Here is a 72089-nt window from a genome sequence, read left to right as displayed (position 1 = left end):
TCTCTTTTTCTCTATCATAAACTCATTTGCTTCTTCCTCTCACAGTGTCTCTCTCACACTCACAAACACATATCTCTCCCCATAACTCTTTCTCCATTTCAACTTCCCACCTCTACTTCAACTACCTCTCTCAACCTCTTTCTTTATAGATTTGTTGACCTCACCAACTGTTCCTCATTTTCGTTATCAACTCTCTACCTCTACATAAGCCTCACCTGTCTTTCTGTTTTCGACATGGGTCACTTATCTTCTTCTTTTTACTTCACACATTTCTCCTTCTACCTTTTATCTCTGTCTCCAGTTACATCTGCATGAACTAAGTCTTTTCCTCAGCTCTATAAGGTTTGTTTTCACATCCACAGGTGGCAAGAGTTCAATGCACCAGCGCTGAATGTGAAAAACAGATTATTGTAGCCCAGCAGAACCCCACCCAAAACATAACTGAGGTGGTGTCAATGCTTTTGGGTTACTAACAGGAAGCAGTGGTAAGCCAAACAATCGTTCATTAATTATTTACACATTCAAGATTACTAGAAAGGGAATATGTATCTCAAAATATTTCTTTTAAAATAGTGAGTTTAAAATGTCGAGATCTAGTGCACATAATATTGTTAACATCACAAAAGATATTAAAAAGCAGCTAATATGTTCAATAACAGTGAAAACAAGATGCACGTGTAACATCACTATTTACAGTCATTACACCCCCACTGTGCTATCGCTAAGCTCTGTGCCTCCTCTAGCAGATGAATAAATAATAAGACTGAGTTCCGGAGGAGGTGCACATGCCTAGACAGCAGGTTCTGTTGTCTGTTTGGAACAGCTTGTCAGCTATTTCGAGCACAAGGCCAAGAGCTAGGAGATTTTGTCTGTGCAAGAACACAATCCTGGCACCAATTCTCAGGGAAGATTCAAATGCATCACAGAGCATCAGGGAGCTTGTTTGGATGCTTCTTCTTTCAGGATGGAATCTGGTGCTCATCTGGATCTGCATCTGTGACCTGGGTGAAGATTGTCTACTCTCTAAGTGGTCAAGTGGTAGTTCTTATACATTGTATTTGATCTATGATCTATTGTGCAATGCCATCTTTGAAATGTTTTAATATGATCATATATACATCGGTGGATGTACTAATAAGGTAAAAATAAGTAGATATAGATTACATTGTGAGGGTTATGGTTGTTATTTGACATTGAAAATGGTACCTGTCCCAGACTGATGTCGCACTGGGGCCCAGATTCTGAAATCTTTCACCCAATGCAGCACAGCAGCCAAAAATGCTGTGATTTGCTGCGTGACAAGGCGAGAGCAGGAGAACTCTATATTCACATAGAAATGGCACTCTCCTACCCTCTCCCTAGTGCCGGCACTGATTTAAGCTGCCGTGAGCCACACACACACCTTACTGCCACAGTGCTAGGGTGTGTCTGTGAGTGTAGCATAGGTTTTGTACAGGAAGAATATCCTATCTGTACAAAATACTCTGCCAAGATAAGTGGAAATACTTTTCCAATTTATATGTGTGCTGTACTCTGCAGCACACATGCATAGCAGGAAAAGGATGAGAAATAAAAAAAATTCTCCGTTAAATGCCTGCTTTTCAGCTGCATTAATTTTTGCCACTAAACCCTTCCTACTGATGTGTCAGAATAGGTTTTAGTGCCAAAAATCATGTGTGGTAACACAGCTACGCCAGTGTACCACCCATATAATGCCTCCATGATGCAAAGTAATGCAAACCAGTGTTTTAGGCTGCCTTGCGTTCCTTTGCCACACAAACCAATGCAAATACCAATTTCTGTTGATTTGTGAAAACCCAAAAAAGTTTAGTGTCGATTTAGCTTTACAAATGTAAGGCTAACCCGATGGTAAACCTTTGAGAATCTGGGTCCGGGTGTTTTGGTGATGTCTATATCTGAATGACTTGACACTTTCACAGTTCTTGGAAAGATAAGGTCAGGTAAAATCTGCATCAAATGGCAGACATGACAATGATTCTGCATACATTTGGAAAGGTGTCAACCTCTATTGTCTATTGTCTATAGATGATGACCTCCATTGTCTAAGAGGGCAACTCCCATTTCCTAAGATGGCAACCTACATTACATAATATGGCAACTTCCATTACCTGAAATGGATTCAGACCTTAGGACTTTACGTCATATTGACATGCAGTATTTGGGCCAATGGTAAACACAATGGATAGGCTAACTTAAATGAACACTATAGCTAAAAATGGAACCTGTCCTGTAAATGCTAAGAACCTAAAACTTAAAAAAGAGGTCTAAAATCAAGTGATTGAAATAGATAGTATATTAGAATTATGGAGTGTAACCGTCCTAAGATTTATGATATTCTTGGCACAATTTCTAAGCTAAATAGTCACTAAATTCCCACTGAATGTGTTTTTAATTTATTTTACTTATAGATATTCAGTATAGATTACAGAATAAAAGCACATGCCAGAAACATGCATTTTATGAAATAGCAATTCATCATTTGTTCCATGTTCAATAACATGTCTTCAAACTGAAATGAAACTGGGCCCTTTACGCTGGAAGACATGATCCTTACAAAACTTTCTTTCACCCCCCTTCTCACTTTACTTGACCTGCGTTTCTATACCTTTCCTTATATTGCTTCCTCTACCTTTCACCTGTTGCTCCCTTTACCTCACTCTAAGTCACCTTGTGATACATTATCTTCCTGTCTGCATCACCCCTTGGAGCACTGTACTACTCTGCCTTTCCATTTCCTTCTGCCACTCGAGAAAAGAGTCTCTATTTCTTTGCCTGTCTTTTTATATCTAGATTTTCCTCTTTCTACCTCTCGTAATACTTCCTTCTGTTTACCCCACCTTTCTTTATTTATTTTTCTTCTGTCCTTACCTCATGTATCTTTCTATATCATCTCTGTTGCTCTACCTTCTCCCTCTACTTCACGTCTTTCACTATATTGTTCTCTTTATATTCCTGTACATACAGAACCTAGGTATGAAGTGAAGTTTTTTGGAGTCCTCTGAGGTTCCAAAATCATTTGTAAAAGGTAATGCAACCCGATTGTTTCAGATGATGCAGGTATCATTGAAGCCGTCAAGTAAAACGTCTTGTGTGCAAATATAACCTGTGTTTTTTATTTCCCCTTCAGCACACATAAAATATTATCAGTATTATATAAAGACGACATGAACAGATGGATTAAAAATGAAAACTCAGTCATCTCTACAGTAAAAAGTTAAAAAATAAATATTCTCATAATATTTCTTAATTTTCTGTTTTTCAATCTGATTAACATTCCTAGGGTAAAGTAGTGTTTCTATAAAGTGGGGTGTTCTATCCACAATTCAAATTGTTCTGCTGGGGACTGGAAATCCCTGATATTAATAATTAACTTTTAACTTCAAAACTATGGCTCCCTTTTAGATTACAAAGTTGTAAGGTAGGACTAAAAGGCAGTGATGTACCTCTACACGCCTTGCTTACAGTGGATAAATAATCTGTTTTCTGCCAACACATATGTCAGATACCTTATTTCAAGCAAGAAGGTGCAGGCAACCTTAGACTACAATGTCGTGCCAAGGATGGCCATATGGATCTTGGATGGTTGAGAGCTGAAGCCCTGCTGCTTCAATAAAGAGTTGTTAGTAGGAGGTTCTTTGGGGGAATGTGTGATGAAGAGAGTTAAATATCTAGGCCAGCGGTCCCCAACTTTTTTACTTCTATGGACCCCCACTGAATCATTACTGGAATCCAGGGACCCCCACTGAGCCACTACTAAATACTGGGGACCTCATTTGTTAAGATTACTTAATTTTCTAAGAAGTCACGGACCCCCTGAGGAGGCTTCATGGACCTCCCGGGGTCCCCTGACCACAGGTTGGAAACTACTGATCTAGGCTTAACAGCCTAAATGAAGAACAGTGTAATCGTCTTGAATTTCAAACAGTAGAAAGATGAATTTCAACAAGCCAACTACAGGAGATTGCGATTTGGTCTTTTTTGACATCTTGGCAAGAGTAGCCATGCATTTTAGTTGTTTTCAGTTAAGAAGAAATACTCATAAAATGTATTTACAATAGCTCGCTGACCTCATCAACTGAGCCAAGGGTAGGATATGTCTTCCTACCCTAACCTATGCTGGAAGAAATATGGGCAAATATGTAAAATGGCACATAGCTGGTAGCAATGCACAATAATGCAAATTGCCTGAGAAACACCTGATCACAACAAATCTACTATATACAAATGCATTATACATATAAAAATTAACATTAGACTCTTTCTTCCAGGGTAACATTCCTGGTATGGAAAATGCTATCATACACACCTACATTTGACAAAGCCAGGTTTTTTATGATGTAAATTGTAGAAGTGACTGAGGCCCTCATTATAAGCTGTAGTATTTTACCCATAACTATGGGTTAAATACCCATAGTTGCCATTATGGGTCTCTAAACCCAGAATTGTCAGACTGGAGACCTTGGGCCTGGAAACATTATGGTGGTCATTACATCCATGGCGGACGGTGTTAAAGTGGCGGTAAAACCGCAAACAGGCCGACGGACAAAAAAAGGGAATTATGACCCTGGCGGAAACTGCCAACAAAGACAGCCACTTTAACACACCGCCCGCCACGGTGGTACAGACAAGCAGCGCGGCGGTCACCGCCAACAGACAGGTGGAAGACAATGTACCGCCCACACTATTACAACCCGCCAATTCGCCACCTTTTCCGGGGCGGATTCACCGTGGATAAAAACACGGCAGAAACAGCTTTTGCTATGGGAAAACGCTCACCTTAACATATCCCACGAGGAACGACGACTCCATGGACCCCGAACTCCAAATACTACCTGCCCTTGTCTTTCTGCTCCTTTACGACCAACAGCGACGTAGGCGCAGAAGATACCGGTGAGTACTGCATCTACGACACAGGGGAGGGGGGAGCCAAAAGTTAGGGGGACACCCACCAAACACCCCCACCCTCGCATATCACAACATACAAACCAATGCAGTCAAAAATATCACATTAACAACCCACAATCCCCCCGGAAGAATGAAAACACAAAGCAAATTTCGGTCAAACATTGTAATGTGCCAATGTACATGTCATACAAAAATATACAGATATATATCTCTAAATCACTCATGAATATATATACAATACAAGAAGTAGTGCAGATATGTACACAACAATGCCCGTGCACCAATAGTCCAAAAATGCATGGGCGAGGCCCACAATAGATACCTGACCAAAATCGGAGAGAACACTGCCGGGGCATCAGATAGAAACACTACAGGCACCTCAGGGGGAAGGGAAGGGGGGGCACCTCAGCCACATGAATGCGAAGCCAGATCCACGACGGGGCTACATGCCCATTGATGTATCCTGGGGAGTGCAAAGCCACAGTCTCTCAAGTCTCTACAGTGGGTGGGTTGCCCACTCTTCAATCCTGGGGAGTGCAAAGCCACAGTCTCTCAAGTCTCTCCAGTGGGTGGTTTGCCCACTGTGCCATCCTGGGGAGTGCAAAGCCACAGTCTCTCAAGTCTCTAAAGTGGGTGGGTTGCCCACTGCTGCATCCTGGGGAGTGCAAAGCCACAGTCTCTAAAGTCTCTACAGTGGGTGGGTTGCCCACTGTGCCATCCTGGGGAGTGCAAAGCCACAGTCTCTCAAGTAGATGCAGGACTCCACTGGTTCTGGAGGGGGACTGGTGCCCAGACTGGATGAGTCTCCCCGTGAAAGTTCCTGTCCTGTCACTGTCCCAGCTGCACATGGGATAAGGATGCCTGATGTGGCGGTCCATTCATTCCTACACGGTCTTTGCCCTGTTCAGCGGTGCTTTGCCATGGCAGTTCTGGACTGTTCAGCGGTGCTTTGACATGGCGGTCTTTGCCCTGTTCAGCGGTGCTTTGCCATGGCGGTCTTTGCCCTGTTCAGCGGTGCTTTGCCATGGCGGTTCAGGACTGTTCAGCGGTGCTTTGACATGGCGGCCTTTGCCCTGTTCAGCGGTGCTTTGCCATGGTGGTCTTTGCCCTGTTCAGCGGTGCTTTGCCATGGCGGTTCAGGACTGTTCAGCGGTGCTTTGCCATGGCGGTTCAGGACTGTTCAGCGGTGCTTTGACATGGCGGTCTTTGCCCTGTTCAGCGGTGCTTTACCATGGCGGTCTTTGCCCTGTTCAGCGGTGCTTTGCCATGGCGGTTCAGGACTGTTCAGCGGTGCTTTACCATGGCGATCTTTGCCCTGTTCAGCGGTGCTTTGACATGGCGGTTCTGACACTGACATTGGTGTGTGGCATGACGATCTCTACATTGGGCATTGGTGTGTGGCATGACGTTCCATCATTGGCCAGCGGAGCTGTGGCATCCTGTCCCCTCCTGGGCTGTGACTCTGGAGGTGGTCTCTGGACCAGTGACGATACTTGTGCCGTCCTGGGCTGTGACTCCGGCGGTGGTCTCCTGACCAGTGACGATACTTGTGCCCTCCTGGGCTGTGACTCCGGCGGTGGTCTCCTGACTAGTGACGATACTTGGGCCCTCCTGGGCTGTGACTCCGGTGGTGGTCTCCTGACCAGTGACGATACTTGGGCCCTCCTGGGCTGTGACTCCGGCGGTGGTCTCTGGACCAGTGACGATACTTGGGCCCTCCTGGGCTGTGACTCTGGCGGTGGTCTCCTGACCAGTGACGATACTTGGGCCCTCCTGGGCTGTGACTCTGGCGGTGGTCTCTGGACCAGTGACGACGGTGCTGGCGGTTGTGTCTGGACGGCCGGAAAAGATGGCGCACTTCTCCGCCGTGACACTCACAACAGGCTGGGCAGACTTCCTCTGGACCTTCCCCACCTTTTTTGGAGTTACAGCTGACTCACCAATCACCTTCGATCCCATTTCACTTGTTGTCCCACCAGGAGTCTTGACACGGTCCCATCGTTCACTCTCCAATTTCAGAGCCTTTACAGGGGGTGGGCTGCCAGTGCCTTGGCTCCGGGTCCTACTGCCTGCCCTGGTGGACGGTGCACTCCAAAAACCTGGAACACGCACCACTGGTACTGGAGGCTTTTTGGCTGAGGCGCTACGACGGGACTGATGAATTGGAGGAGGGGTGGCGGCAAAAAGGTCAATTTGACATAGGGACAGTTTCTGACGGACACTGGGATGGGTAGCTGGAGGGGGTCTGGGAGTGGAGGAAGAGGAGGTGGTTGTCGGAGGTGTCACTTTAGGTGTTTTGGGTGCAGGTGCAGGTACTGGAGGCTGTCGTGAGGTGGATGGATGTTGGGTGAGTGATTGCCTGCGTTTGGGTACTTTGGGAGGGGGCGTCACAGACACACATGGAGAGGACACAGGGTATGTGTAAATGGCAGTGGAGGTGGTGAGTGCAGGTGAGCGGCTTGTGGTGCTGGGTGTCCTGGTGCGAGTCCTAGTGCCTGTAGATGTGGTGCATGCAGGTGTGTGTGTAGACGAGACTGGGAGGGAGGAGGGAGAAGAGAAGGAGGGGAACACAGTGGAGACAGTGGATGTTGCTGTATCTGCATGTGTGTGATGCTTGTGTGAGTGGCTGTGGTGTGTGTGGTGCCTATGTTTGCTTGAGCTACTTGTGTGTGTTGACTTGTGTGCATGCTGGTCTGTAGGTGTGCTTGGGATGGGCTGGGGTACAGGGGATTGGGTCTGGGTGGAGGAAGTTGGAGGGGGGAGGCTAGACACAGGGACAATGGCTGCCATCAGTGCTGAGGCCAGAGATTGCAGGGTTCGCTGAAGGGCAGCCTGACCAGAATGAATGCCCTCCAGGAATGCATTACCGTGTTGCAACTCTCGTTCTACACCCTGGATGGCATTCACAACGGTAGACTGCCCAACAGTGAGTGACCTGAGAAGGTCAATGGCCTCCTCACTGAGGGCAGCAGGGGTGACTGGGGCAGGGCCTGAGGTGCCTGGGGCGAAGGTGATGCCCACCCTCCTGGGTGAGCGGGCACGGGGCGAACGCTGAGGGGCTGCTGGGAGGGCGGTGCTGGTAGGGGAGGTGGCGGCTGTACCTGTAGAAGTGGGGCGCACAGATGGTGCCGCCACCATAAGGGAGCTCCCATCGTCGGACGAGTCCGTTTCGCTGGTTGCTGATCCGGTGGCCGACGTGAAGCTCCCCTCACTCTCCGTCCCACTGGTGCATTCAGAGTCTGTGGTGTGGCCCTCTATGGCCATGTGGGATGCAGCTCCCTCGTGCCCCGGTGCCACTGTACCTCCGCCTGATGATGCTGATGTACAAAAGGACAGGGAGAGCAAAAAATGTGGGGGAGACAGAAGTAAGAGAGTTTTAGTGCATGGCATACCGCTACCGTTGGCGGACAAGACAGACGCAGCAGCCCCATGCATTACGCTGTGCTCCTGGCCTCTGCACATGGAATGTCTGGGATATGGCCTACATGGCAATGGGGGAAATCTGCGCACATGGATGCCACAGGGGCAACTATACCTCAACTTGCCAATCTTCTGAGGTGGGGTAGAGTGCCACATGGCCTACATTATGGAGGGGCCTTGCCTAACTAACTTGCCCTGGCCTAGGGACACCCACAGCCCACCTCCCCCACCCAGACCCCTCCACTGCACGCAAAGTCCGCAGAATGAGGTTGTACTCACCCCTTTGTGTCTGCTGTGATGTCCTCAAGCGCCCATCCAACTCCGGGTAGGCCACCGCCAGGATCCGGAACATCAGGGGGGTTATGGTGCGACGGACACCCCTCCAACGTTGGGAGGCCATCCCGAGCTGAGCCTCCGCTGTCTTCTTGCTGCAGCAGCGAATGTCCTCCCATCTCTTACGGCAGTGGGTGCCCCGTCTCTGGTGGGCCCCCAGGGTCCGGACCTCCTTGTCGATGGCACGCCAAATGTCCCTCTTCTGGTGGGCGCTGACCTACATGACATGCACAAGGGAAGAGGAACAGTCATTACCAACTGCACCATCAATGTGAGTGGCCCCCTTCCTACTCTGACCATGTGGCCCATTTATTCCCATGCTTTACTGTAGCATCAACTCTGCCCCCTTCCCTCTTCCACCCAGCCCTGTCCACCCAGGCCTAGCACATACAACGTGCTCCCTGTATACTAACCTGTTGGTCTGGAGGACCGTAGAGTAGCATGTACTGGGGGAGGACCCCATCCATAAGTTTCTCCAACTCCTGTGCAATGAAGGCAGGGGCCCTTTCCCCAGACGCAGCATCCATCGTCGCTTCCAGACCGAGGTCACAGCAGCACTAGCAGTGTAGGTCCTCTCCTGTCGAAGGTCAGGTATCTAGTCATTGAAGAGATAGAAAATGGCGGTGACGTCCGCGGCGGTGCGCATCATCACCGCCAGCGCACCTGTTCATTGGCTCCTGGGACCCATAGGGTCCAATGTTAACCAATGCAGCAGTGCGCTGCGGTCTACGACCGCCTACCGCGACGGTGTGCAACGCCAGCGCTGTTACCCCACAATCCCATTGTCCCAGTTTAGAGGTCAGGCAGCCGCCATTTCAGGGGCCCACATGGATTCTTTTTCAACTGCGTCACACATACCGAGGCCTACACTCAACACACATACAGGAAGGGTTCATTGTCTAGTCTTGTGTGTGACTGTGGGTACATACCTGGAGGAATAGTGACTGTTTCTTCGCTCTTGTCCTTCTTAGGCACCGTCAGCTGGGACATATGAGAAGATGGCGGAATCCTCTGGTGTACCGACCACTGGTGGACCAGTTGACAATGGAAGAGAGACATTTAATCATCACCTACAGGTTTGACCGTGCCACAATCCAGGAACTATGTAGCCAGTTGGAGCCAGACCTGATGTCACCAATCTGCCATCCGACTGGAATCCCCCCTGACGTGCAGGTGCTGTCAGTGCTCCATTTCCTTGCAAGTGGGTCTTTTCAGACAACAGTGGCCATGGCATCAGGAATGTCCCAGCCTATGTTTTCGAACGTATTGTCCAGAGTGTTGTCTGCCCTGCTGAAACACGTAAGGAGATACATCATTTTCCCTGAGGTGGAGGATTTGCCTACAGTGAAAGGTGACTTCTATGCCCTTGGACATATCCCCAACGTCATAGGTGCCATTGATGGGACCCATGTAGCTCTGGTCCCCCCCGCAGGAGTGAACAGGTGTACAGGAACCGGAAGAGTTATCATTCGATGAATGTCCAGATGGTCTGTTTGGCAGACCAGTACATCTCCCAGGTAAATGCTATGTTCCCTGGCTCTGTGCATGACGCCTACATCCTGCGCAATACCAGCATCCCTGATATGATGGGTCAACTCCAGAGGCACCGTGTATGGCTATTGGGGGACTCTGGTTACCACAACCTTTCCTGGCTATTGACCCCAGTGAGGAATCCCAGGACCAGGGCAGAGGAACGCTACAATGATGCCCATGGGTTGACAAGGAGGGTTATCGAAGGCACCTTCGGCCTTCTTAAGGCCAGGTTCAGGTGCCTACATATGACAGGTGGGTCCCTATTCTACTCACCGAAGAAGGTGTGCAACATCATCATCGCCTGCTCCATGCTCCATAATTTAGCATTGCGACACCAGGTGCCTTTTCTGCAGGAGGATGATCCAGATGACGGTGTTGTTGCAGCTGTGGAGTCTGTGGAGCCTGTGGACAGTGATGAGCATGAAGCTGAGGAAGAAGGAAACGACAACAGGGAGTCAGTCATACAGCAATATTTCCAGTGAAACTCAGGTGAGTACATTTTCAGGTTTTACATTACATTAACTTTCACATGTCTACCTCTATCCTGTACCGACATTTCACTCACTATTTGTTAACTGAGTTGTCCCCTTCCATTTCAGTTTCACAAATGTGGTAACCTACGTGTCAACTGCTTGCATCCTTGAAGGGCTTGTGATGTGTGACATTGGTATGTTAGCCTTCCAATGGGTAACCCATTATGACACTGTCATTGATAATACAAAATTACAAATCATAGACTGACTCCAGTTTTTTTTGTGTTTCAAGGGTGTTTATTTAAGTGCTAAAAATGAAGGGGGGTTGTAAAATGGTGATGGGTGATGGTGGAGGAATGTCCATGGCAGAGTCCAGTCTATTAGTCTCACAGGTACACTGCACATCTGCCCATTGGAAGTGGAGCTGGGGCAGTTCCGATTTGGACAGGGTAACAAAGTGGGACAGTGGGGGGACAATCAGGGTGGTCTTATTTCCTGGCGGGGGTCTTGCCATCTCGCTCTGTCCTGTTCCTGGATCTCAGGGCAAGCTTGCGTGGTGGTTGTTCGTCTGCAGGGGATGGGGTGTTGGTGTGGTGGTCCTGTGGCGGGGCGTCCTGTCCACTAGCGCCGGCGGAGGTGGTAGGCAGTTCATCATCGTGGCTAGTGTCAGGGGCCCCTTGGAGTGCCACGGTGTCCCTCAAGGTCTTTTGAATGTCCGTCAGCACCCCTACGATGGTGCCCAGGGCAGAGCCGATGGTCCTGAGCTCCTCCCTGAACCCCAAATACTGCTCCTCCTGCAGACGCAGGGTCTCCTGCAACTTGTCCAGGACTGTGGCCATCGTCTCCTGGGAGTGGTGGTATGCTCCCATGATGGAGGAGAGGGCCTCGTGAAGAGTTGGTTCCCATGGCCTGTCCTCCCTCTGTCGCACATCAGCCCTCCCAGTTCCCCTATGTTCCTGTGCCTCCGTCCCCTGGACCGTGTGCCCACTACCACTGCCCCCAGGTCCCGGTTGATGTTGGGGTGGTGGGTTAGCCTGGGTGCCCTGTAGTGGTGGACACACCGCTGATTGACCTGTCCTGGGTAGGGAGGTTTGGGCCCGCTGGGTGCGTGCTGTGCTGGTGTTACCAGAGGGTGGAAGTTCGTTGTTGGGCTGTGGCTGGGCAAGTGGAACCGACTGTCCTGAGGCCCTAGATGGTTCCGGGCTGGTCATCAAGATACAGTAGGGCAAAGCTGCTGTCGTCACTGTGGGCCTCTTCTGGGGGTGGAGTGATGTTGTCTGGACCCTCTGGTGTGGTGACGGTCCTTCGGGTTCCTGCGGGGATATAAGTACATGATTATTGCATGTGTGTGTGTAATGGTGTGCAATGGTTGGGTGTGCATGAACCCCAGTGCAGGCATTCCTGTGTGTGGGGTTGTGTGCTGATGGTTGAGGGGTATTCTGGGTATGTGCAGTGGGCATGCTTTAGTGATGGGTGTCCATGCTTAGTTGTGTCATGCAGGTCTTGGGGTTGGGATGTGTAGTTGGTGTTATTTGTACATTAGTGAGGAGTGTGGGTGATAGGGGAGGGTGTGAGGGTGGGGGTGTGTGATAGCATGCAGGTAGGGTGGGGGATGTGATAGTTAAGATTTGACTTACCAGTGTCCGCTCCTCCAACGACTCCTCCGAGGCCCTCAGGATGCAAGATGGTCAAGACTTGCTCCTCCCATGTTGTTAGTTGAGGGGGAGGAGGTGGGGGTCCGCCGCCAGTCCGCTGTACCGCGATGTGGTGCCTAGATACCGTTGAACGCACCTTCCCCCGTAGGTCGTTCCACCTCTTCCTGATGTCCTCCCTATTTCTTGGGTGCTGTCCCACTGCGTTGACCCTGTCCACTATTCTTTGCCATAGCTCCATCTTCCTGGCTATTGATGTGTGCTGTACCTGTGAGCCAAATAGCTGTGGCTCTACCCGTAGGATTTCCTCCACCATGACCCTGAGCTCCTCCTCGGAGAAGCGGGGGTGTCTTTGGCGTGACATGGGGTGGTGTGTGTGATGTGTGGGGTGGTGTATGTGGTGATGAGTGTGGTGAGTGTAGTGGTATGTGGTGTTTTGTGCTTGGATGTTGTGTGGGTGATGGTGTTGTGTGCCTCTGTGTGATGGGGTTGTCTATTTTGTGCTCTCTCTCTCGCCTTCTCTCAGAATTTCTGGTTGTAGGGGTTTGTGGGAGATGTGGGTGTGTGTTTTATATTGTATTGGATGTGTGGGTGTGGTGTGTGTATGTGTGTCAGGTGTGTGTATTTTGAATTGTCCAATGTGGCGGTGTTTTGTATACGTGTGTGTATTTTGAGCACGGCGGTGTGTACCGCCAATGGAATACCGCAGTTGAAAGACCGCCGCGTGGATTCGTGGGTCGTAATAGCATGGGCGTGTTTCTATTGGCGTGGAGGTGGAGGATTTGTTTCCGCATGTTTATCGCTGACCTTTGGTGTGGCGGTATTGTGTGGGTGTCTGAATTTCGGCGGATTCCGTGATGTGTGTCATAATAGCTGTGGCGGTCTACCGCCACGGTGGCAGTGTATTGGCGGTCTTCTGCACGGCGGTAAGCGCCTTATACCGCCAGGGTCGTAATGACCCCCTATGTCTGCTACATTATTTGGAGGAGGCAGGCTGTGGGCAACCGCAATGCAGCCCCCTGCCTACCCTTTCAAGGTCTCCGGGGTAGAAGGCACAAGCGTGACCTACATCATATGCCTTCTCCCTCCCACCCATCCTGGCATCCTCTCTAACACTTTCTGTCAGCTCAGAGTGAGCAAAAAATGTCAAGGGTATTGCCAAAATAAGGACATCTGGCTGTTAAATTACACAGGGCAGAGCAGTTATTCCCCATTTCAAGGGAAAAACATTTAGTGACCGGACTTTGGTGCAGAGAAACGGGCCGGTAACGTAGATTCTGGCCTTCTGAATATTCATCGAACAAACTTCCATGAAACTCATGGTGAAGTCTTAAAGGAATTCATTTGAATGAACTTATTTAGCACCTTTCTGTAGTGCAAACCAAACCTAATAAGGTCATTGAGTTATTTACATAAGTTAAAAGTTGAATGATCCAGAGCAAAAATGACAAATATTGCAGCAGTAAAAAGAAAAGGAGTGTAAAATAAATGCCAGAGAATATTTACATTAACAAGTCAGATCAAGGAAAAGGAAATTAAGGAGATCAATGTATTTCATATTTATATTAAGACAAATTAGATTCTGGGTAAATTCCAAGTTCTAATGTCATGTAATGTAATTATACAGGGACATGGCATTGGAGCAGAAGAATCTTAGGTTACTTATTTAAGATGTCTTGTTAGAACTGTATATATAGAGAAATGGTATTCCTTACTTATGTGGCTCAAATACATCTGCAAATTATGTTGCTCATCAGTGGAAGGAGGTTCAGGCAGTCCTAATGTCTCCTTTTTCAGTGTGAAGTCTGATATCCTTGCATGATAGGAATAACAATATAAAAGTAAGGACTGCACCAATTTGTATCTTTTGAATCTCTGTAATTTTTATTTACAGCATAGTCAACTAATTCCAATTACAAACTCTATACAACATTTGATGTCTTATGAGTAATTTGTGGCATCTGAATGTCTACCTAGCTCATTTCCATGATCTTTGCAAGGCATATAGATTGTTGTACACCTACACTTTAAGTTCTTTAACACTTGAATGCCCCCATTAACAGAATCTCTAAACTTATGCAATACTCAGTCTTATAATGTTTATATTCTTTCGACTCAAATTGTGTTCCACGATCTAAAGTCTGCAGAGCATATGGAAAACCAAACAATCATGACGGAATTCTTAATTGTGGGTTTCGCGGTTAGCCCAGATCTGAAGACAGTCCTTTTTGCAGTGTTCCTGCTTGTTTACATTTTAATGCTGTGTGGCAATCTTGTGATCATTGTGCCATTATTTATGGACCTTCGACTGAAAACTCCAATGTACCTCTTTCTCCAGGACCTGTCCTTTCTAGACATCGTTTGCACTTCTGTCACTTTCCCCAAACTGCTAGCAATTTTTTGGAACAAAAGCAGGACTATTTCCTTTAGTGGGTGCATTACCCAAATGTGTTTCTTCCTATCTTTCACAAGCACAGAATTCGACCTTCTTGCAGCCATGGCTTATGATCGCTATGTGGCATGTCACCCTTTATGATACACCGTCATCATGAACAAGAGATCCTGCATTCTGCTAGTAGCTCTTTCATGGGTGCCTGGTTTTCTAGACAATGTACCCCATGCTGTCTTGGGGTCCCAGTTGTCTTTGTGTGGCTCAGATGTCATCAGACACTTCTTCTGTGATCTCACTGCCCTAATGAAGCTGTCCTGCAGTGATACACATGCTGTTGAAACTCTGATTTTTGCTGAAGGTGTATTTGCTGGGATGATCCCCGTTGTGCTAACTATTACCTCTTATGTCTATATCATCCGTGTAATACTAAAAATCCATTCTGTGAGGGGAGACTCAAGGCATTCTCCACCTGCACTTCCCACCTGACCGTTGTGATTGTCTTCTGTGGTGCTGTTATCTGTATGTATGTGCGTCCTGCATCCTCCTATTCATTAGAACAAGACAAATTGTTTTCTGTCCTCTACACTGCTTTTATTCCAATGTTTAATCCTCTGGATAATATAGCCTTGAATGTTTTCAACCTCTGAATGGGTACTTTGAAGAAAGCAACACACTCAAACATTTAGTTGGAGGGAATCCACTGTTCTGCACCCCAATAGTATTGCTGTCTTTAAGAAAGAGGCCAGTGAGCAGTCAACGAAAATGTTAGGGTACGACAAATGAGGACTGCAAAAAAAAAGTGTGGCATAGTGGGCTCATAATTGATTATTTGGGAGGTATTCAAGTTTAATATGAGGAACAGCCTTACAAGTTATATGAAAAGACATTTCAGATGTCAACAAAGAGAAGTGTCTTGAGGACAAACTCATTGGTTGTGGTAGAATTCACCACTCATTGAATCACAGATTCTTAGAAGCACACAACACCACTGTGCTAAACTCTCTAATGGGGAGGGTAGTGGGGATAGCCTTGTTGGCATCACAAAGCAGAGTATATCAGTTGGGTAACAGGAGAGCAGACTGTTCCATTGATTATTCCAATACAATAACACCACCCAAACTATAAGCAACAAGACACACAACACATGACTGGGCATTATCAAATTTGTCAGACATTTGCAGAACACTGCCAGCAGCTCAGACCAAAACATGATTACAGAATTCATAGAAGAACCTCCCAATGGGACATCTCACAAATGAGGAAAGAGATCTCCTAGCAGAGGGCATTATTGCAGATGAACTACCCAAGGCTCATTGACAGTCCATACAATCCTCACTGCTCTACTAGTCTTACCTTTTTTCAGGATATCCTCTCTTGGTTTTCTGCAACAATTCTCAGATGCCCAAAACCAATATCATTATTGGAAGCCTCCACCTAGAAGAGCCCTGTTTTTACCCTAGCCACTCCCTTTGTGTATGAGGTGCTTTCCTTTTTCTGGGCTCCTACTGGTTCTGTCCTGTGGGGCTGGAGTCAGAATGTCTATTGTGCCCCATCAAACAAAGATGGTAGTTCCTGCCAACCACCTTTGGCAACACAAAGTCAAAAGAAGACTGTCCTTTGTTTTGCCAGTTGCTCCTGTACTCCTGACATATAGCCATTTCCTGTTAACCGACTGGCTGTTGACAACTCACTTCCCTTCTTGGGCCTAGAGATCAAGCCATTGTACTTTGGGAGCCTGGCCATTAACACCCATCAAGGAATGTGTATTGAGTTTCAGGATTAGGGCTGAAAGGCAAACTAGTTCTTATACAGTTTTTTCTCAGGCACTACAAAGTGCACTATTATGTTAAGGTTTTTTTTACTACTACAAGTGTCACAAATCTAATTTCACAATTGAATGAAATTTTGTCAACTAAGTAAAAAATATTTGTAATTCTCTTTGGCAGGTGGAAGCATACAAAACAATTGTACTTATAGCTAAGATGGTTTCTGAGAAATGCAGCTTTATTATTCAGAGTATTCAGAGTAAAAACATAGGGGCGATTTAATAAAAGTGGCGCTGCACTAACGCCCACGAAAGGAAAGGGCCCAAAACACAACGTGGACACATCACATTTTTTCACAGAAAACAGAGGTGTTTTTTGCAAAGTGCTACATGTGGATTTTGGCCTCTAGCTCAGCCAGCCCCAGGGGGGGCAGAAATGGCCGAAAATAAATTTGCCCCCCATACCCCCTGGGGAGCGACCCTTGCCTACGGGGTCGCTCCCCTTGCGTGACGGCGCAAAAAAAAGATCCCTGGTGCCTAGTGGTTTCTGCCCCCCTTGGGGGCAGATTGACACTAAATCTGCCAATCTGCCCCCAAAGCAGGCAGAAAAGGCCTAAATACAATTTGCCCCTCCAGGGGAGCGACCCTTGCCTAAGGGGTCGCTCCCCATCTCAAAAAAAAAAAAAAATTGCCCTGGCGCCTTGAGGTTTCTGCCCCCCCTGGGGGCAGATCGGCCTAATAACAATAGGCGAATCTGCCCCAGTGGGGGCAGAAATGGCCTAAAATAAATTTGACGCTCCCCTTCCGTGACGACGCAAAAAAAAGATCCCTGGTGCCTAGTGGTTTCTGCCACCTAAAATCGGCCGATCTGCTCCCAAAGTGGGCAGAAATGGCCTAAATACAATTTGCCCCTCCAGAGGAGCGACCCTTGCCTAAGGGGTCGCTCCCCATCTCTAAAAAAAAAAAAAACTTGCCCTGGCGCCTAGAGGTTTCTGCCCCCCCTGGGGGCAGATCAGCCTAATAACAATAAGAAGTGGCCTAAAATAAATTTCCCCCCCAGGGGAGCGCCCCTTGCCTAAGGGGTCGCTCCCCACACCTAAAACAAAAAACAAAACAATTTTTTTTTTTTTTATCCCTGGTGCCTACAGGTTTCTGCTCTGGGGGGGCAGAAAAGGCCTTAACAAAATGCCCCCCTTGGGAGCGACCCTTGCCCAAGGGGTCGCTCCTTTATGACAATTTCCCCCCCCCAAAAAATCCCTGGTGTCTAGTGGGCGTTTCAAAAGCAAGCAATCCGGCTTTTGAAACGCTTGGAGAGACTTCAAAGGAAAGGAAATGCGCGCTGACGGCACGGGAGGGGTGTGGGGGGGGTCGGGGGTGGAAGGGGAAGGGCTTCCCCTTCCATACCTGACTTGGGGGGGTTGGGAGGAACCCCACAGAGGGAGCGCTAGCGCTACCTCTGGGCTCTGTGACAGCAGCAGCAGCAGCAGCAGCAGCAGCACTGTGCCTCAGGACGTAACCATTACGTCCTGGGCACAGAACCGGTTAAAGCAAATAGGCAGATGCATCTGTTTTCTGTGACTACATCAATCATGTTGTCGCGTAGGTTCTCATTATTCTAATGAGACTACTGGATTTTGAGCAGCACAATCGCCCGCTGTGTGGGAGACTGAGTCTGACCCACTACAGGTGACACCTGTCGCTCCAAATCCGGGTTTTGTTCCGGCTAACTAGCAGTGCCTCATCTCCATCACGGGATAGAGATGATGGGGCAGCCGAGCGCATGACATATTATACTTCTCAGGGAAGTCGTGGTCACTCAGGTCACATCCGGTTCTCTCATACACAATTCGGTCTCATATATAAATGACAAGAATAACGCTATAATCTTGTGACTATTATTTGTGGACTACTTCCTATCTAGGTCATAATCTGAGCACAGCATAGTAAGCTCTAACTCTGCCTTTTAGGTTCCCCAGGGAGGACTTCGACCCTCATACCTGAGCAAAGGCCTGTAGTTTGCGTTAGCATCTGCAGCAAAGCATTCAGCGTTCAGTTTACAGTCGTGGTTCCCTGCCTGGAATCTCCCTTGTGACGTGAACTGGGACTATCAAGTGTTTTTAAAATAACCCAGCTAATGCCCTGAAAAAGTGTCCCTACGTAAGGATGTGTAATGCCTACGAATGTTGGAGACATAACTTCTACCACGTTCACCGGCAATGTACTAAACTGTAGCCTTGACTGAAGCAAAGAGTCAACAAGAATTTTGTGTTTGAGAACACAGTGTTAGGCTAAGCTAAACATTTAGATAAATGAAAATTAAAACAAGACCGTGAAACTGGTTATTGTAAGAATAATAATGCAAAGCCAAATAAAATATATCTAGGTGAAAGTGCACAGTGGCTCTAGGTGAAGGTGCACAGCGGCCTAGTGTATTAAACTAACGTGCATGGAGATGTAACTAAAATGGCTCCACAACACCCTCCCCTTACCGGTTAAAGTGGTTGAAAAGCCCAAATTTACAAATCTAAAAACCAATAGCTCTAAAAACTCAACCTAAGATATATAAAAACCCAAGCAATTTTGAGAAGTTACAGAGACACATAAACATACTACGTGGCAATTTTAAAACATGAGCATGTGATTCAAGACCGAATTCCAAAGAGATGTCAATTTAAAAAAGATCCAAACTATAGATGAGTCATGGAGAATAGTAGGTCTTCCACTTCGGCAGATGTCAAAACCGAAAGGTCCACGCCAAAAATGAACAGGGAGCATGTGTGTTCCATAGCCCCAGTGTCAACCAAGGCGGCATCCCGTGGAGTGTCCAGTGATGAGTTGTCAGCAACTTCCTCCAGGAAGGGTAACTCATAAGTAGCCTCATGTAGCAAACACAGCCTCAGTGCACATGTCTGGTAATGAACCCTCAGAGAGAACATCAACAGATCAGCGTCTATTGCTGGGGGGCGCTGCCGTGAAAGGCAAACTTCCAATGCATGTTCGAGAGAGCACCAGAGACACCGAAACACGGGTTGCACACAATATAGGACCGGTCTGAATGACAAAGACCAGTCACACTCCAATTGCTCCAGGAGTGTGGCCCCACAACAATGTAGTTGAAGCCCATTCTGGCCCCACAGCAGTCACACAGTTGCAGACCTGGCTGGGTAGATGAGGAGCACAGTCTAACAGTTTCTGCTAGAAGATGGCAATAAAAACTGAGGGGGAGGTGAGAAAGGCACTATGGTCCCCATATTTCGCTCTCTGGAATAGTCTCCCTCCTCTTCCTGGATGTCCCATGGCCCCAAGGGATAGAGTAAGCTAAGTTTGGACAGCCAATCTTCAGGGCCAAACAGACATCTTCTTTCTCTCACCAGGCAGGCAGGCGTAGGTGCTGGAGGACGGGTCCACATCTTCTTCAGTAGTGTGTCCAGACTTGAATTGATGTCTCTTGACCTCTGGAAGACAGGCTGCCAGCCAGAAGCCAGCTTTGTGGCATAGCAGTGTTTGAGTACTCTGCTGAGCATTCCCTTTTTTGGTCATAATGGATTTGGAACTGGAATCAAGTGGAGTGATTGGAGTCCCACTTTTATACACTACTTCTGGACAAGGAAGGTGGTTCCACTGTGGTGGACCCCAATGTGGGTTGGTTCTCCTTATAAGCGACCTGTCCAAGCTGTTCACTCCGAGCTGCAAAACACACAGCAGGTAGCATTGGGGCTGTCACCATTATGGAGCACCCACAACAGAGGCACAAAGAGGTGTGACTTTTCAGTACCTGGCCTTCCACTGCCCAACTGAGGTAGTAATCAGGGATTGACAGAAGTTCATGCTTCACCAAGACAGTTTCTCACTGTGCACAACAGATTTTGTGTTCCCGTCCATCACCCCTGCCAACACCATCCACCATATGGGCTCATAGAATGTTTAAGGGCTGTTTTGTCGTATTTCCCTTCACTTCAGTGCCTTGATTTCCCCCCTTCAGCTACAGAAAGTGAAGCAACACACTTCAACTCTCTGTGAACAGAGTCCTTACCCTAACCTTGTGTTTTACATCAGGTCAGGGATATTCAAATTTGGATCAGCTGGACTCCATTTTGCTAGCTCATTCCCAAATGTTTCAAGTAATACACATCCTACATATGTATGCATGCTAAGCACAGGAATGTGAGGACAAGGCACGGGGAGTGCAGGAATAGAATTTTATGCAGGTGGGCTTGTATGCATCAACTCCAGTGACACAGATAAAAAAAAGGTCTGGTAATACTAGTGCTTACTTGTCTTAAACACCCTATGCTGCTACCTCCACTCTGTATGTTGTACCCATTACAAGGACAGTAATTCACTGTCAGCGATTAGGGCATGATTGTAGTGCCCCTCCATGTCACTGGTCAAGTCCAGGGTATCACATAGTCAATGAAGGGACTAGGTGTCTGCACACAGGATGAGATTAGTGTGAGGCCAGGGGCAAAATAAATGGGCAGGATATCTGATGTACTCGCAATTAGGTACTTGTGGCAGGTAAACATGCCCACATGACATGCAGAGAACATTTTCATCCCAACAGACCCATTTTATTCTTAGGATGTGTTAATTTGTAGTGAATCTTCTTTTCATTAAGTATATCTAAATTATAATTTTCCCCTTGGTTTTTGTGTTTAGGTGGAGCAGTGAAAATTAAAAACTGAGTGGGTTATGAGCAACAGTGGCATCTCTGCGTTGCCATAAATTAACAAAGTGTGTCCATCATCAAACATAATAAAGTATAACAGATTCCTTTTTTCTTTTATAGATTTAATTGAATCTAGTAGAGTCAACTAGACCTTTCATATTGAATGAAGTATTACAAGAATCCAATTCAAAGTAGGCACATTAAGTACACAAAAAGTTTGCATTTTTGGGTCTTTAATTATGCCTGCTTAGTGTGAACTTGTTTCAAGCTATAATTTTTTGTCTGGCCTGCATCAGGATTGGACCATATAAAAGGAGAAATTCATTTCTGCATGACCTTAGGTCAAGTTGAACATCTGGGATGACTGAATGTTTTTCTTGTTCTCATGTTGTATAAAAATGTCATTGTTTATCTTTCGATTTGTAGTTATACCTGAATGGTCAGAACTGTTCTAGCACATACCTCTTTTAGTCTTTACTACAGCGTAGAACCCGGCTCAATTGAAAGCACCCCAAGATCACTCAAGACTTTATCTTCCAAACTGGCAGACACTCACACAAGGTTCCAAGCCAGCAATTCTTTTATCTTGAATTGTCGTAGGACTTTCGTCATGGGGGCAAGACTGCTGGATTCTGGTGCCCGTACCACACATGTGGGGTACTGAGTCTGAACCCTCACCATCTGATAACGGTCGGCCTAACCATTTTTGCTAGTTAACAGCACTTCACCAAAACCCAAGAGTAAAGCTAATTTGTGGCAGCCTGACACATGACACTCTGTGACTTCTCAGAGAAGTTGTGGTGGAACAGATCATACCCCTTTCTCTTAGTTACACAATTCTCATGTGTGCACAAGACAAACAGAAGCAGGATTCTGTACAATTCATTTTATTGAAGCAACTGCATTCTACTTAAAAATGCATGAATTATGATTATTAGCACAATGAAACACAACGCTATTTTGACAATGACCAAAAAAGTCAAACAGATGAAAGGTTCCAACATTCTGTCATCCAAATTAATCTAAACTCCCTAGAATCACCACCTGCATTAGTAAACATCCACATGAGAGCACTAGTAGTGTTAGCCCTCATCTGCCCATCTAGCCTCTGCAAGGAAATACAATCCTCATACCTGTGTGATAGGTAAAGAAGAGGCCTGTTAGTCTGCTGACAGTCCTCCCAAATGGATGAAGAAAAGATGCCAAGTTCAGAAAAACTGCGACATGGGGCAGCATAAGATGGCTAGCTGACTGGAATGTCCTCTCTTCATTTGTTTGGGCAGCGTGTTGTTTTATAATAAAATATGTTGTTCTAAGAACTGTCCAGATGTGATAATAGGTCTTTTCTGTGTAGGGTAGACAGTGTACGCTTTGGACCGGCAATGCCCAGTAAATAATCATGTATAGCCTTAGGCCAAGAACAAAATGAAATGTTGGGCAAGAAACTGATAACACGATCTGCATGGAAGGGCAAATGATAAAAACTAATGAAACATCTCCACTGAAATAAAGCTTTGCTAAAATAATAAAAGGAATTACATTAAATGTAACTAGGTGAAAGGGACAGGCCTCAGGGCCAGAGCTAAAATGAATGTGTCCATGTAATGTGCTAAAATAACCCCACAACACAATAAAAGCACTTCTCATGCCTCATAGCTGATTAGTATTAATTGACTCATTGTTCAGTAAAATAATATTTTCAAGGGTCGGGGATTAGCCCAAATATCAGTAGAACCAAATCTAGATTGTTGTATCAGAAGAAAATGTGTCCACTGACTAATACTTCCCACATATTGGGGGTCATTACAACATTGGCGGTAAAAGCCGCTTACCGCCGTGCAGAAGACCGCCAATACACCGCCGCGGCCGCGGAATTCCACCACAGCTATTATGACCCACATCTCGGAATCCGCCGAAATTCAGACACCCACACAAGTCCGCCACACCAAAGGTCAGTGATAAACTGGCGAAAACAAAACCTCCACTGTCACGCCAACAGAAACACGCCCATGCTATCACGACCCACGAATCCATGCGGCGGTCTTTCAACCGCAGTATTCCATTGGCGTTACACACCGCCACACTCAAAATACACACACAGCTCCAAAACACCGCCACATTGGACAATTCAAATTACACACACCTGATACACATACAAACACCACTCCCACACACCCATTATAATATAAAACATACACCCACATCACACACAAACTCCTACGACCCAAAATGTTTGACGAAGGCCAGAGAGAGAACACAGAATAGAAAATCCCACCACACAGAGGCACACAACACCATCACCCACACAACATCCACGCACAAAACACCACACACCACTACACATCACCACACTCATCACCACATACACCACCCCACACATCACCTACACCTGCCCATGGCACGGCAAAGACACCCCAGGTTCTCTGAGGAGGAGCTCAGGGTCATGGTGGAGGAAATCGTATGGTTAGAGCCACGGCTATTTGGAGCACAGCAGCAGCACACCTCAATTGCAAGGAAGATGGAGCTATGGAGAAGAATAGCCGACATGGTCAACGCAGTGGGACAGCACCCAAGAAATCGGGACGACATCAGGAAAAGGTGGAACAACCTACGGGGGAAGGTGCGTTCCGTGGTCTCCAGGCACAACATCGCGGTACAGCGGACTAGCGGCGGACCCCCACCTCCTCCCCCACAACTAACAACATGGGAGGAGCAGGTCTTGACTATTATGCATCCTGAGGGCCTCGGAGGAGTCGGTGGAGGACTGGACACTGGTAAGTCAAATCTTAACTATCATATCCCCCACCCTACCTGCATGCTATCACACACACCCACCCTCACCCCCTCCCCTATCACTCCAACTCCTCACTAATGTACTAGTAACACAAACTACCCATCCCAACACCAAGCCCTGCATGACACTACAAATCATGGACACCCCTCACTAAAGCATGCCCACTGCACATACACATAACACCCCCCCAAACATCATCACACAAGCCCCCACACAGGAATGCTAGCACTGGGGTACACGCTCACCCACCCATTGCACACCATGACACACACACATGCAATAATCATACTTTTACACCCCTGCAGGACCACTACCTAACGTCACCAGACAGGAGGGTCCAGACATCTCTACCCCACCCACAGAAGAGGCCCACAGTGATGACAGCAGCTCTGGCCAACTGGATCCAGATGTCCAGCCTGGACCATTGTGGGCCTCGGGACAGTCGGTTCCCCTCGCACAGGCACAGCCCAACACAGACCTTCCACCCTCTGGAAACACCAGCACAGCACCCACCCAGCAGGCCCATACCTCCGTACCCAGGACACGTCAATCAGCTGCGTGTCCACCACTACAAGGAACTCAGGATAACCCACCACCCCAACAACAGGGACCTGGGGACAGTGGTAGTGGGCACACGGTCCAGGGGACGGAGGCCCAGGAACACAGGGGAACTGGGAGGGCTGCCGTGCGACAGGGGGCGGACAGGCCTAGGGAACCCACTGTCCACAAGGCCCTCTCCTCCATCATGGGAGCATACCACCACTCCCAGGAGACCATGGCTATGGTCCTGGCCAAGTTTCAGGAGACCCAGCGCCTGCAGGAGGACCAGTATTTGGGGTTCAGGGAGGAACTCAGAACCATCAGCTCCGCCCTGGGCACCATCGTAGGGGTGCTGAAGGACATACAGAACACCATGAGGGACACCGTGGCACTCCAAGGGGCCCCTGACACTAGCATGGACGATGAACTGCCCACCACCTCCGCCGGCGCTAGTGGACAGGACGCCCCGCCACAGGACCACCACACCAGAACCCCACCCCCTGCAGACGGAGACCCACCCCGCAAGCGGTCCCTGAGATCCAGAAACAGGACAGAGCACGATGGCAAGACCCCCGCCAAGAAATGAGACCACCCTGATTGTCATCCCACTGTCCCCCTTTGTAACCCTGTCCATTTTGGAACTGCCCCAGCTCCACTTCCCATGCCCATATGGGATATGCACATGTGAGACTAATAGACTGGACTCTGCCATGGACACTCCTCCGCCATCACCCCTCACCATTTTACCACCCCCTCCAATATTTAGCACTTCAATAAACACCCTTGAACCACAAAACAATCTGGAGTCAGTCTGTGATTGAGAAAATGTGTATTAGCAATGACAGTGACAAAATCCGTTCTCAATAGTAATGTCAACATACCTATGTCACACATTACAAGTCCATGAAGGATGCAAGCAGATGACACACGTTGGTAACCACACCTGTGAAACCGTAATGGAAATGTACAACTCACTTACCAAATACTGGTTGAAAATGACAGACAGGATAGAGGTAGAAGTGTGAAAGTACTTGTAGGAGTCAAGAAAGTGTTCTCACCTGTGTGCCACTGGAAATATTGCTGTATGACTGAGTCCCTGTTGTCAATGTCTTCTTCCTCTGCTTCCTCCTCATCACTGTCCACAGGCTCCACAGCTGCCACAACACCGTAATCTGGACCATCCTCCTGCAGAAAAGGCACCTGGCATTGCAAAGCAAGATTGTGAAGCATACAGCAGGCAATGATAATCTGGCACACCTTCCTTGGTGAGTAGAATAGGGGCTGCCTGGGTAGAGTAGGGGCTGCTTGGGTGGTTCCTGGGGCCCTGATCATGATCCCGTGTGCTGCTGCTGCTAACACTGGAATAGGGTAAGAGTAGTCCAGTCATACTGTCATATGGAGGCACCTGAACCTGGCCTTCAGGAGGCCGAAGGTGCGTTTGATCACCCTCTTAGTCTGCCCATGGGCCTCATTGTAGCGTTCCTCTGCCCTGGTCCAGAAATTCCTCAATGGGGTCAATAGCCATGACAGGTTGGGGTAACCAGAGTCCCCTAATAGCCACAGCCGGTGCCTCTGGAGTTGACCCATCACATAAGGGATGCTGCTATTCCGCAGGATGTAGGCATCATGCACAGAGCCAGGGAACATAGCATTTACCTGGGAGATGTACTGGTCTGCCAAACATACCATCTGTACATTCATCGAATGATAACTCTTCCGGTTACTGTACACCTGTTCACTCCTGTGGGGGGGGACCAGAGCTACATGGGTCCCATCAATGGCACCTATGATGTTAGGGATATGTTCAAGGGCATAGAAGTCACCTTTAACTGTAGCCAAATCCTCCACCTGAGGGAAAACGATCTAGCTCCTCATGTGTTTCAGCAGGGCAGACAACACTCTGGCCAACACGTTGGAAAACATTGGCTGGGACATCCCTGATGCCTTGGCCACTGTTGTTTGAAATTACCCACTTGCAAGGAAATGGAGCACTGATAGCACCTGCACTTGAGGGGGGATTCCTGTGGGATGGCGGATTGCTGACATCAGGTCTGGCTCCAACTGGGTACACAGTTCCTGGATTGTGGCATTGTCAAACCTGTAGGTGATGATTAAATGTCGCTCCTTCATTGTCAACAGGTCCACCAGTGGTCGGTACACCGTAGGATTCCGCCATCACCTCACATGTCCCAGCTGAAGGTGCCTGGAAAGGACAAAAGCGACTGCAGGGTCAAGCAACTCAGAGGTATGTACCCACAGCTACACAGAACACGAAACATAATCCAAAAAGTTGTCTGAAAGAGTGTTGAGTCCAGGCCTAGGTATGTGTGACGCAGTTGAAAATGAAGCCATGTGGGCCCCTGAAATGGCGGCTGCCTGACCTCTAAACTGGGACAATGGGATGTGAGGTAACTGCGCTGGCATTGTACACCGTTGTGGTAGGCGGTCGAAGACCGCGGCGCAATGCTGCATTGGTTAACATTGGAGCCTATGGGTCCCAGGAGCCAATGACCAAGTGTGCCAGCGGTGATGATACGCATCGCCGCGGACGTCACCGCCGCGGACGTGACCGCCATTTTCTATCTGTTGAATCACTCGATACCTGATCTTCGACAGGAGAGGACCTATACTGCAAGTGCTGCTGTGACCTCGGTCTGGAAGAGACAATGGCACGTGCATCTGGGGAAAGGGCCCCTGCCTTCACTGCACTGGAGTTGGAGAAGCTCGTGGACGGGGTCCTCCCCCAGTACACGCTACTCTACGGTCCTCCAGACCAACAGGTGAGTACATAGGGTGCAAGTTGTATGGGCTATGCCTGGGTGGAGAGGGCTGGTCGTAAGAAGGAAGGGGGCAGAGTTCTGTGAGCATGAAGGACTGTGAATGCATGTGCAACATGGCAAGGGCAGGGATGTGGGACACTCATTTAGACGGTAATGACTTCTCTTCTTACCCTGTACATGTCATGTAGGTCAGCGCCCACCAGAAGAAGGATATTTGGCGTGCCATCGCCAAGGACGTCCGGACCGTGGGGGTCCACCAGAGATGGAGCACCCTCTGCCGTAAAAGATGGGAGGACATTCGCCGCTGGAGCAAGAAGATGGCAGAGGCTCAGCTGGGGATGGCCTCCCAACGTGGGAGGGGTGCCCGTCGCACCATGACCCCCCTGATGTTCCGGGTCCTGGCGCTGGCCTACCCTGAGTTGGATGGGCGCTTGAGGGCATCACAGCAGACACAAGGTGGTGAGTACACTCTCATTCAGCTGACTTTGCGCGCAGTGGAGCGGTCTGGGTGGGGGAGGAGGGCTATGGGTTTCCCTAGGCCAGGGCGAGTTCGGTAGGCTAGGCCCCTCCGTAATGCAGGCCATGTACCACTCAACCCTACCTCTGTAGAGTGCCAAGTACAGGTATACATGCCCCTGTGTCATCTATGTGTGCAGATGTCCACCATAGCCATGTAGGCCATATCCCAGGAACTGCATCTGTAGAGCCCAACAGCGCGACGTAGTGCAGAGGGCGGCTGTGTGTGTATTGTCCGCCAACGGTAGCGGTAAGCCATGCACTCAACCTGTCTTTCTTCTGTCGTTCACCCCCCCTTTTTGTGCTCTCCCTGTTCTTTTGTGCATCAGCATCATCAGGTGGAGGTACAGTGGCACCGGAACACGAAGGGGCTGCATCCCACATGGCCATGGAGGACCACACCACGGACTCCGAAGACACCAGTGGGATGGAGGGCGAGGGGAGCTTTACGGCGGTAACCGGATCAGCAACCAGCGACACGGACTAATCCTCCGATGGGAGCTCCCTTGTAGTGGCGGCAACATCTGTGCCCCCCACTTCTACAGGTACAGCCGCCGCCCCCCCTACCAGCACCGCCCTCCCAGCAGCCCCTCTGCCTTCGCCCCGTGCCCTCCCACCCAGGAGGGTTGGCATCACCTTTGCCCCAGGCACCTCATCCCCTGCCCCTGTCACCTCTGCTGCCCTCAGTGAGGAGGCCATTGTCCTCCTCAGGTCACTCACTGTTGGGCAGTCTACCATTGTGAATGCCATCCAGGGTGTAGAAAGGGAGTTGCAACACACTAATGCATTCCTAGAGGGCATTCATTCTGGTCAGACTGCCCATCATCGAACCCTGCAATCTCTGGCCTCAGCACTGATGGCAGCCATTGTCCCTGTGTCTAGCCTCCCCCCTCCAACTTCCTCCACCCAGACCCAATCCCCTGTACCTCTGCCTATCCCAAGCACACCATCAGACCAGCCTGCAAACACGTCAACACACAAGGGAAGGTCAGGCAAACATAGGCACCACATATCCCACAGGCACTCACACAAGCATCACCCACATACAGACACAGCAACATCCACTGCCTCCACTGTGTCCCCCTCCTTGTAGTCTTCCTCCTCCCTCCCAGTGTCATCTACACTCTCACCTGCATGCACTACCACTACAGCCACTAGGATTAGCATAGCACACCCACCACCACACCCTGCTCACCTGCACTCACCACCCCCACTACCATTTACACATCCCCTGTGTCCTCTCCCAGTGTGTCTGTGACGCCCCTCCCAAAGTACACAAACGCGGGCACACACACGCCCAACATCCATCCACCTCACGATAGCCTCCAGAACATGCGCCTGCATCTGTTCGTCAGAAACTTTTCCTGAGCACCGTAGATCTCTTTCCCACTACCCCCCCCTCCAATTCATAGGTCCCGTACTAGCACCTCAGCCAAAAAATCTCCGGTACCAGTGGGGCCTGTTAGAGGTAGGGGGAAGACTCCAGCCGGTAAAGCCGCTCACAAGGGTCCCAGGGGGAGTGTTGACTCAGCTGTGACTCCTCCCAAGGTGGGGAAGGGACAGAAGAAAGCGCCAAAGTCTGGGAAGAGCAGCACAGCGAAGAAGGCCGGCATCATCCCCGCTGCCCAGGAGGCCTCTGCCAGCCCGATCATCACTGGTCAGGAGACCACCGCCAGAGTAAGTGCCCAGGAGGGCAGTCCCATCGTCAGTGGTCAGGAGACCACTGCCAGAGTCAGTGCCCAGGAGGGCCCCGGCAGCCACAGCCCCGCTGGGCAATGAGGGACCGCCATGGCAAACACCGCTGCACAGGTCAGAAACTGCAAAGTCAAGCACCGCTGAACTGGGCAAGCACCGCTGAACAGGGCAAAGACCGCCATGGCAAGCACCGCTGAACAGGGCAAGCACCGCTGAACAGGGCAAAGACCACCATGGCAAGCACCGCTGAACAGGTCAGAAACTGCAAAGTCAAGCACCGCTGAACAGGGCAAGCACCGCTGAACAGGGCAAAGACTGCCATGGCAAGCACCGCTGAACAGGGCAAGCACCGCTGAACAGGGCAAAGACCGCCATGGCAAGCACCGCTGAACAGGTCAGAAACTGCAAAGTCAAGCACTGCTGAACAGGGCAAGCACCGCTGAACAGAGCAAAGACCGCCATGGCAAGCACCACTGAACAGGGCAAGCACCGCCAACTCTAGCACCGCTAGCCCATGGGCGGCAGGGGTAGTGATGGAACTGGGACCGTCACGGGGACAGTGATGCACTCTGGGCACCAGTCCCCCTCCAGAACCAGTGGAGACATGCATCCACTCCATCTTTCCTTAACAGGATGAAGCACTCTGGCACCAGTCCCCCTCCAGAATCAGTGGAGACATGCATCCACTCCGTCTGTCCTTAACAGGATGAAGCACTCTGGGCACCAGTCCCCCTCCAGAACCAGTGGAGACATGCATCCACTCCGTCTGTCCTTAACAGGATGAAGCACTCTGGGCACCATGCCCCCTCCAGAACCAGTGGAGACATGCATCCACTCTGTCTGTACTTAACAGGATGAAGCACTCTGGGCACCAGTCCCCCTCCAGAACCAGTGGAGACATGCATCCACTCCGCCTGTCCTTAACAGGATGAAGCACTCTGGGCACCATGCCCCCTCCAGAACCAGTGGAGACATGCATCCACTTCGTCTGTCCTTAACAGGATGAAGCACCCTGGGCACCAGTCCCCCTCCAGAACCAGTGGAGACATGCATCCACTCCGTCTGTCCTTAACAGGATGAAGCACTCTGGGCACCATACCCCCTCCAGAACCAGTGGAGCATGTTATCGACTTGAGAGACTGTGGCTTTGCACTCCCCAGGATGGTACAGTGGGCAAACCACCCACTGAAAAGACTTGTGAGACTGTGGCTTTGCACTCCCCAGGATGGTACAGTGGGCAAACCACCCACTGAAAAGACTTGTGAGACTGTGGCTTTGCATTCCCCAGGATACATCAATGGGCATGGAACTCCATCGTGGATCTGGCGTGGTGCTGTCATACGGCTGAGGTGCCCCCCCTACCCTTCCCCCTTAGGTGCCTGTTGTATTTAGATCTGATGCCCTAGCAGTGTTCTCTCCGTTTTGCTCAGGTATCTAGTGTGGGCCTCACCCATGCATTTTGGGGCCAGTGGTCCACGGACATTGAATGGTGCATACCTGCACTACTAATCGTGATGTATATATTGTTGGATGTGTATATATATCTGTATATATTAGCTTACTGTATTTTTATACATTACAATGGTTGAACTCATTTCCTTTTGTCTTAGCATTATTCCGGGGGGGTTGGGGGTTGTTACTGTAATGTTTGGATATGCATTGGTGTGTGTGTTGTAATGGGTGAGGGTGGGGGTGGGGGTGTTGCGTGTGTGTGTCCCTGACTTTTGCCTCCCCCCTCCCCTATGTCGTAGTTGCAGTACGCACCGTTGTCTTCGGGGCTGGCGTTGCTGGTGATGGTACAGGAGCAGGAAGACTATCGCAGGGAGCATTTGGAGTTCCGGCTTCATGGTGCCCTCCTTCCTCGTGGAGTGTTTGAGGTGAGCATTTTCCCACTGAAATGGCTGTTTCCGCCGTGTTTTTATCCACAGTGAATCCGCCCCAGAAAAGGTGGCTTATTGGTAGGTTGTGATACTTTGGGCGGTACTTTGTCTCCCGCATGTCTGTTGGCGGTGACCGCCACGCTGTTTGTCTGTACCGCTGTGACGGTCGGAGTGTTAAAGTGGCTGTCTTTGCTGGCGGTTTCCCCCACGGTCATAATTCCCTTTTTTTCCGCCGGCCTGTTTGCGGTCTTACCGCCACTTTAACACCGTCCGCCAGGGCTGTAATGACCCCCATTATTTTCCTTCACCTTTGAACTGATACCTCCATTTTCTGAATAATAAACAGTCAATTATAATTGCACAAGTCTTACAAACCATCTTGGTCTCTCCTGTTTTTGAATAGCACATCAGCAGAGAAACCATGAAACTTTAGCACTTCACAAAGGATCAATATAATCTATGGGGACTCATTGTGCCTTCTTTCTGAAAGCACTTTATCTCAACAAATTACTTAATGTATTTAATTTGTTTGTTAAATTATAATTTTAGGCAACCAACACATTTTCGAGTGTAAGCCAATATAGTTAAGCATCAAACATTGAGTATTCCGCATTTGGCCCTCAGTTTGCTGTAAGTGTGTGTGCTGGAGTAGGGGTTATTGTATTGAAGTTCCAAAGAAGTCTGATATGCTGTGATACTGAATAAACAGAAACAAGTGTTCAGTACAATAGTCTACAAATACTTTGACAACCTTCGGATTTCCATTGAGATTGGCCTGACTGGCACAGGGCACAGAAAAGGTGAAAATCATTGCTTATTTTGTAGCTCCATTCTCAGAAAGAGCAGCATGTCCGTGTGTGAGCAGTGGTGCCTCATGTTGACACTAACAATCATTGTGGTTACTAACCATTAGGCCTGGGCAGAATTTTGATTACAGCAGAGAAATATGAGAATTTTTTGCAATTCTATCTCTTTCACTTATGTGGAATTACAGATAATTGCACAATTACTCCTGCTGAAGTAAAACTTATTTAGAGGATAAAATCCTATTGAGAGAGCACATTTAGCAAATAGACATTTGGCGCTAAGAAATAGTGCTCCATGTCGGTAGTAGGTTGGGGGTATATCATATCTGAGGAGGCTTGCTTTTCATGTTTTGTTGCATTTAGTGCATTTTCTTAGCGCAAAATCCTCCTTGTAACCATTTTGGACATGAGGGGGCATGTTTGCGCTAAGAGATAGTGCTAAGCGCTGAATTAGTCTTCCTGCATAATGCTGCATAATCTTGTGGAATTCTTAGGTAATTCCACGTGATTACGCTGTACGGAAGTACGGAAATTCTGCCCACCCCTAGTAAAGACAAAGTGCATGCCTCTTTGGGTATGCAACCACTTACTTTCAGGATTCACCTTAATGTCTCTTGTTCCCCGAGAAGAGAAAAAGCATCTTTCTTGTTCTCAATCTGTAGTTACTGACTATACTACAGAGCTGGCCTTGAGATTCCAAAAATAAGCAGTGGCAAAGAGTACAACCATGCCCTACAGAATAAAAACAAACTCCTGAAATTGAATCAAAGAAGTGTCGAATCATAAGTGTTAGCAGCAAGCATTAAATAAACAAGACAGAGCTGTTCAAAGCAAATCCCAAAACAACAAGAAGAAATGAATAAAGGGGGATGCCTTCCTGCCTCACATTAGCATCATTTGTTTTGCTAACGGCTCGCATTGCGCCACTTTGCAACCCCTTGTGCAAGGCAAAATTTATGCAAGGGGGGCGTCCTGGTGTTAGGAGGTCCGCAAAAATTGTGCATGTGCCATTTTTAGAATAATTTTCAATACATGCTCAAAGCAGCCATGAAAATGACGAAGCCATAGAAACCTATGGGCCTCCTTGCACTTTGCTCTAACAGTAGCACCATTTTTTATTCTAGTGCAGCAAAGTGCCCCAAAAGCATAAACATTTTTTTGTCTATTGGCCTAATGACCGCCCTTGAGTGCTGTATTGTAAATACGGCACACCCATGGTGTGGTTACGTAGGGCAGGGGTGACAAAAGAAAACTGCTGCACCAGCACCGATGCACCAGTTTCTTCTAAATATGCCCCAAAGTGTTCAAAAGAAAAAGCAAAAGGCCACCCAAAGACTGCACTGGAGTGGACCAAGAAACCATCGATAGGAGATACAAGATTACCAAGTAAAGGTTAAGTTAGAGACCATCTGTGGTCATCATACCTGTAAATAACACAGGGGTACGCTGGAGGCTTATTAACAAAAAGTCAAAGGTAAATGCAGACACCTTGGGCGGTCACTATCAGTCTTCTACTCATTCATGTGGTAAACAGTTTTCACCACCTTTTACTGCACATTGTGCTAAGTTGTGTGGTTTTTGCACTCACAACTTCCTCCAGGAGACATGACAAGCACAATAGTGTGTCAAAGGGACACTTATGAGGTAAAAGAAATCTCTTAACCATTTCCCCATCATTCATCACTGCGAGTGGGAAATTGCTAAATCTGGTGCAGATTCCCACCAGATACAGTGTGTTAGTGATATTTACTCAGTCATTTTGTGCACCATCTTTTGCTCCAGCAGTCAGAATGTCAAAGTAATGGGACCACAATCTCGCACAGGATCACCTTTGGAGTTATATCCAGAGAAGTTTTAAGGCATGGGGAAAGTGGGCTCTGGCCCCCAGCCATTCAGTACAACTCCCCCCAGCCCTGGTAGGGCGAGCTCTGTTCTGCACAGAGGCTTGCTGTGGTGACCTTGAATGACTCTTAAAAACAGTGTGGCTCATTTACAAGCTGTAGTGTCATCTTTGTTTACGCTACAGTGGCACAAAACAGTCCTCCACCCTGCACCGTATTTACAAACTGGACCAATGTCATCATTGCTCCAGTTTGTAAACCCTTGTGCCACATTATACCTGCCCCAGATATAATGTATAAACAACAAGTGATGGACGGAATGCTGAACATTGTCAAACATTCACCCCCAGTACAGTGATCTGGGCCTAAATCCATCGTTTTTTTGCTGCCCATGCCATTCCAGTTTGGACTCAGCCATATGCAAATCAGTCTTGACCCTGTTCCCCATGGGAACAGTCCAGCCCGAACTGCTAGGCCAGGTCTTCCCTGGACTGGAAACAAGCATCCTGGGACCGGTTTCGGGGTTTCAACCCTCATCAGCAAGGCTAGCTTGAATCAAATGGCAAGGGAAGCACGGGACCCACAGATATAATGTTTGCCAGGAAGGTGTTCACCCACAGGGAGTCCCAAAGAAATGGTGCAGTGAAAACTAAAAAATGTCACTGCTACAAAAGTTCACTGCACCATTCTAGTGTAATTTTTTAATGCCTGCCCAGGGCAGGCGTCAAACTGACACTAGGCTATTTTCATTGGGCCTCCCTGTGCTTTGCTGGACTAGTGTCAACATTTTTAATGCTAGTCCCGCAACGATTTTGACACAGTTGTGCTAACAAGCCGCATGGTGCACTGTATTCACTGTATTATAAAATAAGCAATACCATGGTGTTGTTAGGGGGTCACAGGGCAACCCAAGAAAACTGGTGCATCGGAGCAGATGCGGTAGTTCCTTGTAAATGAGACACATTGTTTTCAATCACATTTTCCTTTAATTTTAATGTGGGTGATGTTTGAGTCTATTGCTGTCATTTTGCAGAGAAATTTGTGTTTATGTTCCATGCAACATCCATAAAAAAGTTTCTTTTAAAGCAAAACAAGAGTTTTAAAGCATGAGTACCCCAGGAAGTTGCCCTTTGCCACCTACTTCTCTGCAACCTCTCCCTCCTCTATCAGCCCTCATGGTACAATTGTTCATTTTTCAACGACTGGATTGAACCATATGTTTAAATGTCAGAACAATTGCAAGGTGAGGAACATTAAATATAAGTAGGAGTTAGTAGAATTTTCTACTGATGATAATGTTATAAGCTGAGGAGTTTTTGAAGTTGTAGATTTCAAGTTTTCATCTTCATCTGCTTATCGAAAGGATTTAGAAAGCAAAGGTTGAAGTCATATTTTTGTCAGTAATTGTCGTGTGATTTGATAGGTTTGAAGGTTTTGTCCAAGGTCATATCTACTTCCAAGCACTGCTGTACATTCCCTATTGTAAGAAAAAGATATCAAACTTACAAAATGCAACTTGATTCCATATATATATAGATAACTGTGCTTATACTGGAAATAAATCAGTAAGTAAACAAATTATCAGATATTCTTAACAAGTGCTTGTGACACAACAATGTAAAGGTTATGCACACATGGAGGGAACAATAAGCTACTGACAGTTTTCTGTTGGAGTTAGGTGAGGTGGAATAATCCCTTAATCAAGGGGTGGGGCTTGTTCTGTTCTGTATTCTTGACTCCGCCCCTGGAGTTTTATAAATAGTAGATGCTCTGGTCCTAGTGTGCAGTGGAAAGAGCTCTTGTCCTATCAATCCTAAGCGCAGATCCTGAGACTGCATCGAGTGCTGAGCTGACATGCGGACCCTCCTTTTCTCTGCACTCCTCGCTCTCGCAGCGGCCACTGTAATACCAGCTGGTAAGTCCTTATACATATGAACCCCAAGTATCCAAATATTTCAAATGGGGACATTAACTCCTGATAGTCTACCTATCAGGAATCAAAAGGAGTGCAGTGGTATTTTGGGTGTGGTAATGCTGCACAGATATACTTTGAGAAGCAGGATTGCAAGTTGGCACATGGTGATCACCGTAGCAGCAAGGCACCTATAGGGGATCAACTTGTGATCCCCTGGTAATATCAGGACCCAGTATTTCTATTCAACTTTTATTATCACACCCTATTTCCAGGCTACTCGTAATGAGCCACTTGAAAAGGATAATTTTCTTGTACGCCAAAGTAGTGTACAATGAGTTGACAATCTCAATGGATTTCTGGTTACATATAGACATCCAAGCAATGAGACTGTAGATGGCCCCTACTGGTAGCAAGTACATAAGGTGACTGCCAGCCAGCCCAATGTGTGACAGTACTTGATAAATATAAGATAATGTGCATAGAACTGCGTTTACCCGGACCTGCCAAATTCAACATAAATCTCACAGTGTGAGTAGGGGGCAGGGCTTTTGATGGGGTATGGCCTCATGTCAAGAGACACCTAAGAGGCACTTTTGCCACCACGCCCAACCCAGCCCCAAACTCCCTCCTCTAAGAAAAATAAAAACAAAATCTTCGCTGAGACTGTAGTCAATGTCCTGGGGTGTTTTCATACACATCAATGGACATCAGTAGTTAAAAGCCTCTGAAAATAAGCTTGTTTTCGCTGCCACCATGTGATATTGGCTCCTCACTGAGTGACTGTGTGATGGAAGCCAATATTGTGTGTCATGCGGTGAGATTGTGTGAATTGGCAGATCTCAGTTCTGAGGCCCAGTAGTCATTGTGACACATTCACTCATTTCTGGTTGTTTGCATCAGGGAGCATGTAGTTCTGTAATTACAGTTAGTAGTGTGGCTCTGCTCTCTCAATTCTGACACAGGGGGCACTACTTCCCAAAAAGCCTATTATACTGACTGTAACAGACAGGCCTTGGTACCCCTGACAGCACTAGCTGGGGCATGGTTACAGAGGTCCACCTTTGCACAGAAACCTCTTTACAGCAAAGAGATATGAGTAGTGTAACAAAAAATGAGAAGGTGGTTAAGACAGCACAAGTGCAAAAGAAAAAGGAGTGAAGAAAAAACATGAGAAAGCATGAGATAGCACTAGAAATTGTACATTTTTCAACAGTAATTTTTCAAACTCAAAGCCCTGATGTATTTGCAAAAGTGCCTCTCCTTTCTTAAGTGGTATTAATCAATCAATCAATCAATCAGTGCTTGTATAGCGTAACTACTCACCCATTAGGGTCTCAAGGCGCTGGGGGGGGAAGTGTAGCGGATACCTGTGAGGTGGTTCTTAAAAAAGCCATGTCTTCAGTTCCTTCGTGAAGGTGAGGAGGGAGGTGGTTTGTCTGATGTGGAGATGGAGGGCGTTCCAGGCGGTGGCTGCGAGGTTCGAAAAGGAGTGTCTTCCTGTTCTGGTTTTCCTGAAGCAGGGTACTTCTGCGAGAGAGAGTTGGGCTGAGCATAGGGTCCTGGGGGGTATGTGGAGGTTGAGTCGCTGGTTCAGGTAGGTTAGTCTGGTTTTGTGGAGGGCTTTGTGTGTGTGGGTGAGGATCTTGAAGGTGATTCTTTTCTGTATGGGAAGCCAGTGTTCTCGATGTTTTCTAGTTTGTGGTTGACTTTCTTGTTGATTCCGGTGTAGAATTAATTGCCATAGTCCAGTCTGCTCGTGATCAGGGCGTGTGTGAAAGTCTTTCTATGTTTGAGGGGGATCCACTTGAAGGACTTGCGTAGGAGGCAGAGTGTGCGGAAGCAGGTGGAGGTGACTGAGTTGATTTAATGGTTCATGCTGAGGTTGGAGTCCAGGATGATTCTGAGGTTGCGGGCTTGGCTGGTGGGGGTGGGCGGGTTTACAAGAGTAGGTGGCCACCAGGAGTCATTCCACGTGTTGGGTTGAGGGCCCATGATGAGTACTTCTGTTTTGTTTGTGCTGAGTTGAAGGCAGCTGTTTCTCATCTATGTTAATGGATGACACTACTTTGTCTTTGCTACATTCTCGAAAACACTTGGGGCCTCATTATGACCCTGGTGGTCTTTAGAGCGCCAGGGCCACAATGGCGGTCTGACCGCCACCAAAGAGGTGGCCTGACTTCTTTGGTGGCAGTCAGACCTCCACAATATAGGCATCGCAAAAGTGCCATGGTCGGACCGCCCGGCACCGGAAGTTTCCCTCCACAGGAGGGGCTGGTCATGCTTGTGGCCCTAATCCACCAGGGCAGCGCTGCATGCAGCCCCACCCTGGGGATTACGAGTCCCCTCTACACCATCTTTTGCATGGTGGTATCTTGGTATGATCAGTGCAGGGGCCCCCATGTACAGCCCCATCACACTTTTCACTGTCTGCTTAGCAGACATACGCACTGCAACATTGCCGGCAGCTGAATTACGAACTGGCATCAAGGTTGTGGGATATTTCCCCCAGGGCCAGCGGGCTGGAGTTCCCGCCCACTGACCCAGCAAGAAACTCAGAATAGGAGCAGGAGTTCGGCAGGCATCCTTTTCCACCCGCCGAAGTCAAAATCAGGACCTCAGTCTTCATTTACAAACTGTTGGTGAAAATATTCAGGTAGGATTGTAGGGTCATTTCATCCAAAGTGTCCCTTCTTTGCAGGTAATCTGCTCTACTGTCCTGCTGCCATCCAGTCAACATGCACCACACCATTCAAGCAATTACAGTAGAGTTTGGTACTGGCAGAGATTGTTCAAACTTGGTTCTTTTGAAGGTTGAGCAAAACTGAGTGAACATATGTGAGAAATAGGTTAAACAGAGGGCAAGTCTAGTGCACGCCTGGACACTGCACAGTATAAAAATTACATCACCTTCATATTCCACTTCTTTCAAGAATGTTTCTAATGTAAAATGAAAATCCTAGCTTGGTAAATCTCAAATATGAACAACATTTCTCAGAAATAAATGTTTTAGGAAATATTATTTCACCAGATATCCTGTTTCAGTAAAATTCTCTGGTAAAAAGATGTTTAGCGATACAATTAAGCTTATTTGTTAAATATTCATAAAACATTAGGATGTTTCTGAAGTTGGATACTCATAAGAAACATCTCAGTGATGATAGAAATCAATACCACTGCCTTTGCTTACCTCCGCTCAAGGTCAGTCTGACTGTTTCTTCTCTCTTTTGCGGTCTCATCCTTTTTTCCCTTTCACTCACACACTGTGCCCACTAAGAAGTAAACTCCACATCTTGCCAGTAGGTGCCCATGGTCTTTTGTGTTGAATGTTACCTGCACAGATTGCACAGATTTAAACGTGAGTTGCACTAAGATTAAAGAACTGTCTTCAAGTATACAAGGCTTTGAATCAGTGGCCATAAGTTTAAGACTTGGCTCTGCCCCACTTAAACTTCGAAATGTCTTAATTAGGAAAATCGAGCTATGGATGTTAACTTTGATATATGAAAACTCAAGACTTAATTTGTCATGGTGATTGGAAATCAATAAAGATGGTCAATGGGTTTGTCAATCCAGTGTATAATGTGATTCTCTGCCAGTCCTCAGTAGTACATTTCCTTTGATGGATATTTGGATGTCAGATAGGTGTTCAAACTCTCTGCAAGCAGAAGAGAACTGCATTTTAAAGACTTTTTAGATCAGAAATAATGGGTCTGTGGTGAAGCCTGTGATATCTTTATTGCATTAATCCAGGTGAATCTCAGCATGAAGGTGTTCGTAAGACCGGGATGTGTTTTGGAGACTACATCCAAAAACATGGTCAAAAGTTTGAGAACTTTAAGAATAAATCACCCGTCGAGACGTCAGAGCGAGAGGCTCTGCAACACCAAAATCTGCAGCAGAGTAAAGAAGGACCAAATCCCTACAGAGATAAAAAACCCTGCCCCAAACCTGACTTCTCCAAGCTGAAGAACTGTTCTATAGACTGGGACTGCGACGGTGAGGACAAATGCTGCAGCACCAAGGTCGGCATGAGGTGCACCAAGGCAATATTTGGTAAGGACTTATTATGTCTCTTCTCTCTCTTGTCAGGGTCTTCTGTCAATAGTCAATGCATGAGCATGCACTACTGTGAATGGGGTAGAACAGACAATAAATTACCACCATCTCAAATGGTGCCACCTAGAGTGCCCACAAAGATCACTTTGTTTCCTTTTAAGATATCAAGTGGACTTAGGGGAATTTCAATTACCTTACTCAATAAGGCTCATATTTATGAAAGGTTTGCGTTGCCTTACCGCCATTTATTTTGGCACTAAGGCATCGCGAACCTAACTCCATATTTATACTTTGATGCAAGACCAGTCTAACATCCTAGTTTTGGAGTTAGCTCTATTTTTAGGAAACACCAACCCACCTTGCGCCAATGAGTTGCAGGGTAGGCATTCCCTTCCTAAAAATTACACTAGCCCCCCTGCACCATATTTAACTCCCTGCGCAGAAACTATGTGCAACTGAGAAGAAGGCCTCAATAATGGTGCTAAGCCCATTTAGCACCATAATTTAAAGCCTGGTCAGACCAGGCATTAAAGTGCCAATAGGCCCATTTTCATGAGGAAACACCATGGAATGGGCTCACAGATGCCCACCCCAAACCCCAGAAACACCACCACCCATAGCACAGGGACACTACAGGCGGAGGGAGCCCATCCCAGATAAGTTTCAGCTAAGTGTTTGCGTATGTGTGTGGTGTGCCTTTGGAGGTCCCTTACATAGGGCCCCCTGCCTGGCCCTGGGTATGTAGGGCTTGCCCAAGGGACACTGATTCCATGTGGTGGGCATTGGGCTATACTGAAACAGGAGTCCTTTTCTGGCGGCTTGTGCATCAAAAAATGACTCTAGGCGGCTTAGAGGCAGATATTTTGCTGCTAACCTGCCTAACGTCACTTCTGTCCCACTAGTGCCATTTCCCCTACCTCCATCCCTCACAGGCTAGTGTTTGTTTTTGAGACTCTAGCCATTCCTTAGCGCCATTGTGAATCATTTCATAAATATGCTGTTAGGGGATGGCGTTAGCCAGCTTTTAAAAAAAATGACGCACAACTGTGTTAGCACAGTTGTGCGCCATTTTTCATAAATATGGACCTAAGTGTTTTCAATTACTGCATCAAAGTCTCAGAATAATATTAGCCAGTATCTAGGAAGATACGCCATCCTGAGAGCGCTCATTAGAGGGCTATTGGAGAACAACAGACTTCTCCACCTGTGGCAGAAACATAAGGGAGGTTTTGAGAATAGTTCTAGCATTGGCTTCTTTAGTTACTATCAACAATTAATTATTTGTTAGTGATTCCAAAGCAGGTCACACTGAAATTATTTTTCCCTCCCTCTCAGATTTATTTTCTACCTTTTCATATGGACAGAGTTAAGTGAGTTGAACAACGTCACGGAAATAACATAGTTGGCATTCAGAAGTGGCTCTAAAGCTGGTCACTGAAAAAGCATATATAAGTACACTGATGTCATTCACACTAAAGGGTGCATCAGCTATTCCAGGTAAATGTTGTTAATTACTCCATACAAAGATGGCTTCACATTCCACACAAAGGTCCAGGTTTTTCCATCTTGACTACTGCCAACGTGATGAGCAATAAGAGAGACCCTTTAGCCATTTTCATGTTTTCAAAGTTCTGTTCTCCTAGGTAGGAGTAGTGTTGTGAGAGATGGCAAGGAGATAGACAGAGGACTCCTGGTCTAGCTCTTAATTAAGCCACTCCATTTTGGTCAAAAATGTTCTGCATGTCTCACCTTTCTGAACAGAAACAGCATAGACTCCTGTGGCCCCTATAGGACCAATAAGCAGAAATCCAGCAAAAAGTAGGAGGAGGAAGGCAAAAGATTTGGGTGTGTCCCTGTAGAGAGAGCCATGTCTAACACACCCATTTCTATAGCATGTACAACCTTGGGTCTATATTCTGCTTTGTCATAGCATCGTTTAACTGAGGTGAGCATTTGATTCCTTTTGACATCCCAAGTACTGAATTTAATACAGGGGGCACATGGACTCCTCCTGCCTAGGGGAATATAAAGAACCAGATAACTTTCCAATAAATAATGCCATCCTTTGAACCAGCAGTGGACACATTCCAAAGTTAGACTGCAGACTCTCAGTCACATATTTTGTTCCAGAGTTATCAGGAAAATAAGTTAACAAATACCCCCTGGCAATCCCATTCAGGAAATGTTTCTGCATTGTTGACATATTCACTGGTCAGGGGACATTTTCTATTTGTTGTGTAAAATGATGTAAATGATTCTGCCTTGGGAAAGATACACAGAAAATATGCAGGAAAGGACCATGGCAATGTGCTAGTGCTGACCTCTATAGTTTTCCATTTTATCTTAGTTCATTTCCTTTCTCTGGGTAGGTACTTTTCCACTATGTGTGTTCTGTTTTCCTGCTTTTATAACCTACAAGAACAGAACAAAAAAGTACAACAAAACAACAGCACATCACCACTGGGAAATAAAATAAAGGGCAATATAAACACAAAACAAATTTAAAGACAAAACAAAGAAAACACAATACATGACAGATACAGAGCACAAAAACAAAATTTGGCAATACAGCATCACAGCAAAATAATGTCAAAACAACATGCTGCACAACAAACCTGGGAGATAGAAAATGACAGCCTGGGGATCACTGCAAATTCATTGCAAATTCTGTCATTCTCTCCCCTGTTCTCACTCTAGATGTTCTCTATGCTCCCACCTTTTTGTAAGTCTTCAATAGCCTGGACAAAATTGAAAAGTGTATCCATTGAGCAATGCACATACTTATCATGAAACAAATAACTTTTACACACTACCTTTCGGAGAACACATGCGTGAAAAAAAGTTTTGCCACAGCTACAAAAAGCTTGTGTGGCACCAGAAAAGCGTATTCTTCTTTGCTTCACAGTCCTGTGAGCCTTTATTTACTCAAAACAATTCGAGATTTACTCATAGGTGTGCTGGAGTAATACAAGATCTGCACAGGTCAAGGCTATATGTGCTCAGTGTGTGGAAGCTTAATAAATGTGCCAATAAACATTTTACCTAATACAGTTCTGCACATTTTAAGGCCCAAAAAACATAGCTTAGTGTTATTTCACAATTGTATGATTAGTGCTTATTACCGTGTCACACAGAGCTCAACAGGTCAAAATCATGGTCTGCAGACGGGGCGGCAGGAAGGGTAAGATGTTTAGTTAATATCTTCATTGGTCATTAAAAAGTGACAGGTAGTCTCGGGGAAACATGTAATTTGCAGTGATTTCACATTCAGTGTCCACAGTTTTTGCTCTCAGTCAAAGCATTTTCTGTAACAGAGAGTGCTGCAACATCTGCCTCATTCCTTGTGACACACCCAACAACCACGTGCCCTATTTACAGATACTGTTGGACCTGAGAATGCATCAAATGCAAAGCCTTCCCAGGAGAGATGCAACAAAGAGAAATATCTTTATGTTTCCTTATTCCTTCCTCTTTCTATGTGTGACACCTTGTGGGGCACACATAGAAAGAGGAAAATGCCTTGGAGTATTTTTTTGTGCACAAAAACAGTCCTGCTCACAACACAGACACCCTTGCACCATGGTGAAATAATGTTAAATATGGAGCAATCCTGCCCTTCCCCTATCATGCAGTTCAGCGCAGCACATCAAGATGACTTGCTGAGCTGCACTGTGTGATTTTTTAAATAAATATACCCCCATATCTTTTGTGGTTTGAATATTCACAGTATAGTCCCACGGACTAAAGCAGTCATCTGTGTGTTCAATGGCATTGATAATCTCAAGGCCACACTACACTTCAATTATATTACAGACTTTATCCACAAAGAACTCTATGGTCCTCATTACAACCCTGGCGGTCGATGGAATAGTGGAGGTATTACCACCAACAGGCTGGCAGTACCTACCTCCACTATTATGACATTGGCAGTTTGCAAATGTACCACACCAACCGCCACAACGGTAATGACCGTCACTAGGCCGCCCATGGCATTATGACCCTACCCACCGCCATGGTTTCAGTGCTTTAGGGACTGCCACTAAAACTATGGCAGTAGGCGTTATCAGTGACAGGGAAATCCTTCCCTGTCACTGATAGGGGTCTCCCCCTCCCACCCCCACACATTTACACACATACACGCACATACATACACACCTATACACACGCATACACACATTCACCCACGCATTTATACATTCATACAAACTCACAGCAACATTCACATACATACATCCAGGCACAAATGCAATCTTGCAACACAACATGCACATACACTCACACCCACTCATTCACACGTGCATTACACACGCATGCACACATTCACATACAGTCACACATACCCCCACTCATGCACACAATGCCCCCACCCCTCTCTCCTGTCAGAGAATCCAACTTACCTGCTTGCAGGGGGTCCTCCGGCAGCAGACGGGACGCGGCGTTGCTGCCAGCAGCAGCGGCCGCCAGAAAAACACCGCCAGGCCATATCATGGAACATGACACGGTACGCAGTGTTTTGCTGGCGTGGCGCTGGTGCTGGCAGCAGCGCCACCTTACTGCCATGACTGTTGATGGAATTACACCAGCATTCTGGCGGTATTCCATCTACGGTCATAATGCCATGGTGGGTCGGTAGCCACGCAATGGTATGTTGGCGGCCATCGCTGTGACGGTAGGCGGCATTTGCCGCCAATGTCATAATGAGGGCCTCTGTGTTCCCACATATAAACAATGCTTCTCACTAAGGGTGCGTTCACGAATGTGCAAATTTGACACATCAATATACCATATACATACATACATACATAAATACATCAATATATTTGAACTGAATCCTCAGTGGTTGACATATTTTTCCAGGTAAACTATTCCTTTTGCCGAGAAGCCAACCACATTTGAGTGGGTTCACTAATTTTTCTCACCCTGAAAGCCCTTTTACTCTTTCCTTTGGCTGGAGTGTTTCTGCAACCTTGTCCAGGGTGAGGACAGTTTACTGTGGGTTGAAAATACCCAGCAATCTGTGGGTGTGTTTATGTCACCTGTATGAAGAGCTTACTCCTCCAGCCAGAGGTAGGAGTGCAGTGTGCTTCTGGATGTGATAAGTAAATAATGCATTTATGCCTGCAGGAAGCTGGCAGCCTGGCTCTGGACATGATGAAAATGGCCATCTCTTATCTGCCATTCCCATATTGTATTATTTTTTTTTTTTAGAAGAAGGCAAGGTGGACACATCAGAGAACCACAGAGCTGCTGAAACTGAAAAGGAACAACAAGAGAAAGGTGCAGAACAAAAGCTAAGACCAAAACGAGATCACAGTGAAGAAGAAGAAGACAACAGTGAAGAGTCAGAATCAGAGGAAGGAAGTGAAGGAGAACAAGGACATGAAGGAAAGCGAGAAAAAAGAAGTGAAAAAGAAAACCTGGGTGGGAAAGGAAAGGGAAACGCTAATGAGAAAGGGAAGGGTGAAGGAAAGGGTAAGGGCAGAGAGGGACGTGAAGGGCATGGGAAGGTTAAAGGAAAAGGTAAGGGCAGAGAAGGAGATGAAGGGCATGGGAAGGGTGAAGGAAAGGGTAAGGGCAGAGAGGGAGTTGAAGGGCATGGGAAGGGTAAAGGAAAGGGTAAGGGCAGAGAAGGAGTCGAGGGACATGGGAAAGGAAAGGGAGAAGGAAGAGGTAAGGGTGGCAAGGGAGGGAAGGGACAAGGGAAAGGAAAAGGTGAAAAGGAACCGGGTGGTGGCAATAGCAAGGGAAGAGAGAACCAAAAGGAAAGAGAAAAGAGGAGTGAAAAGGGAACTGGCAAAGGAAAAGGACATGGAGGTAAACCAGAGGGAGCAGTAGGAAAAGGAGCACAGCATGGGAGGGTGACAGCAAAAGGTAGTGGGAGAGAGAATGGAAAGAATCAAAGATAAGGAATGGGTGGCAAAGAACAAAACAAGGAGATTGGACAGGGGCTGGGAAGATAGAGGGGCAAAAGAGGGAAGGGGATAAAACTAGGAAATAGATCACACTCAAGACAAAGGGAAAGAGGAAGTGAAGCCTGGGTGTTCAGCCAGTGTTCTAAGGGTTATTATTGCATTGTTTTCTTCCATTAATACATTAATTTGTGGAAAGAAACTGAATTGTCAGTCTCCAAAAAAGTAGTGTAAATGTAGAATAAATTGCATATCAAAATCTACACCCTGTTGCCTTTCTATGAATGCATGTATTTTCCAGCTGTCTTCCTAGTATGCTTCTCTTCCCACCTCTGTGCTTCATGTTGCACTTTCTATCAGTCCAAGTGATGAAACCTGTGGAACTCTTGAGAAACTTTTCATTGGTTGGATAAGTATCAGATTCTAAGCTGTGGTTGCACATCGAATTTTACTGTTGCGTCCTTAACTTCACAATATGTGTCTCTCAGGAGCAAAACCAGTTTTTAGAAGAGATTGGTCTGAACCTCACAGTTTTGGGGGGGTGCTATAAAGAGTGGTGTTAAGTTCCTCCTAAATCAACTATACAACACAGTGTGGATTTAGTTAACAGGAGTGATTAAATATAAGCAAACATACCACTTGTCTTGCTTGAAAATTTGAGGTGGGTTGTTTTAGAATAGTTGATTGTGTAAATGAGATATCATTTTTATTACATGGTTGTCTCTACTTGTATCCAGCTGTATGTGGATGCTACATCTAGTAGATAGGCTAGGCTAATAGCCCATGGGGTGTAGTGTGAGTGCTACAATGGGAGGCTGACATACTCTATGATGGTCTTGGATGGAGTATTCTGCTAGTGTTTCAAAACGTTGTATTGAAGGCTTGAGGTCCATAGTGCAGAGCAGATTTACACTGCTTAACCTACCCACAAGCTTGTCTAGACATGGAATGGGATGGACAATGGCCTTGGTCACTGTACTAAAACACAGGGAGACTAGGCAAATGTGTAGATTCATCACATTAACTTGGAAACCAAACTAACAGGCTATCCTGTGGACTAAGGGTGTGCTCAATCACCCTCTGACCTGTCATGCTGGCTAACTAAATGTGGCATTCCCAAACCATGTCTGACATCCTGTAAGTGTTGCTCTTAACAAGTAACTGTCCTTTGTGTCTGTGACATGCATGGAGACTGGTTCTACCCCAAGGTCAGTTAAACCACATGAGGGAATCAGCCTCGTGCTGCTTTATAAACTTTACCTGGAAGTTAGTGTCCGAGTAGACGCCTCCTCTATCTGCACAAACTTTTTGTCATCTCCTGCCTTCAGTTGTGAGGGGTTCTCTGACGACACCAGACAGTTGAGCAGTTGGCATCACTAATATTTAAAGCCGTCCTCTAGCACTCATCTGTAAATAGGCGTAACTGAGCATAAAAACCTCCTCACCTTCCTGTTGAGCAGTAATAGTAGCTTAAAACATAAGTAGATTGTATTTATAGACTATTCTTCCCAATCACATAGTTTGTGAAGAGGGTCCAATTGCAATCACACAGGACCATGTTCACGTATTAATTTACCTCTTACATTTTCCAAATTCTTTCTTCAACAATACACACCAAATGACACTGAGTGCAGTCACATGCTTAAGAAGGGTACTGTAGTGCAATAATTCAAACAATGAAACAGTGTCAACTTCAAAACTTTTATTTCGGGCAAAGCGTAAAAAATAAAAGTTCAGTCAAAATCCTACAAGGCCATATGAATGAATTATGCAAACAAAATCCTCATTTCTTTGTGGTCTATCAGGGTACAAGTCAGAAACACTCTCTTTGTCTGGTCCCTGGTGATACCGTATCGAGCAGTAGTGGTAACTGAGCAGGCTGAAATTCCAAGTCCCAGGGCAACTTTTAACGGGGGCCTGCATGTGCATGCTTCTTTATATCAATGTTATACAATTTGTTGTCAGTGCTTGATTTGAGCTGGTGGTTTCTGGTGCTCAGTACCGGCACTTAATTGTCAACATCGGCACTTATGGCAGTCTGCCACATGGTGGTGTTGTTTGTCTAATTCAGAGATGAGCACAACAGCAGTTGTTTATTAAATCAATACACCTTAAAAATGATGAATACTTGCTGATTTGCACTGCCTTGCCTTTCTCCGTATCTATGAGACCATTCAAAGCAATGCAAAGTGGATTTACGTGGTCTCATAGCTATGATTTAAGGGTTTGCGCCGCTGTTGCATCACAAAATGTGCAGCAATGATGGTGCAAAGGGCTCATAAATATGCCCCTTATTTTTTACTATTATTTTTTGTGCTTTATAAACTAGGCACTATTTGCAGCCCACGCAATTTCTTAGTTTAGAAAATTCATCACAGCCGAGTTTTAACACCATTAATATTTTTTTTTCCTATCTTTAATCTACACAGCTCTCATTTTGTACACAAATATAGGAATTACTTTCCAAAAGTGTGTCCCTTTCCTTCTCATTGCTTAGTAAGGGTGCTCTGCAGAAAGCATCTAACTAGCTCCATGGTTTTAACAATGTCTTTTATTTGCATGTAAAACAATTTACAAAATGAAAGTAAAAATGAATCGAAATTGATTTAAACAATGGCTTAATTCCTGGTGCTTTTGAAATATTTGCAAATACAAAAACAACATCAGTTATCTGAAACTCTTCTTGAATATTTCCGGACCCCAGATTGCTTTTTATAGCAATATATTAAATAACACCAGCGCTTTGGGGTTTCACTTTTGGGTCGTGTTATGTCACAATTTGTGTGATTCAAGACTGAAATAGTCTTATTTGTATGTGTTTTTAAAATTAAGAGGTTGATTTATATATGTGTTTCTGTAAAATAGATTTTGTAGGCCACATAGTGCATTAATACTGCAGGTTAGTATCCATCACCATTTTACAAATAAACACTCAAGGTGAGTACATAAAGCTATGTTTTCTGCTTTCTGAAATTCTGGCAATAGTCAGAGCATTGAAATAAAAACTACTCGGCCAAAGCACTTATCCTGGCAAAAGTGGATCTGATTTTGGGCTGAACTAAAGAATCTTTCCAATTTGAATTCTAATGTGTGGCATTTTGCAATATGAATATTCAAGTGTGCTGTAGAGTTCCTATACATTAGCAGCATATTTTGGATTCAACGTTTTAAGACCTCATGTTGAGTTTGACAGAGAGAGCCTTAGTAAATTCTAGGGTCCCTCTTCATTTATAGGTGGGATCCCAACCATTAGAGGAAAACTGGCCATTGTACATGACAAGGCCCAACCAATCTAGAAAGAACAGTCCCAAAAAGGAAAAACTTAAATTACCTCCATGCACTGGGTAAAATTTCTCAGCGCATTAGAGCAATTATTTTTTTGTGTTTCCGCGAGAAACACAAATATAGAGAGTTTATTGCATAAAAACTAAAAAAAGGCTCAGCAGAATCCAGATGATGATTAACTTCCAGATATTGCAAAAGGACAATTTGACTAATCAGGATTCAGGACCTCTCAGTCAGGAATTTGAACCACAGACCTTCAAGATGTTTCACTAGTGTCTGTCTCCCAGCTGACAATAATCCAAAGATGAAAGCCCAAACATTTTCTAAAAGAAAATGAAAAAATCAATGGGCAGAAACCTTTAAATTTACTCAGAATTTGTTGAATGAAGGATTCTGACCACAGCCCTAAAATGAAACAAAACCCTAGAAGGTGGCCCCTATTGCCTCTTGTGCATTTGGAATTTAGATTCAGAATTGGCTCGCTTTAAGTTCGCCATATTACAGCACAATCTTGCAAGCCAGGTTGGCACTAATACAAGTGAAACTGCTATACATCTTAGCACCCAACAGAGACAATATAAGAACAGAAATGAATGACCCAAAAAGTGCCTCCTTGGAGTTTCCAGGTATGCGACTAGGCATTTGGGAATGCAGTTGCCTACTAGGTCTCTACTCTAAACATTGTGTCCAACCTCAGGACAAAACCCTCATCTGTTTATGTCTGGGATTGAAAGATGGTGGTGATACTTAATGTGTATCTTTCAAAACGCCATACAACACAACCTCCTTTGAAGTCTTTCTTTAAGAATAGATAATTCTTCTGTTTTGCATGCAGAGGTGTAGAGAGACCAGAAAGTTATCCTTAATTAAAGTCATATACTCCCTTTAAATACAATGGAATCTCCTGCTTCTTTTGCACCCAGTACTCATAGAAATTTTCTGTATTTGATGTAACTTTGAAAAAGAACACTATCTCCTTCTTAGACCTCCTTTACCCTTTCTTCTCAAAAGCTGCTTAAAGGAATGAATCACTTTTAGATTTTTGATCAATGCTGTTAATCTATTAAATTTATAGATGTTACATTGACATGCCTGACTGCCTTCACTGAGCCTTGCTCATAAATAGCTACATATGCTCTCAAAGAAAATACATGTTGTCCAAACTGTCTTACCTATATATATAATAAAAGAACCTATATTTTATCTTTTAAAACCTAATTATATATAAAAAAGCTAAAGATTGATTGAGAACCAGGAGGATGGGTTAATCCGTCACAACGGTGACGGATATTTACTCCAGCAAAATCTAAATCTGATTGCATCATATGGGATTTAGATTTTGGCAAATGGGATATTCATCACCATTGTTACAGAGTACCCATCCTTCGAGTTCTAAATCAGACCCATGTTTGCTCTCCCACTGTTTGACTGTATGTTCTGCTGTGACACAAAAAGAATAGGGATTCAAAATCAAGTGCCAAACTTTGCATTAGAGAGCATATCTTTCCATTTGAGTAAAGCCTTGTTGTGCATCCCCATGGAATATGAGATTGTGTCTCTTTCAACTTTGGAAAAGTGCTATCCTCTCCCTGTTTTGGAGCTTGTGGATTTTCAAAACATTTCTCTGGGTCAGACCCTCATAAAAGTACTCCCTTTCCCACCCTCACCTCAATTCTGAATCGCTGAACATCTACAGTTCTGATGGTTTTCTGCAATCCAATTCATTTTTTTGCATTTTAAGAGGTCCACTAATCATTATTCCGAATGTGAAGGATTGAGACCCAGGTTGCTCTTTTTGTTCCTCAACTCAATTTACACTTGAAGTATCCTTGGTAAATTATTATTATCTAGCATTCCTTTCCACTCCCTGTACTCTGATATCTTCTTTGGGACCTTTCCGTTCTGCCCTATTGCACATGATTCAACTTCTTTGCTATATTAGATCCCAATAACCCATTTCCCAAATAGTAATTTACTCACTGAGTTAAGTTTCCATATGATAGATAGATACAATTCATGACATTTTGTGAGTCAAATAAAAATTTGAATAATAGTAAATATGAATTGATCCCTATATGCTGTGTTGAACCATGTTGTAAATCAGAAACTCAAAGTCCTTAATTTTCCATGTAAAACGTGATAAGTATGTCCTGGATTGATAGGAGCAAGTTAATTATAGTGTATGACTTACTGATCAGTGGTAGGAGTCTTGAAAAATATGTTTGGTTATTCCATTATGTTACGTCAGTGCAGGGGCAAACTGGGATCTGAAGCTACCGCTGTGGTGGAGGCTTCCCCCAGCTCTCCTGGAACACAAGGGAGATTGGTGTTTTGTAGCTGCCCGTGGTAGGTAAGGAAATACAAGTGGCACTCTTGTCTGTATATTTACCTTCTTCTCTCTCAGCCTCTGGTCTGCGGAATCGCATCTGACAAGAGTGTTTCATTTTTGCTATAGCAGCTCAGTATACGAGGCTGATAACATGGCTTTGACTGTGTGCTCTCTCACAGGACAGGGATGATGGAGGATGGTACTCAGGGTTCCATTTACGAAGCCCTAGAGTCACACTGTGCTATTGGAGAATAATCATGGGTGTCGCTTGGGGTGTTCCCATGCAACACCCACGGAGCCCAAAGGAATCTGATGCATTCCCAGATTTACAAGCCTGAGAATGGGTCAGATTTTGATGCCACATCATGGGTGGCATGTGAGTGACGCAACAGGGAGACATAGCTTTATTTCTTCCCATGTTTTTCCTTTCTATCTGCTCTGGAGAATGCAGCAAGTTTTTATTGGCATTTCGTGGTGTAACAACATCCAAACATTATAATGATACATTTCAGTGTGTTGTACCCAGATAGTGTTTGTTGCAACAAGTGAAAACCCCTTTACTCCCAGCCCATTTCAGCAGTACTCATGTAACACATTCTATAGGGATAGATCTTGTTAGTGCATTAGCATCAATCGCACTAGCTGTAGCTATTGTCTGCATTTCAATGATAGTATCTCTTATAGTTCCACCACTACCGCTTCCAGTCGCATCCCCTGACTGTGGTGGACCAGCATTCTCTGGATCAAGTAAACCAGTCAACGGGGTTGCCCAAGTTAGCATGTCGGCCCCCAGTTTTATATCTCTGCTAGTATGATGCATATGACATTCTTCAGCATTCGCCCACTCAATCATATCTTTTTTCCACTCATTCAGTGTGGGAGCCTTGGGGGACAACCATTGTATGGCCAATCGTCGCTTGGCTAGGACGAGTCCCAACAATTTGAATTTTGTGTTCATTTTCCTAGTTTTGGTGTTTAGGACCTGCTCTGATAGACAGTACTCAACCTCCCTGGGAAGAGACCCCCCAGTGGTCCTCCCAAGTGCCTACAGTATTTTGTCCCAGTAAGCCACCATCTATTGGAATTGCCACATCACATGTATGAAGTCAGCCTCTATCTGGCCACATCGTGGACAGTGTGATGGTCTCATGGGGTACAGGAAGGGGTCCCTTCCTGCACAAAAACAATCATCACCACAACACAGGCACCCTTGCACCATCGTGCAAGGGTGCCTACGTTGACACATGGTAGCAATTTGTCCACCGGTGCAGGGGGAGAGGACAGAAATGTGCAGAATCTTGTAGATATGGTACATTTCTGCCCTTTCCTGGTGGTGCAGGGCAATGCAGCTGGGCACTTGTTGCACTGTCCTGCAGCATGGGCCTTGTAAATGAGGCCCTCAGTGTGGTACTTTTCTCCAATATTTAAGGACTGGTTGCATGTGGCAGATTATGGGGATCAGAAATGTTGTCATGGGACCAGGGGGTAAATTTACAACATTTTGCTCTGGGTTAGCATCACAACATTGATGCTAGTTAGCAGAAAACGCTTTTTCCTAATTTAATTTCCAGTGCGAAACGTATTTTCTTCAATGGAAAAAATCCTGTCACTGGCAGTGGTTCATCTTGAGTTCTCTGTGACACACATACTCTTTATGATAAAACATCACTGGTTCATAGTGATGTCTGACATTCTGCACTATACTGGACACCTCAGAATGCCACTGGAGCCACTGATGATCCAGGTAGTGTCTTACTTTTATGGAAATTATGAGTTCATGATTACTGGTCATAAAACTAAGTTTGCACTAAACATCAACAGCTTGAAACAAGTCTTTTAAAACAGGAATTCTCTAGATTACTTCAGTGAAGCAACTTTTCCACTTACAGGTTTTCTAACAGCAGCTTTCATATCTTTGTTTCTAAGGTTATAAATGAGAGGGTTAGACACAGGAATTAAAGCAATGTTCATTAATGTAAGCATCTTCCTTTCATCAGTGAATAGGAGGATGCAGGATGCAAACAAATGCCAAAGACAGAATCATAGAAAAGAGTAACAACAGTGAGGTGGGAGGTGCAGCTGGAGAAGGCTTGGCATTTCCCCTTCAAGGAGTGAATTTTTAATATTACAGAAATTATGCAGACATAAGAGGTAATAGTTACTAAAAATGGAATGTCACCTGCAAAGGTGCCAACAACAAAGAATGTTGTTTCAAGGGCATATGTGTCACTACAGCAAAGTGTTATTAGGGCAGCAGGATCACAAAAGATTGATTACATTGGATCCACAGAAAGACATCCCAGATACAATGAACATGTGGGCCACCACAGCCAGGAAACCACATAACCCTGAAAGACCTGCTAGCGGGAAACACAACTTATTATTCATGATGACGGTGTATCGAAGAGGGTGGCAGATGGCCACTTAGCGTTCACAAGACATGGCCGTAAGAAGATGAAAATTAGAGCATGTCAGAACGATGAAGAAGTAGAGTTGTATCATGCAGTCAAGAAAAGATACGCTGTTTATTTCATCCATGAAACTGCCCAACAGTGTTGGAAATGTGACTAAGGTGGAGAAGATATCTAGAAAGGATAGTTTCTGGAGAAAGAAGTACATTGGAGTTCTCAGTTGAAGATCAACAGATATTGTCACTATGATCATGAGAGTGCTGCAAACAATTAAGATTTAAATAATTAAAAATACTAAGAACAAGAGGGGACGTAGGTCTGGGCCAACCATGAACCACTTTATACCAAATTCCCTTGTGGCAGTATGATTTCCTTTCTCCATGCTTTCTGTAGATTATTATATATGAAATGAAAATATGAAAACATTAGATTAATAACATCAATCACTGTAGATAAAATTGAGTGTGCTTAATTTATATTTCATTCACTGGAAAAACCTATCCCATTTTAAATTGGCTGCCTAACCCTGAAAGATTAGATGGTTTTCCCATTCATGAAGCAAGGTATTTAAAGTCATTTTCTACATTTTTTAATGAACACAAATGTCTGGACTTCTTCACTGTGCATTTTTAATTGATTTTTATTATGAGTTCCTGTAGAGTTGGTTGTATATCAGAATATCAGTTGCAAAAATATTATCTGACTTAAATGTTGTGGCCTAAACATAGTTTACAAAACTACGGTTACACTGGTGGTAGATGTTCTACTATTAACTCCACAATATTTTTGAAAATGATATTTAGGCCACATTGTTTTTGTCAGGTAATATTATGCCACAGTACTCTCTTCCATACTACAGATTTCCAAGACATAGTTGAGATTTCCATGACAGCTGTCTGTAGAAGACTGCTATCATGTTTGGTCTTTGTACTGTTTTCTATGTTGACTATAACCTCATAGACCTAAACAGAAACTCAGGCATTTCATTTACCAGAAGACAGGTGGGTAATCCATTTTCAAGAAATACATAGCTATGTAGAAGCCCAATTCATGACCCTTCTATAACTGCATCCTTAGGGTCAATGCATATTACATAAGGTATGTGAAGCAATAGTAAGGCTATCTAAAAACAAAGCCCTGGGACTACATGGGGTGCCTTCAGGTCTTCGTCTTCATAAATCTGATCCCCTCATTTGGGGTCATTGCTTACACAGGTATTAAAAGCTGCCACTACTGCTGGCATTCCACCTTCTGTGTCCCATTTGACAATTACCCCAATCTTTAAAAGAAAAGGAAAAAATGACCCACAATCTTACAGGCCAATTTTGCCTATTGACCCAGTAGTTTAAAAAAAGGAAATAAATGACCCCCAACGTTACAGGCCAATTTTATTTTTTGGCACAGTAGTTAAAGTCCTTGGTCAGGTGGTTGTGAACCATTTATCCATATGGGCAAAAGAGAAGAAAATCAATTTGGACATCCAAGCTGGACATCCAATCAGAACCAGTTTGATTACATTAGACTGATACCTTAATTTACAACTCTTGATTAATAAATATACTGTGGCAGAGCAGGATTCCACACATGGGTCTTTATGGACCTCACATCTACATTTGATAGGGTAAATAGAGATAAACTTTGGCAAATCATGCTCACTCTTGGGATAGACACATCTGCTGTCTTTTTCTAAAGAGATGTCCATCAGAGCATGTCAGCCTCTGTAAGAATTAGTCAGAATCGCAGTTACGCTAACATTTTAACACCTAAAGGTCGATCAGCGAAGGTTGCATTCTTGACACCCTCTTTCAATACCCTATGTGTTAACTATGTGATGAGGAGGTAATTTTGGAAAAGAGAGGATGGGATCCACCCCTTACCAGTTCCTGTCCAATCCCCATATTACTGTATGCTCATGATACTGTCCTAATATCTTGAACCGGCCTAGGTCTGGAAAAATGTGTTGATTCTTCCATGGGGTTTATAAACACCTCACTTTGAATCTCACACATAGTAGTAGAGCCTTAGCTAAACAAAAAGATAGCCTATTACTGCCATGGGAGCAATATGGCTTGGGTGGATCCTTTTATATATGTTGAGATGTTGAGGTGGTATTAGATCACAAGAATTTGTGCCCCCCCAATCACCTACTAACAATATTGATTGCGTCTGTCTTTTGCTTCAGTTCTATAATCAGTATTAGACTGACAAAAGCTCTTTTACAAACTTACAGGGTTAGATGTGTCTCAGCCATCTCTTATGGCAGAGATTTTTGGGGATACTCAAATTGTATGAAATTACAGTCCGAAGAGAATCACTTGTTGAGATGCCTCCTTTCTGCCATTCATTTTACGTGAGGAATTAGGTGTGGGATATCTGTCGGATGAGCTAGCACTCTGTCTACTTCTAAAATGGATCACAGTTTAGGCGAGAAAGGAAGCAGAGCTCAGCAGGGTGATATCATGTTATTGTCTTAGCTTAGACAAAGCCAACGCCATTCCATGGTTGCATTACATAAAATTCAATCTAATGGCTCTTCATCACCCTGAGTTGTTTTTACTTCCTGAGCTCATTGTAAAATAAGAGCAGGCTTTAAAGGGAGGCTCCCATTGGTTACAATGGGCCTCTGGGTGCTTTGCAGGATTAGCGTCAGAATTTTTAACGCTAATCCTGCAAAGCACTGGACTAGCATCAAAAAGTCTGACGCTAGTCCCCTAACCTCCACTATGGTGCACCGTATTTTAAGTACGGCGCACATATGGTGGCGTTAGGGGGCCTCTAAGGGGTGCAAGAAAAGTGGTGCTGCACTATGTGCAGAGCCATTTTTCTTAAATCTGCCCATAAATATCTGTGTCATACTTGTTAACTACTACACATCCTGCCCTATGAGCCTATAAGGCCTACCTTAGTGTTACGTCTAACTATTTAAATACACCAGGTCAAAATGGCAATTAAAAAATGCACTACAGGCTGCAATGGCAGGCTAGAGACGTGGTTTTCAGTGCCATCTTAAACTACACACTTAAAAATAAATGACCGGTCAAGGTCATTCCAATTTTAGAAAGGTTTAAAAGAGAGAGCACAAGCATTTTACCACTGGATAGCACTGGAAAAGTGCACAGATTCCTAATACCGACAAAAATGGGTTCAGCTACTGAAAGCAAAATCTAGGGAATTACCATGTGTAGGAAAGTACCATCTTTCTTGGCATGTTATACATAATTTTACCTGTATCCCAGTATTTTTTTGCCTGTCTCACTGGGATCCTGCTGGTCAGGACCCCAGTGATCATAGTTTATGGCCAAATGTGTTTGTTGTGTATAATGCTTAACTGTGTCACTGAGGCTATGCTAAACAGAACCTCAGTGCCTAGGCTCTCTCTGCTTTTACATTTATCACTAAAGGCTAATGACTTCATTTACCAATTGACACACTAGACCTCACTTATAGGTCCCCAGTATATGGTACCTAGGTACCCAGGGCATTGGGGTTCCAGGAGATCCTTATTGGCTGCAGCATTTCCTTTGCCACCCATAAGGTCCTCAGACAAACCCTTTCATACGACTGCCACTGCAGCCTGCGTGAAATAGTGCACACACTATTTCACAGCCTTTTTCACTGCACTTATGTAACTAAAAAGTCACCTATATGTCTAATCTTCATTTAATGAAGCCTAGTTGCAAAGTTTCTAAGTGTGAGGGCACCCTTGCACTAGCAAAGGTGCCTCCACGCAGTCCATGGCCAACTCCCCAGACCTTGTGGGAGCGGGGACGCCATTACACACGTGCACTACATATAGGTTAATACCTATATGTAGCTTCACAATGGTAACCCCGAATATGGCCATGTAAGGTGTCTAAGATCATGGAATTGTCCCCCCCCTTCCAAATCTGGTATTGGGGAGGCAATTCCATTCCTCCTGGGGGCTCCACCATGGACCCACAGTACTGCCAAACCAGCTCTCTGAGGCTGGCACTTCAGCTACAGCTGCTGCCACCTCACAGACAGGGTTCTGACCTCCTGGGGTGTGAGCAGCTCAGTCTGAGGAAGGCAGAACACCGCATTTCCTTTGGGAGCAGGGTGTTACACCCTCTCCCTTTGGAAATATGTGTTACAGGCTGGGGAGGGGTAGCCTCCCCCAACCTCTGGAAATGCTTTGGAGGGCTCAGATGGTGCCCTCCTTGCATAAGCTAGTCTACACCGGTTCAGGGACCACCAGTCCCTGCTCTGGTGCAAAACTGGACAAAGGAAAGGGGAGTGACCACTCCCCTGTCCATCACCACCCCAAGGGTGGTGTCCAGAGCTCCTCCAGTGTGTCCCAGACTTCAGCCATCTTGTTTTCCAAGGTGTGGGGACACTGTGGAGACCTCTGAGAGGGCAGTGCCAGCAGGTGACATCCTGATAGGTCCATACCTGATAAGGTAGCCAATACCCCTCTCAGCGCTATTTAGGGTCTCTCCTGTGGGTTCTCTTCAGATTCTACTTGCAAGTTTACAGCAGGAATCCTCTGCAACTACTGCAGGTTGATCCTCTGACCTCGGATCAACTACAGACTGCTACAGGAACTGCTGTAACAGCAGCAAAGTATCCAAAAGGGCTACTTTTCCTCTGCAACTTCAGTTCCAGCCAGCAACTGCAACAGTTTCCATGGTGTGCACGCTCTGGGGACTCCCTGTCTTCACACTGCACCAGAAGGACTGAAGAAATCTCCTGTGAACCTTCTAAGTCAATGACCAGTTCTGTTGGACTCCTCTCCTGGTGATGAGCATCCTCCTCTTCACAAAGAGGGTGGACTCTTCCAACACAGACTGTCCTGAGGTCCTTCTGTCCCAATTTGGAGGACGTAAGACCTTGCCTTTCCCAAGAACGACAGTACCCTCTTCGCACCATGTCTTCCTCACCTCCTGAGGCCTCTGTGCACTATTTGCAAAATTCCTTCATGCACAGCCTGGCCCAGGTCCCCAGCACTCGCTGAGTTGACATCTGGCAGCGTGGGACCCTCCTTTGTAGTTCTGCACCAACTGCTTTTTGCACCTCCTTTGTCTCCATGTCCTGGGATTCCCGTGGGGGCTGTCTGATCTTCTGAGGGCTCTCTGAAGTGCTGAGAGACCCCTCTTCCTCCTCACACAGGGTTGAGGCTCCCAGGTCCCTCCTGGGTCCAGACCATGCCACTTTGATGCAAAATGCAACTTTGCCGGAACCAAGGCTTGTTGGACGAATCCAGCGCCAAAACTCACCTGCATCCAACTTCTCTTCATGGGACATCCAGTGCATCATGCAGGAACCCGCTGACACCTTCCTTGGGTGCATTTCTGCAGTCTTCGTCCAGCCAGGAACTCTTCTTTTGCACCCTCTTCTGGGTTGGCAGGTGCTCTTGTCCTTTCTGGAACTTCTTTCGACTTCTGGACTTGGGGGGTCATTCTGACCCCCGCGGGCGGCAGTCGCCGCCCGACTGGAGGGAGCCGTCATATGGCTCGACCGCGGAGGCCATTCTGGCTTTCCCGCTGGGCTGGCGGGCGACCGCCAGAAGGCCGCCCGCCAGCCCAGCGGGAAACCCCTCCCCACGAGGAAGCCGGCTCCGAATGGAGCCCGCGGAGTGGGTATGTGCGACGGGTGCAGTGGCACCCATCGCGTATTTCAGTGTCTGCAAAGCAGACACTGAAATACAAAGTGGGGCCCTCTTACGGGGGCCCCTGCAGTGCCCATGCCATTGGCATGGTCACTGCAGGGGCCCCCAGGGGCCCCACAACACCCCTCACCGCCATCCTGTTCCTGGCGGCCGGAGCCGCCAGGAACAGGATGGCGGTGAGGGGGTCAGAATCCCCCATGGCGGCGCAGCAAGCTGCGCCGCCATGGGGGATTCCCAGGACAGCGGAAAACCGGCGGGAGACCGCCGGTTTTCCTCTTCTGACCGCGGCCAAACCGCCGCGGTCAGAATGCCCTGCGGGGCACCGCCAGCCTGTTGGCGGTGCTCCCGCATCCCCGGCCCCGGCGGTCCTTGACCGCCGGGGTCGGAATGACCCCCTTGGTCTCCTTCCTTTGCAGGTCTTCAGGTCCAGGAATCCACAATTTGTTGTTTGCAGTCGTGCTTGGTTCTTGCAATAACTCTAATCACGACTTGTAGTGTGTCCTAAGGAAACTTGCAGTGCTTTACTCCTACTTTCCTGGGCTCTGGGGTGGGGTATTTTACCTACCTTTTGCTGTATTGTTACTCTCCCAGCGAATCTCTACATACTACACTTGTCTAGGAGGGAATTTGTGCTTCGCATTCCACTTTCTTAGTATATTGTTTGTGTTGTCCCTAGACCGATTTTCTCAAATTGCATTCTATTGCATTTCCTATTGTTTGCCCTACCCTAAGTCTAATTACTTATCTTATTTTGGTCTCTAGTGTATATTGTGTATAATATTTACCTCCAGAAGGACAGTTGCCTCTAACATATTTTTGGCCTTGTGTCACCTAAATAAACTACCTTTATTTTTGGTATCACTGAGTATTGTCTTTACTTGTGTATAACTACTGTGTAACTATAAGTGGTATTGCGGGAGCTTTGCATGTCTCCTAGTTCAGCCTAAGCTGCTCTTCTATAGCTACCTCTATCAGCCTAAGCTGCTAGAACACTACCACATTTAACCAATAAGGGATAACTGGACCTGGTGCAAGGTGTAAGCACCCAAGGTACCCACTACAAACCAGGCCAGTCTCCAGCACCATGCGATTTCAACATATAGCTTTCTGGGTTCACCCAGGGGTTTTGCATCCATTTCCACCACAAGCTGCTAGAAGGTTGAATCCACCAATAATAGGCAAAATGGATTACTTCTCAGTGCAAAAGACATGGAGACATGGTGAAAAAAGTGTTATTTACTGCTCTGTTTGTTCCTGAAAGCTGGAAGTTGTTGATGTTAGCACTGCAAACCATTTGTTAATGCCTTTTTTTTAATAAACATACTTTTAAGGCACAGCCCTTTTCCTATTTTTAAAAATAACACACAAAATGTAGAGGGATTTTGGCATTTTTCCCGTTTTCCTCCATGGACATCCACAAACCAAATCCTGGTAATCTTTACATTTTCCAGGGGCAAAAAGGACACAAATGTGGCTTGGATACCTTTTATAAAAATATGATAAGAAGGCTTGAAGGAGAGGGATCCCAGGAAATACGTGGTTATTTTAATTGTAGTACAAATATGAAATGCATACATTTTATGAGGTTGTCAGTTCTATATAAAGGAACGGATTAGAGTTTTAAAACATATTTTAATCAAATTTGATATAATCACTTCAGAGAGCACTGAGATTTATATTTTTGTATTTACTTTTCATTTAACTGAAGTAATAGGCGCAGTTGGAAAATGTCTACAAATTATTGAAAGAAAATATGGAGTATAAACTAATGTGGCTATAAGTGTATTGTACAATGGCAGAATTACCGAGTTTTAAGGTACATATGGTGACCTTGAGTTATATAATGGCTTTTATATAGGTTTTAAAATGTTTGTAATGGTTTTACTAAGCATGGTCTCAAAAAAACATATTTTTGGAGTGACTGACTGAGAGACGTAATATCAAAAATAGCTTATTACTAGGGTAGGAAAGCCTTAGCCGCTAATGGTTATAGAAGATGAGTGCATTAATAGATGTCAAGGTAGCATTGAGCGTGAGGCATGTGTTACTGCATTTTTTCACACCTATGACAGTCCAATGGGGTTTTATCTTGTGGTCTTTTATTTATAGTAGGTTTGTGATTGCAGTGATGTCACTAGCCCATAATTCATGTAAAGCAAGGGAAATGCAATTGGACTTGCTATTATTGTTATGGTCCTATAAGTTCCAAAAGTCTGTTTTCTGGCTAAAGGCTAATTTCATTACTTCAGTGATGCACAGCATGCAGCAAACTTTTAAGGAACATTCTTTAAATTGTAGATTTTGGTTGTTGCTTCCCTAAAGTGAAGGTGACCCGTAGATTTATTTCCTACTGTGGGTGGGAGTACTGAGTTTAAGAAGAAGTTACTATTGTCTCTGAACAGTTTAAAAAAATAAATATTGTTCAAGTTCTTTTCTTTAGTAAGCTTAGGCACAGCAGTCTTTTTTCACTTTCCATCAAAATAATATGGCTACCCTATCTATGCTGAGCAGAGGGGAGTCCTTAACAAACAACTCATTATGCCTTTAACAGAGTAGTCATGCTTTATTTCAATTACAAAATAGGATTGTTGCCTATAGTGTACTGAACACTGGGGAAAAGGGGCACTGGAAAATCTGGAAAGAGCAAGTGCCAGTTCCTAGAGACCACCATGGCGCTTAGATTGGTCGGAAGTTAAAAAACATGTTTCCATCCATGTCAAGTGGCAGGTGGCTCACTAGCAGTGGTTTGAAAGACCCCAGTTAAAAGGCTGAGGTGTTTTTTCTCCACTGCTTTAGGCTGATTGTGTACTAGGCTGCTATCAGTCAGGAGTGTAGAAGACCAGTCTGGTGGGCCCAGGTCTGGCTGAATGACGTTGTGTCAAAGAAAATGGAGAAGGCGGGGCTGCTTGATTCCATTCACCAGGGCAAGGATGCCTGTGTTGGCAGCTAAGTTTAGCGCCAGAACTAGGGGAATGACAAGACCATGTCCACTCACCTGAATTCCAAGTTCCGCAGGAGCAAAGAAAATAAAACCCTCACCTCTAAACAATATTCTCTTGTATCTGAAATGAACAGGGAACGAGCGAATAGCCTCTGTGGTAAAGGGATGGAGAACAGGGACTTGGGAAGGGAAGAGAAACAAAATACTGGTTCACAAAGGAGCATCTCTGTTGTTCTAAGAAAGTTGCCTCAGGGCTTGGTGAAGGAAATCTAAGACCAAAAACAAATCAAAAACAAAAGAACTATAAATATCACAGAGCCTTTCAGCAAAATAACAATAATTATTGTCATTCTTTTGGGCAATCACTGAGTCTTTCAGCAAAGTCACAATAATTATTAGTGCTCAATTGCTCAACTATTAAGCACGCTTTTGTAACTCACAACAAAATCGTCATAAAATCAAACTTATGAATTTGTCTTTTGTTATTCATTTTTACAGACTAGACTCGCTTCAAAACAATCAGAATAAATGTTTAAATTTGCACAGATGTTGAACGATGCTTTCAGGAATTCACAACAATTAACTTCAATGCTGCCTTTAAAAATATTTCTAAAGCTGTCCTTGGAAAATAGTCTTGTATCTCAGCATCGACAAATGTCTTTCATAATGCACCAAAAGGTCACTAACCTCAAGAAAGCTGAAAACAGGGAGACGTGAGGGGAATTGCTCATAAACCAACCTTACCTGGAATGTTTAGATTATTTGAGGAACATGGAATACTGCTCGTAAATTCTCCAGCCGCTGTGAAAGTAATCGCTCTAGGCAGGGAAGCTCCAATGAAGCCTCGCACTGAAAAGATGACTCCTGAAAGAATCGCGGTACTCCAGCTGAACCGGGAACACCTGTGATTAAAGGAAGACTCGAGCCAAGCACAGGAAACACCTTGGCAGTTCTATTTATAGACTGGTGTGTTGGTGATGAGTCATCAGACACATGCTGGTGATGAGTCATCAAACACTCCTGATGATTCACATGAAGGAATTTGATTTCTCCATAAACCGCTTGGCACACAGTTCACAAGTGGGACAGCACTTGCTTTAATCAATATAAACAAATATGCAATGTATTGTCCTGTCTTCAGACGGAAGATCATTTTCCTCACAAGTTACAGGGAAGTGCTGTGCTATAAACACATTCATGGCATGTTTCATCATTTTTCATATATGCTGATTTATTTTGTGAGGGAGCAGCAAGAAGCATGCCTGTGTGAGTGTGAGTCCTAACCGGAAAACACAGGGTTGTGCTGTGTTTGTGTAAATATGGTAAATTCCTGCTTTTCAGAAAAGACACAGCATAGTGCTTCCAATTTTGGTACAAGGCCGTGCTGTGCCACCTCTGTGTAAATATGCCCCCAGGTATCGCAGGCATCATCTACATTGGCACTAAACACAAAAATGCATTACACCTTCACAACAGACACACCTGATCAGTAGATTCCTCAGCCCCACAGAGGTTAAAGCAGAGCTCTACTTGAAACTTGTTATGCTATTTTAGGGGCCCTGGAGTCCTGGGATCAGATGTGTTTCCTAGTTACTCAACACTGATCAGCATGTGACATCTGGGGCTCTGTTTAAAGGTGCCTCAGTGGTAACTGTGTCTGTCACTGGTCACGTGGGAAGAGATATGTCTTACATTTGCAACATGAACCTTTCTCAAAAATGTGGACTTTTGCCTTTCCTTAAAACACATCGAAAGCCACGATCCTAGTCATGGTCCCTTTGTGGGACCAATGGACAGGTCTCCCGATTTTTAGTGTCCTCACCTCAAAAGCAGCATCTGTGGATTTGCATATCCACACTGAGGGCCTCATTATGACTTTGGCTTTCTCATAAGTCGACAGCCAGAACAGTGGGGAGCAGGCAGCCGTCATACCGGCAGCCTCCCCCTCAGTCATATTATGTTTCATGTTTCCACAGGGTTGAGCAGCGGTAACATCGCATTATGACGTTTCCACCAGTTAGACTGGTGGAATCATTGCCATGGCAATGGCTATCTTGGTAGAGCCAAGGCCAATAGCGTGGCACACCAGCACCCTCGGGATGCGCACTGTCTGCAGTGCAGAAAGTGTGCATTCAGGGGGTGGTGGCAGGGGGAGGCCTGCTTTGCCCATGCCAGCCGTTTCATGGCGAGGACCCCATGAAGAGGCTGGCAGAAAGCGTACTCATGATCAGCATTGTGGCACTGAACTCAGCGCAAGCTTAGCACCATTATATAGCCCCTCCTCCCACCCGTGCGTCATTTTAGCACAGGGGGATAAATATCGGGCTAGGGGGATAGCACCATTTTTCGGATGGGAATACCTACCTTGCATCTCATTGGCGCAAGGTAGGTGCATGCTAGATGTGTCTAGCGTCAAAATATAAATATGGAGTTACGTTTGCGCCAAATTTGCCGGGTCAGCACCATGGCTGCTCTGAAGGGTAAGATGGCTTACTGGATGGAAGGCCAAAAAATACAGCTTGAACACCCCAAAACGTGTGGGTTGTGTAGAATTTACTAGTAAAAAAGTACAGGACAGAAACACTGATGGTGCCGGTAATACTTATATAGGGAATTCCATAGGAATAAATGGTCAGAAAGAGGGAATATGTGTGAAATTGCGTAGAGTACCTCCACCAAGTGGTGGCACAGGACATCTACATATATACATAGGCTGACATGCATATGCTTGAATATGCTAACATTTCATACACACTAACTCAAACACAGACACACATAACAAATAAAAACATTCAGAAAACCATTCACATACCAGCCTTTCTGCCCCTTCTGTGCTCCATATATGTTACCAATTTGGACAGTAATCCTCGCTGGCGGATCTGACATCCTTTCTTGACTCCACTGTTGAAGACACTGGGGTTTGCATGGAAAGGTAGGTAAGCCACAACTGCCCCGAGGCAAGGTAGTACTTGACCTCTCAGGGGCTCAGGTGACAAAGAATAGCTTTAAGTACTGAGGAGGCTCAGTGCCTACATAGAGTGGACAATGGGTGCCTAGAAGACACCGGATTTTCAAAGGCTAGGGTGTTTGGGATTGAATAGTGAAGTTTGGGTTCAGAAGCATATGGTGGCAAGGGCTGCACCGTTCCCTTTGTCCCACCGAAACCCAGTGTCCTTCTCTCATTGGCTGATCCTCTGAAGTGTCAATGTATAAGAGGAGGAGAAAGAAGGGATTTGGACATTGTGGTCAGCATGCATCAGAGCTCAGGAACAGCCTGCCTTCTCCCATTTCTGCTTCACAGACACACAGTGGACATGTGGGACTGAGAGGAAACTATGGTAAGCTGCATGTGTTGCTGTACACTTCTCTGAACGTCTACTATTATGATTGACAGTAGAAGTGGAACAGCCCAGACTGCCAATCTAATCCTTCTTCCTCCTTCATGCTTAGTATGGCGCTTGTCCAAAGGCCGTTGTGGAGGAGACACCCCTACAGTCACCCTGGCTTCTTCACTCTCAACTCCCACTGTCTCTGTCCCTATGCTAACCCTCGGTTTTAGAGTTCTCCATTGTGATGACCACCCAGGAGCTCTTTCAGGTGGTCATGAAGGATTATTTTGATGGCCAGCAAGGATGTGTGTACCTTATTTCCTTGGATGAAGACCTCCAGCCTTATTTACTCCTTTGTATGTATAGATAGATAGATAGATAGATAGATAGATAGATAGATAGATAGATAGATAGATAGATAGATAGATAGATAGATAGATAGATTGATTTTAGATTATCCTTGATATTTCACATTTTACTGTGAAGATGGTAATTATTTTAGTCACTTTAATCATTTTAGGTAAACAATGTTCTTTAATTTTCCTTAAACATCTGAAGTTATTCTTAAACTCTTGAATTTTATTTTATTTCCAATGCTACAATGGTTTTAACCACAAATGTATCATAAAAATTACAATAATTTAAAATTAAATAATTATTATTAAATAATGTTTTTGTAGGTTAAAATATTTTTTCATGCATTGTCAGTGGTTGTCCGTTTGTTGTGCTGGACATACTACAGCTCTTGTTTGGTGGAAGTAACACTTGTAAATTTCATAGAGTGGAGAAAAGTAAGTCTACAGTTTAGAGTAAAATTACACTTGTAAATGGTGAATAGCCAAAAGTAGTGTAGTTTTTCAGAAGCGTAAGACTAAACATACACGTGTAAATTACTCATCAGTGTGAGCTACTTTTGTAAATAGTTGTGAAAGCGATTTCTGGCACAAAATATTTTATACACCTTATAAAATATCCATATGACTAATAATATGTGAGCCTCACATCAAAGCTGGTGAAGACATATCCAGTATCATACGACCTCCATGATAATAGTCAAGGTTACTAGATCAGCATTCCCTATACATTTCATTCAACAGTAACACACACCATCTCAAATATGATACCAAGTCATTGAAGTTATAAGGTAATCCACAAGGTGTGTGCTAGATTTGTCAGCCTTAGGGTGGTCTTCCCCAGATCTGTTGCTGTCTTGCCTCCAGTTGTGCTAAATTACTTTTTGTTGGCCTTAGGACCCTTGGCACCTCACCACTGCCAGCCAATGCTAAACTGCATGTGTTCTTTCCCTAAAACATGGTTTAATTGTCATATACCTAATTGGCATATTTCATTTACTGGCAGGTCCCTTGTAGAGTGGTATAACTTCTACCCAGGGCCTGGAAACGAAAGGCTACTAGTGGGCCTGCAGCACTTATTATGCCACCCACTTAAATAAACCTTGGAGGTAGATCTAGATCTACAGGTGCTGCTCCAGCTGAATCATTGAATCTCTGTTGTTAAGTGGATTGAACTGGTGCATCTCCGCCGATGAGTGGATAAATCTGGCACATCATGTTCAGAACCAGCACTGCTGCAACTTTTTCGGCACTAGCCTCCTGCTTCCCCATTGATGACAGCCTTGACAATGACACCGATCTCTGCATCACAACCACTGCGCTCATCAGAATCAGCGCATTGCCTCCTGCACATGAACTCCATTGCATTTTGGCTCTGAATCATTGCCACTGCTTCATGGAGAACTTCAACACATCTCCTCAATGGTAGGAGAAAATCAACGCATCTACTCATCAGCATGGTATGAACCAGCGCAACCCTCCCACATTAGGATTTAAGGTACTTGATTTCAGTAAGCCCAACTGTGTCCCTGTGACCAGTGTGCACTCCATCACAGTCGGCCGGAACTGTTGAGTTTATCCCAGTCCAGATAGATATTTTAGGTCTTTTTCCTTCTGAGTACTTTTCTACAGTAAATTGATAACTCAAGTTCTACTTTTGGATTTTTTTAATTTGGGCTTGTTTTATTTATAAAATTAGGCTGTATTCTTCTAGCAAGGAGTAGTGTATTTTTGTGTGGTATTTTAACTGTTTTACTGTTTGAAGTGTTCTCAAATACATTAAACATTGCTCTTAAATTAAGCCTGACTGCTCTGTGCCAAGCTACAAGAGGGTGAGCACAAGTTAATTTAAGGCTGGGTTACTGACTTACCCTGACTCGGTCTGTGGTTCGTGATTGGACAGGGGGCATACCTCTGCTAACCAGAAACCCAGGTTCTATCATTGTGGTAAAACTCAGAATATCTTATTTAAATGTGAATAAATGTGGATATATTTTCTATAATCACTGGCTCCTCGTGACCAGGATAGAAAGTCTAAACTTGTACATATCTGTTTTGATCTGTAATTTCAATTTCAATTTTTATATAGTTGTTTTAGTTATGACAATTTTTGTGTGGTTATTTGAATGTTTGCAGAATTAGACTAACCTTTGCATACTGTGTGTTCCTCCAAGCCACCAGATAAATATTTTGTGTGTCACATTTGATTTCATTTACATTTAGCAGACATGTGATGGGGTACCTCTGATGTACTAATTATAAGCATTGACTGAATGGAACAATGTGGATAAATTACATGAGTTTTTGTAACATACACTGGGCATCACAGAGTTCTAGGCAGTAGCATAATTTTTGCATGCACTTTTACTTCAGTTGTAGCTAATGTATGTGATTAGGGGCAGGTGTAACTCATGCAGTTTCACTCTGTGGAATTCCAGGAAGTTACATAAAAGGTGCTCAAGATTCCATGGTGTTCTGCCAACAGGCAGAAAATATGAATGTTGTACTACAATTTAGCAGCAGTAGCGTGAGCAGCCATGAAAAATCAGCATATGTGGCACCATGCAGTGTACAACAGCGTGCAGTAATTTGAGTTGATTTTGCTGCAGCTCGATTAGAAAATCTACTTGAGCAGCAGCAAATCTACCACAGAAGCAGCCCTCTGACTATGACTTCCTGCCACCACCCCCATTGCAACATGAGGCTAGGGGACACCAAATCTCACTCGCATTTTGAACCTTAATGGAAAAATTCCACCACACAGTGTTTGGAAGAAATTGGCTGGAACGCTGAGTTACAAGAGTAACACCACATTCTGTGCATTACATGGCAAACATTCTGTGCCCCCTAATACTGATATGTGTACCTGATGGTTGGTTTAAGTTATACAGATACTTTCTTGGTTATTACCTAATCCTGTCTCTTTCAAGGAGTCCATAGCATTTTTGTTTCACCACATCTCTGATGATGTGTTTGATGTTGTGGATGTTTGCAGGTGTTCTCATTCATCTGTGCACAGGGTATGCATTAAATTCATAAATGTGTACAAAAAGGTACTTAAGGCAAGTTTTATTTACTTGGGTATATTTTGTACATTCACATAACTGCAAAATATTAACATCGCATATGAGGCAAAGCATATCCTAGTCTTGTTCAATTTATTTTTTTACATAATTTTTAATGTTAGTTTCACTGGTGTTATGTTCTGTGCTGTGGTATGTGTCCGGTTAGCATCTTGAACTTTATTTCAGTTATACACATGGTTAATTCAGCAGCTGTCATGTGTGGCATGCATATTTGTTTTGTGTACACTTATGTGTATGCTACATCTATGTTGTGAGACCTAACACTTCCGCAATCATTGCCAGTAAATTATATTGACATACTAGTATTAGCATGTTATATTTTGGCTAGCACCTGAGGTCTTCTTCCCTGAAACAGAGTCTGGATGGGGCATGATTTTGGGCTAACAATCCCTATGTATAACAAATCCATAATCCTATACATGAAATAATTTTCACAGTGGTCGGCCATTGGACGTCACACTTTACATATGCTGTGGTCTGAAGAACCTAGAGGGTTTAGAAGGTAGTTTATCTGTTTTCAAATATGAACAGTGTAACTACCTCAAAGAACAATGGATTCATCTCAGAAACCTGGCTAGTGATCTAATTGATGTAATGAAAGCTTTGACAAACACGGAAAGAGGCAGAACTTCAGCTCTATGACTCCTAATGCTACAAACGATTGTCTAAATGCCACACATTGGACCACATGTCCATGTTAGAAGGCCTATTGATGACCAGAGGTGCCCACCTTTGGTAACTCCCCAACTTCTATCTGTTTCTAACACTGCATAACCCATTATGAATTTGTTCTAGTACACTGCATTAGTGGTCTCACTAGAAGCTTATCTGAATGTTATTACATTCTTCTTCCAATACGTAACAGGTCTTCCTGAATGAGGCCCTTATTACGACCCTGGTGGTCACCAGACTGCCAGGGCCAATGTGGCGGATGAACCGTCGTGCTAATGGTGGTGGTCTTGCCACCACAATACGACCGTGGCAGAGCCAGCACGGTTGGACTGCCGACACCACCAGGTTCCGGCCGTAGTAGTCCCCAAGGAAGCGCTGCAAGCAGTGCTGCCCTGGGGATTACAAGATCCCATTCCACCAGCCTTTTCATGGCGGTCAAACTGCCATGGAAAGACTGGTGGAATGGGGGTGTCGGGGGCCCCATGGGACCCCTGCACTGCCCATGCACTGCGGCCCCCATGGACAGTCCTGTTGCGCATTTCTCTGTCTGAATTACGGACAGTGAAAAGCTTGACCTGACACACTGCTACATAGTCCCCAGCCTGCTGGAACAGACTTTCTGCCCCCCGGCCCAGCGGGAAACTCATACTTGGGCCAGCGGGCAGAAGACTGGAGTGGCGGTCTTCTGTCTGAATGAGCTTGGTGGTAAAATGAGGGCCTGAGTGCCTGTTTGGAATAATGGAAATAAATTTCAGTGCAATCCAAATCCCATCTTTGTTAGGTAACATGTGATTGTCTTGTACTCCAGAATTAGGCCTAAGGATAGCAGGAGACAAAATATTTCCTACAGGCTGTCCAGTCTCACATTTCTCCCACATCAAGATATTTATTGAGGTAATATTTTTTATTTTGAATAATAATAATTTATTCTTTAATGAAAGTAACTATGTGTTAGTACAGAGAGCAGTAGTTGGCTTGTGCCTGTCCCCAATATGTGCTAATTTATTGCTGGAATATTAGGTGATTAATGACCTGGGATGCAGTAATGAATGCTGGTTTGGCATAAGAAATAGTTTTTGTTACACAGATATTAAAGATTTAGAGAAGGCCTTTCATGGTTTGATCAAATACAACCTTATTTACAAATAATGGGAGTTATATTCCGGCAGCCTCTAAAATCTAAATGAGGTCCATGATTCTGCAGGCACAAGGTTGACATCCCTAAACTTTATACAAAGTATTCAATATGGAGAATTCATGGTCGATTATAGAAAATGCACAGAGACTTTTGAATTGAGTTTCTTTAAATGCAGGAACATTTTACAGCAGATATTCATGAGAATAAACTGTTTGTCAACAGCCTGGAGAGGAATGGGTAAGGAAAGAAGAGAGGATTCCTTGAATGCCAACAGGGAAAAGACCACGGATGATTCCAATATTGTACTGAGCAAAAAAACACTAATACCATCATTTATACTTTGCTGAAGTGCAGAAAAAACAGGGCAAATCTGAGGAAAATGTGCATTCAGGCTTTGCACTTTTTCCTCCTATTTCGACCCTGTCCACACCATTGAAAAGTGTGTTTAACTCATCCAAAATACAGTGTTTTCTTAGCATGGAATGTGTGGGAAAAGTGTGTTAAAAGCACAGTTTGTTATCTGCTTTTTTCTCACACGTTTTCCTCCTAACTAATTTTTGCTGAATTGAGCTACTGACTGGATGGCACTGAATTCCATAAAAGTACCACCTGGGTCTAGGTGGTTGTTTTGGAGCGTTTCTAAACTAAGGGCCTTATTACGAAGCTGGCAGGCTGATATTTTGGCTCACCAACCCTGTGGAGAGGAGGCTGCTGCAGAGATCGCGGTCTTCCTCCTGGGACCACTACAAGGTTTCCCCTGGGCTGTCCAGCGGAAACCTCAGAAGTCTGAGGTTTCTACCGGTCAGCCCAGTGGAAACCGTGCAGCAGCTGTGGCCATCACACACAGGTCATGGGCACTGCAGGGGTTCCCCTGTGGCCCCCTGCACTGTGTTTCTGCCAGCTTCTTCATCGCGGGATCCCCATCATGAAAAGGCTGGCAGAAACTGGACTTGTGATCAGCGTGAAGACATTAAACTCAGTGCCACAGCGGCTGACGACTCTGACTGCCGTCAGCCCATAAGGA

At 45.4% G+C, this 72089-nt stretch overlaps 1 protein-coding gene, 1 long non-coding RNA gene and 1 pseudogene across 2 annotated transcripts; 2 read left to right on the top strand and 1 right to left on the bottom strand.

Moving 5' to 3' along the window:
- Window positions 1-14507: 14507 nt before the first annotated feature.
- LOC138246747 (olfactory receptor 5AR1-like) lies at window positions 14508-15376 on the top strand (annotated as a pseudogene).
- A 20409-nt stretch (window positions 15377-35785) lies between these two features.
- Window positions 35786-46158, top strand: LOC138247146 (high mobility group nucleosome-binding domain-containing protein 5-like). Its single transcript, XM_069201886.1, has 3 exons — window positions 35786-35930; window positions 39681-39983; window positions 45195-46158. Exons 1-3 carry the CDS (start codon window positions 35870-35872, stop codon window positions 45890-45892), a joined length of 1062 nt encoding a protein of 353 aa, XP_069057987.1. The 5' UTR covers window positions 35786-35869; the 3' UTR covers window positions 45893-46158.
- LOC138247147 (uncharacterized) lies at window positions 39129-63338 on the bottom strand. The gene is made up of 3 exons (XR_011194348.1): window positions 63232-63338; window positions 42308-42398; window positions 39129-39260 (listed from the first exon to the last, which is right to left on the bottom strand). It is a non-coding gene; the product is annotated as an uncharacterized lncRNA (long non-coding RNA).
- Window positions 63339-72089: the final 8751 nt, after the last annotated feature.

The sequence above is a fragment of the Pleurodeles waltl genome, chromosome 7, assembly GCF_031143425.1.
Source record: "Pleurodeles waltl isolate 20211129_DDA chromosome 7, aPleWal1.hap1.20221129, whole genome shotgun sequence".
NCBI lineage: Eukaryota > Metazoa > Chordata > Amphibia > Caudata > Salamandridae > Pleurodeles > Pleurodeles waltl.
The sequence above is the reverse complement of the archived record's forward strand: the minus strand, read 5'-3'. Positions and strand labels throughout refer to the sequence as shown.

Excerpts from the sequence above, each read along its gene's own strand:
- LOC138247146 (XM_069201886.1), top strand. The coding sequence starts at position 35,870 with ATGCGGACCCTCCTTTTCTCTGCACTCCTCGCTCTCGCAGCGGCCACT. Across the intron at positions 35,931-39,680 it reads GGCCACTGTAATACCAGCTG|GTGAATCTCAGCATGAAGGT; the intron begins GTAAGTCCTTAT and ends GCATTAATCCAG. Across the intron at positions 39,984-45,194 it reads GTGCACCAAGGCAATATTTG|AAGAAGGCAAGGTGGACACA; the intron begins GTAAGGACTTAT and ends TTTTTTTTTTAG.